Below are 72089 nucleotides of genomic sequence, written 5' to 3' on the forward strand. Positions count from 1 at the left end.
AATGCCTGGTTCTATGTTCGGAGGATGGAGGGTATCTTCCCGAAGATGGGTATCTGGCTCGCAGGGCTCGGAGATCCGAACATAGCTTGTTCTCAGCATAGGGGGAGAAGTATCCCCGGCTTGTTCCTCCACAACCGCTACTAGATGGGTGATCGGCGGTGACTTGATTTCCCTCTAATCGGGTTTAAGTCCGATCCGATCATAGTCTGTTGCGACCCCCAGGGCGGCGATGCGATCTAGCAATTCGTTCTAAGACGAGACATCTGCCGGATCCATCTTATCAGAGTGTTCGGGGCCGATGCGGAGATGATTTTTGGCGATTTGGGGGACCACCTTTGGCTTAACGGCCGAGCGGGCGCCCATGGTAAAACTGTCGGGCTGGAGGATCTTCCCAGGATCTAGGGTCCTCCCAGAGGTGATTTTGTCATTGATGAAAAGGCGAGTCATCAATCCTTGTATTGACGACACAGAGGAACTCTCAATGAAAGCACCAATGTCGGTGTCAAAACCGGCTGATCTCGGGTAGGGGGTCCCGAACTGTGCGTCTGAGGATCGAAGGTAACAGGAGACGGGGGACACGATGTTTACCCAGGTTCGGGCTCTCTTAATGGAGGTAATACCCTACTTCCTGCTTGATTGACTTTGATGAGTATAGGGGTTACAAGAGTTGATCTACCTTGAGATCGTAATGGCTAAACCCTAGATGTCTAGCCTGTATGATTTGTGATAGCCTCTACGGACTAACCCCTCTGGCTTATATAGACACCGAAGGGGGCTAGGGTTGTACAAAGTCGGTTTACAGAGAAAGGAAACTACACATCTGGCCGCCAAGCTTGCTATCCACGCAAAGGAGAGTCCCATGTGGACACGGGGGAAGGCCTTCTACCTTATATCTTCACGGTCCATCAGTCCGGCCCATGTCACATAGCCCGGCCATCCGAGGACCCCTTAATCCAGGACTCCCTCAGTGCCCCCCTCAGGGCACCCCCCCAGGTGCTGCTCTGGCCCACTGGTGGTCTTCTGGTCCATAAAAAATCCACAAAAAGTTTCGCGGTGTTTGGACTCCATTTGATATTGATTTCCTGCGATGTAAAAAACGAGCAAAAAACAGCAACTGGCACTGGGCACTGGGTCAATAGGTTAGTCCCAAAAAATGATATAAAGTTGCTATAAAATGATTGTAAAACATCCAAGAATGATAATAAAACAGCATGAATACTTCATAAATTATAGATACGTTGGAGACGTATCAGCATCCCCAAGCTTTAATTCCTACTCGTCCATGAGTAGGTTAATGATAAAAGAAATAATTTATGAAGTGTGAATGCTAGCAAAGTGCATAAGTTTGATCAATGATAACTTCAATCACTTTTCGTAGCATCGTGACAACAACTCTTTCTTATAAAATTTCTCATGTTAAAGTAGCAACCAATTCACATGTTAAGGTTCAACGATGAATTCTCTTGAAACTCAACAACCTATGTTCTCAGTCTCCAAGCAATTGCAATTCAACTTATTCAACAGAGTTTAAGTAAGAGCCCCACATACTCAACCATCATATAGTATTCTATGGTTGCTAACACTCACTGCATACACATGAGCAAAACATTTCAACCGGACACATAGAAAGATGGGGGCTTATAATTTCGCCTCCCAACAGATTCACCTCAAGGGTGATGTCAACAATAATAACTCGTGCTACCCATATGCAACTGGATATATGTGCCTAGAACTTTCCTCACCACATGATGCTTGCCAAAAGAGAAAAATAAAAAGGAATAGAGAGAAAAACGTTGACTCTTTGCATAAAGTAAATACATAAAAGTAAAAGATAGGCCCTTCGCAGAGGGAAGCAGAGGTTGCCATGCGCTTATTTGTTTGTATGCTCAACCCCTTAGTGCAAAAGAACGTCACGTTGTATTGCCCTTGTGATGGCAACCTTTATTATGCAGTCTGTCGCTTTTATTCTTCACCATCACAAGTTTGTACAACGCTCAATTTTCTCTTACACTAAATGATATCACACTTTTAGAAGCAATTTTTATTGCCTTATTGCACCGATGACAACTTGAAGGATCTTCCTCAATCCTTAGGTAGGTATGGTGGACTCTTGAAGATAAGATTTGGGTTTAAGGGTTTTTGGATGCACAAGTAGTATCTCTACTTGGTGCAGAATTTTTGGCTAGCAAAGATTGGGGGGGCAAGCACCACATGTTGAAGGATCTATGCCAATATAACTTCTATGTGAATATGAACAAACATAAACCATTACGTTGTCTTCCTTGTCCAACGTCAACAATTTTGGCATATAATATTTTTATGGGGGCTCACAATCACAAAAGATTTCCAAGATAGTGTATTTGCATTTGAAAGTTCTCTTCCTTATACTAATTATTCATAAATTGCTTGTATGACCAATATTGTGATTGTCAAGCTTCAAAAGATTTCACTTTCTAAACCCAATGTGAAGCTACCACTAGGCATGATATGATTTCAACTTCATGGTATTCAATTCATTCAACAATTTACTCATAGGATATAAGTGAAGCACAAGAGTAAATGACAAGCTACTCCAAAAAGATATAAGTGAAGATCAAGCGAGTAGTTAAGTAAATAGGTAGCTATTTGAGGACTCTCTCTTATTCAAAAACTTTCAGATCTAAGTATTTTATTAAAACAGATAGCAAAAACAAAATAAAATGACATTCTAAGAATAGCACAACTCATGTGGAGAAGCAAAAACTTAGGCTCAACCGATACTAACCGAGAATAGTTGATGAAGAAAGGTGGGATGCCTACCGGGGCATCCCCAAGCTTAGATGCTTGAGACTTCTTGAAATATTATCTTGGGATGCCTTGGGCATCCCCAAGCTTGAGCTTTTGTGTCTCCTTAAATCCTTTTATATCATGGTTTCCCTAAATCCTAAAAACTTCATCCACACAAAATTCAACAAGAACTCGTGAGATAAGTTAGTATAAACCAATGCAAAAACTTTATCATCCTCTACTGTAGAAAATCACTAAAATTATTATTCAACATTGCATACTAAATGCCTCTGCATATTTAATACTCCTATCCTCAAATAGAATCATTAAACAAGCAAACATATGCAAACGATGCAAACATAACAGCAATTCGCCAAGACAGTACATTCTGTAAAGAATGCAAGAGTATCAATACTTCTTAAACTCCAAAAATTATGGAAATTTAACCACACTGTAGAAAATTTATCAAATATTATTTTTCAAAAAGTTTCAACATTTTATCACATTCTGACTTTTCTAGGGAATTTTTGCAACATTGATAAATTTTCTGTTTTGAAACAGCAACATGCAGACTTGCAAAATAAGCATGGTAAAGGCTATCCTTGACATTTTTATTGAAACGAAAGATGCAAAACATTATTCTAAATAACATCAAGAAAATACAAATAAAATAAAATGACGCTCCAAGCAAAACTCATATCATGTGACGAATAAAAATATAGCCTCAAGTAAGGTTACCGATAATGTTGGAGACTAAAGAGGGGATGCCTTCCGGGCATCCCCAAGCTTAGTTGCTTGGATCTTCCATGAATATTACTTTGGGGTGCCTTGGGCATCCCCAAGATTAGGGTCTTTTCACTCCTCATTCTCCTCATATCGACATCTCGCCCAAAACTTGAAAACTTCAATCACACAAAACTTAACGGAACTTCGTGAGATAGGTTAGTATGATAAAGAGCAAACCATTTCACTTTGGTACTGTCAAAGACAAGATTCATAATTGTTTCCACACAACTCCTACTTTAGCATATCATTTCCATAATTTAGATTGAGCAATATAAGCCATAGAAACTAGAAAACAAGCAAACCATGCATTGAAAACAGAATCTGTCAAAAACAGAACAGTCTGTAGTAATCTGTACTCCAACCATACTTCTGCTACTCCAAAAATTCTGAAAAATTAGGACAACGTAGAGAATTCGTTTATCTATCACCTGCAGAAAATTCAGATCAAAAGCACGTTCTAGTGAATTTTCAAAATTCCTGGAATGAGCGCAAAAGTTTTTATTTTTGCACAGATTCAAGTCAACTATCATCCACACTATCCCAAAGGCTTTACTTGGCACTTTATTGAAACAAAAGCTATAAAACATGATTACTACAGTATCCTAATCATGTGAACACACAAAAACAGTAGGTAAAAGTGTTGGGTTGTCTCCCAACAAGCACTTTTCTTTAATGCCTTTTAGCTAGGCATGATGAGTTCAATGATGCTCGCATAAAAGATAATAATTGAAACATAACAAGAGCATCATGAAACACATGGAAAGCACATTTAAGCCTAACCCACTTCCTATGCATAGGGATTTTGTGAGCAAACAACTTTTGGGAGCAAGAATCAACTAGCATAGGAAGGAAAAACAAGTGCAACTTCAAGATTTTTAACACATAGGGAGGAAACTTGATATTATTGAGATATGCAAAAGCATATGTTCCTCTCTCATAATAAATTTCAGTAGAATCTGAATGAATTCAACAATATATCCATCACATAAAGCATTCTTTTCATGATCCACATGCACAAATTTTTATTACTCTCCACATAAGTAAATTTATTCTCATCAATAGTAGTGGGAGCAAACTCAACAAAATAACTATCACATGATACTTGATCCACATAATAAATTTGAGCATTAAATTCATGATGACAATTTTCTTGGATATTATTACTCTCTATAGCATACATGTCATCATCATAATCATCATAAATAGGAGGCATACTACCATTATAACAAATTTGCACATCAAAGCTTTGGGGGACTAAAAATATCATCTTCATCAAACATAGCATCCCCAAGCTTATGGCTTTGCATATCATTAGCATCATGGATATTCATAGAATTCATACTTACAACATTGCAATCATGCTCATCATTTATGCCAAACATTTTATTGAATTCTTCTTCTATCAATTGAGCACAATTTTCCGTTCCATCATTTTCTAGAAAGACATTATAAAGACGAATAATATGAGGCAACCTCAATTCCATTTTTTGTAGTTTTCTTTTACAAAAACAAATTAGTGATAAAACAAGAAACTAAAAGATCTGATTGCAAGATCTAAAGATATACCTTCATGCACTCACCTCCCCGGCAATAGCGCCAGAAAAGAGCTTCGCTGACGGGATGTGAGTGCTACTTACCTAACCTCCCCGGCAACGGCGCCAGAAAAGAGCTTGATGTCTACTACGCAACTTTATTCTTGTAGACACGTGTTGGGCCTCCAAGTGCAGAGTTTTGTAGGACAGTAGCAATTTTCCCTCAAGTGGATGACCTAAGGTTTATCAATCCGTGGGAGACGTAGGATGAAGATGGTCTCTCTCAAACAACCCTGCAACCAAATACAAGAAATCTCTTGTGTCCCCAACACACCCAACACAATGGCAAATTGTATAGGTGCACTAGTTCGGAGAAGAGATGGTGATAAAAGTGTAATATTGATGGTAGAAATATATTTTTATAATCTCAATAAATAAAAACAGCAAGGTAGCAAATAGTAAATGGGTACAAAAACGGTATTGCAATACTTGAAAATGAGGCCTAGGGTCCGTAGTTTCGCTAGTGCAATCTCTCAACAGTGCTAATATAATTGGATCATATAACCACCCCTCAAAGTGTGATGAATAAATCACTCCAAAGTTCCTATCTAGCGGAGAACATAAGACGGAATTATTTGTAGGGTACGAAACCACCTCAAAGCTATTCTTTCCGATCAATCTATCCTAGAGTTCGTACTAAAATAACACCAAGCTATTCTTTCCGATCGATCTAACCAAGAGTTCGTACTAAAATAACACCAAAGCAAATATAGATTTGTAATATTCAATCCAACACAAAGAACTTCAAAGAGTGCCCCAAGATTTCTACCGGAGAAACAAAGACAAGAATGTGCATCAACCCCTATGCATAGATTACCCCAATGTCACGTCGGGAATCCGCGAGTTGAATGCCAAGACATACATCAAGTGAATCAATACGATACCCCATTGTCACCACGAGTATTCATATGCATGACACATATCAAGTGCTCTCAAATCCATAAAAGTATTCAATCCGATAACAACGAAGTCTCAAAGGGAAAAACTCAATTCATCACAACAAGATTGAGAGGGGAAAACACCATATGATCCAACTATATTAACAAAGCCCGCGATACATCAAGATCGTGACATCTCAAGAACACGAGAGAGAGAGAGAGATTAAACACATAGCTACTGGTACAAACCCTCAGCCCCGAGGGTGGACTACTCCCTCCTCATCGCGGTGGCCGTCGGGATGATGAAGATGGCCACCGGTGATGATTCCCCCTCCGGCAGGGTGCCGGAACGGGGTCTAGATTGGTTTTTCGTGGCTACAGAGCCTTGCGGCGGCGGAACTTCTGATCTAGGTTAACCCCGAGGGTTTTTGGAATATTTGGGATTTTATAGGGCAAAGAGGGGGTGCGGGAGGCCACCGAGGTGGGCACAACCCACCTGGGCGCGCCTGGAGCAGCACCTGGGGGATGCCCCGAGGTGGGCAAAAACCCACTTGGGTGCGCCTGGGCCCCCAGGCGCACCCTGGTGGGTTGTGCCCCCCTCAGGGCACCCCCGAGGTGCTGCTCTGGCCCACTGGTGGTCTTCTGATACATAAAAAATCCACAAAAAGTTTCACAGTGTTTGGACTCCATTTGATATTGATTTCCTGCGATGTAAAAAACAAGCAAAAACAGCAACTGGCACTGGGCACTGGGTCAATAGGTTAGTCCCAAAAAATGATATAAAGTTGCTATAATAAAACAGCATGACACTGGTACACGTCGGTGCTATGCAAACGGTTTTTAACTCCTTTCCGCGACGGCGTTCGGAACCGTCACCTAGTGAGTGTGGGTGATAGGGGGGTCCTTCCCACATGACCCAGAAACCATCGGGGATATGCCCTTCTGGCACACACGCTCGGCAAAATGAGGTCGTGTGCGACCGGCGAGCACTCAAATACAGAAATATGTACAGTAGTGCTCAAAAAATATAATTATACACGCGAAATCATTTCCGGTCGTAAGTACATCCCATACAGTCAGTCACCGCTAAACATTTCCGTTCGTATATACATCCCACACAGTCACTCCAAGGAAAACATTTGCGCAAGGTGGCGTAATGCAAACAGTTTTCAAGAGAATGTCGTGTGTGATTGTTCATTGATCCAACACGGTTTATTTCTAGAAACTGTGTGCGTTGCCTGAGGTCATCGCCCATGGTATTTTCTCAATAACGGTTTGCAATAGGAAAACCCAATTAGCAAGCTAATTGGCCAATTAGCGGGCTAATTGCCCTATTATTAATAATCCGTTTACTAATCTAATTGACATTCATATTAAGCACATAATATATTCCATTTCCATATTAAGGAAGCAGGATTTCATAATTGAAATACATCGGAGTACAACATGATATAGCTTCAGCACTCAGCTACCCCATTACACAACTGCACCAGCAGCAAGTTTCACATGCAACATCTAGAACCTTTCAAAATTAGCATCATAGACGGTACATAGAGAGATGCATCTCATCTGGAAAACTGCTGAAGCGGAAGGCGAATATTGAGCCTTCATTCATGTTGAAGGTCTTTGCAGCTTTAGGCCAGTGCCTGTGGATGATTGACTGTCCATCCTTCGACCTCTTCAGGAACACTTCAATGTTGAACCGTGGGTGTTGTATGAAAACTTTCCTCGCCTCCTGACCACAGAGGTGGTTTGAGAGGTAATCATCAGTGAACCCTGAAAACAAGGATGTGCATAAATATCTTCTCTATATTGGAAATGGGGCAAAGGAATAAAAAAAGGCAAGGTATAATAGTTAGTACCATATTGTAAACCTCGGTGCTTCCCATTGTTTCCCTGCAACACCTATAAGGCAGTTAGTCATCAGGTTAAGTAAGTGTTCGCATGCTATCAGTAAAATATGTTGACGATAAATAAGCACATAGATTCATCAGATTAATTCAAGCCATATGGAAAACCCTTTTATCCAAACCAAGCATGATTAAGAACTAGGAAATATAGCACTTGTATATGTTTCTCATGTATTAAGTGCAGCCAAATTTGATTTATTCCTCACATGGTATACAATAACAGAATGCAGCCACAACAATTGAACATCGCATTGCAGAATTGAACCAAGCAGTTAACTAAACACCACAACAAATGAACCAAACGTTAACTGAGCACCACATTGCACAATATAACATACTCCTAATAGAAGATCAGACAGTTAACCAAACCAAGCATGCTTAACAACTTGGAAATATAGCAATTGTATTTGTTTCTCATGTATTTAGTACAGCCAAATTTGATTTATTTCTCACATAGTATACAATAACAGAATGCAGCCACAACAATTGAACATCGCATTGCAGGATTGAACCAAGCAGTTAACTAAACACCACAACAAATGAACCAAACGTTAACTGAGCACCACATTGCACAATATAACATACTCCTATTAGAAGATCAGACAGTTAACCAAACCAAGCATGCTTAACAACTTGGAAATATAGCAATTGTATTTGTTTCTCATCTATTTCAAATTTGATTTATTTCTCACATGGTATACAATAACAGAATGCAGCCACAACAATTGAACATTGCATTGCAGAATTGAACCAAGCAGTTAACTAAACACCACAACAAACGAACCAAACATTAACTGAGCACCACATTGCATAATATAACATACTCTTAATAGAAGATCAGACAGTTAACCAAACCAAGCATGCTTAACAACTTGGAAATATTGCACCCTAAAGAATTGAACATCACATTTGCAGAATTGAACCAAGCAGTTAACTGAACACCACATTGCACTACATATAGAACATATAGACTATAGCAAAAGATTGCATGGTAAAAGTAGATACACAATTCACTAGAATTTGTTAAGGAAAGGCAGTAGCTAGCAAACTGAACATGGGTCCTTATAGTGAGCTAATAAGACAAGCTAGTCCTCATTGTCCGAGATATCGGTAATGATTGGCTCCTTGGACATGGAAGAGGACGAGGCCTCCGCATCATGGGTGCCCTCGTTGTAGTGGTGAGTTGCCTGAGCCGCTCCGGGCACCAACCTGCTGGCTCTCGAGATGAGGTAAGCACATGCATGCTGAGAAAACAGCTCGTAGTCTTCGTCGAAGGCACCGACGGTGGCCTCGAGAAAACGCCACGAAGTGTCGTTTAAAGCAGCCAATTGTGTCGCGGCATCGGCGCGCGAGGCATCAACGGTGGCCTTGATGGCGAGGTGCTCCTCCAAGATCTGGGGGTCGGCACGAATGGTAGCCATCGTGACCTCATCTGCGCGTGCGGCCGCGATTTGCTTCTCCGTTGCCAAATTCTCCTTGAGATCCTGGCTATACTACGTTCACCATGGCTTAGGCCGGTGCTTATTTGGTAGAGGGGTCGGTGATTTGGGTGGAAGGTGTCGCGCTCGCGCCGACGGTCGGGGCATGTGGGATGTGGAAGGAGGAGAAGGATGGGGTCGGGTGTGGATTACCTGCCTGGATAGGCGAGGCCGAGCAGCGTGAAGGAGGGTCGCCGGCGAGGAGGCGGCGCTGCAAGCAAGGAGTGAAGGTTTCAACTTGGAAAGGAAGGCGAAAGCAGGGGAAATTTGGCTTTTGGTAAGGAGGAGGGGGCGGGGAGGTAGATATTTCCGCGGAAGCCAAAATTTTGGAATCGCTTCAGCGAAAAAACTGGTGCGCAAAGTGTTATCAGACACGGTCCCTTATTCAGAGCGGGTTGCGGACTGTAGCCGTCGCACCTTCTCGCGTAAGCTGTATGTGTACTATACTCTGACGGTGCTCCAAGATATTTTCTGCTGCATCTCACACGGTTGGTTATAATAAACTGTGTGGGATCTACTTGATTTTTCGTCTTGATTTGAATTACATAATGGGGTCACAGCGGCCATGGACAGTGTTTGAATTGCTAGACCTTTTATCTGCATTGAACATGCAACTATATGTGTGTCATAAAAGAATTGGAATTATTCAGGGTTCGTTTGGACATTTTTATGCATTAAGTGAGTTTTCAATGCATTTATGTGCATATTTCAAATTTGAACTACATGCACATGCTCCAGTGCATATAAATTGGTTGAAAAATCAAATCTTTGTCCTTGGGTGCATGCTTAGGTCCCATGCAAGAAATGGGAATGAATGTCAAACACCCTGCCACCGTCACTCGGCCGCAAACATTGAGATACCTGGTTTTAAAATTCTAGTAAATCCAAAACTCGTCTGAAATTCATGAAACTTGGCATGCTATCATGGAGCGGCATCAACATGTCGTGGTAAATTTTTTGTCCCATTTGGGCAGGTTTGGGTATATGCTTCTCACAAACCAGAGCTTCTCACAACAAGCATGATGGTTTCGCTAGGGAACACCCCACCTTTGGGGACGAAATGATATCCATTGCCTCTTATTGCTTTCAAAAAAATTCTCGTGTCAACATAGAACAACAGGAGTGTTGTGTTATTTTTTGTGATTTTTCTGGGTTCGTTTGGACATTTTTATGCATTAAGTGAGTTTTCAATGCATTTATGTGCATAATTCAAATTTGAACTACATGCACATGCTCCAGTGCATATAAATTGGTTGAAAAATCAAATCTTTGTCCTTGGATGCATGCTTAGGTCCCGTGCAAGAAATGGGAACGAATTTCAAACACCCTGCCACCGTCACTCGGCCGTAAACATTGAGATACCTGGTTTTAAAATTTAGTAAATCCAAAACTCGTCTGAAATTCATGAAACTTGGCATGCTATCATGGAGTGCCACCCGACATGCTGTGGTATTTTTCGTGTCCATTTTGAGAGAAGGCGCACTCAAATAACAGCCAACAAAGGCATTTTGAAAAAATAGCTGCCACTTTAATATCTCAAACGTTTGTATAATTCAAACCGTGTGCGTTATGTTAACCATTCGCGTGACGCCACGTGTCTTGATTTTTAATGGCTATAGGTTTTAATGGCTCTTGATCGCAAATGTTTTACATAGAACACCCGTATGCAAAGTGAGAGCAGGATTTGTGCATCTCTTGAACACAAACGGTTCTTTTGGATGACCCGTGTGAACCACTTACAAACAATTTGGTAAGATTTGCATCTATCATATTGGGCATGTTGCCATTTGTCAAAATAGAAAGATTGACATTTGTTGATCTAGTAACATTGCCATTTGCCAACCTTGTAACACTGCCATTTGTCAAAATATGAAGCTAAAAATCACTAGCAGTATTTAATTTTTGCAACTAAAACTCAATAATTAAGCATAGATGGAGGCGAGGAGGCGTGTTCAGCCGGGCGTGCAGTGGGCTGCGCAGTACTATTCGATTTGACAGCGGGCGGCACATTTCCTGATACGGCTTTAATGCAGACGAGGGAGACGGTAGCGGTTCCCGAAATGTTGAACGGCCAATGATGCATCCTCCTCAATTAGCATCGTGTGAATGCATGAGGGAAGTAATGGGAGGAGGACCGGGAAAAGAGGCAGCACGATGTGAATGCAACGCAGTTTGCACTCATATAAAGGCGCCCTCCATTCCAGTGCATCTACCACATCGTACGCACCTAAGCATTTGCCTAAGCACCTACACTAATAAGCGCAAAAGTGCTCACTCCATACCCATGGCGGCGATGCACGTGAGCAGCCAGCGGCTGTGCCAGATGGTCCACGACGCCGGCCTGCGGCATGGCACTGTGGATCGTCTCCACACGGTGTTGGCGACCGGCTAGTGGATGGCCGCCGTCGACGCCATCTACGACTCTCAGTACGACCAGATGATCGTTTGCACCACCAACAGGTTCACCGTTGTCAAGAAGCTCGCGGACGACATCGTCGTACTCCTCCAGCCCGCGCGCCCGGGCTCCTCATTGCCTGCCACCCTAATCGGCCTCCATGGTCGGAACCTCTTTCAAGAACTGGTGGCCCTGTGACTGCCCGCCGACGCCACGAAGAATGTCCACCTGGAGGTCGCGCTCGCTGCGGGGTGCCTCGCCCTGCAAGAAACCGTCAACCTACACATCCATGTGTACGAGCGAATCGTGTACATAGGTATCTACAAGGCCAGTGAGGATGCTACGACGTTGGCCTTCTTCAACCGGCTGGAAGCCTTGGATGCCATTGCTGAGAAGCACCTTGACCTCGCCACAAAAGCCGCCACTCCTTAGCCGCCGGTCGGTGGCCCGGTGCACTGAGTTGAGGAGGAGGAGGTCGTACGTTGATGGATGCATCATTCTTCTTGCCTCCTGTAACCACCACTGCGATCGCATCATCGTGGCCTTAATTCTTATTGTGCTATTGCATTCTCGTTCTAGTCAATACAGACATGTGTGATCCCTTTGCTTAATTATATGCATCACTGTAACTAGTACTACATCCGTCAATTTATAAGTTGTGATGCCAGTGTTTGGGGCCGGCGCACGATCACGCACGTTTGTGCGCATGCAGTTGTGCCGGGTGCGGCGCGATGATGCAGTTACCCGCTGCAAAAACTGCCATGCGGGGGACGTGGCATTGACCATTGGGCGGCAATAGTCAGTCATCCGGGTGCCCAGTAAAGGATGCAAAGAGGGATCCTACAACAGCAAGGACCAGCTTCCCTACCGATAGCTCATCCAATAGAACTCCTAGTGTGCTGAGGCTGGAGTAGTCATCAGATGGGTGACCGGATGGGAAGTGGCCTCGATGTTAAATTAACTGATGTGATGGGTCACTATAAACATTTAATTGCGTTGAATGTATATAGTGCTCCATCATATTAGTTGAATTAACCTCGAGGTCCTTTTTTTGTAATTTTTTACATTTTTTGTTTTTTGTACACATGCTGATTGGCTTGAAGAAGGTCTATCTCGTTACTTTTTGATAATTTTTGTTTTTTGAACACATGTTGATTGGCTTGAATGAAGGTCCCATTATTTTACGACATGTTTCCAAAACATGGACCTCGAGGTTAATTCAACTAATAGGACGGAGCATTATATACATTCAACGCAATTAAATGTTTTCCAGAAAAGTGATATGATTTCTATGAAACTTATAAGTCATGTATGTCAAATTAACCTATGTGTACTTGTTCTCGAATTAACCTCCGGGCCTTTTTGCCGCGTATCACACACATCTTGTTAAGTTGAACCGTTTATGTTCTCTTCCCTAATCGAAAACAGTCCATTCGACTGAACCGTATGCCGAATATCACACACACCTTGATCTGGCTGGCCGTTTCTGTTGCTTTCCCTAATAGCAAACAGTTCATCGGAGCGAACCGTATGCCGTATATCGCACACGCATTGATATGGCTGCCCGTTTCTGTTGTTCTGTCTAATCGCAAACAGTTCATCTGGATCAACCGTATGCCCTGCTTCGCACACGCAACTAAAATCTGAACCGTGTTTGATGCATCCGTCATCACAAACGTTTTGCACCTTTTTGACGGTTTTTTAACACCACCGTTTGCGATTATGGCATCGCACACAGTTTCGTCGAAGGGTCTCTGATCATAGTGTCGCGTTAGCAGCATCTTGTACTAGTGTGAATACTTCATAAACTATAGATACTCTGGAGATGTATCATGGATCTGCGGTAGAAGGTGTACCCAATTGTTTCCTTAGGGTATCCTATGAAGACGCACTTCTCTGATTTGGGTTCGAGCTTATCAGGCTGAATCCTTTTGACATAAGTGTCACAACCCCAAACTTTAAGAAACGACAGCATAGATTTCTTGCCAAACCATAGTTCATATGGTGTAGTCTCAACGGATTTAGACAGTGCCCTGTTTAACGTGAATGCAGTTGCCTCTAATGCATAACCCCAAAATGATAGTGGTAAATCGGTAAGAGACATCATAGATCGCACCATATCTAAAAAATTATGGTTACGACGTTCGGACACACCATTACGATGTGGTGTTCCAGGTGGCGTGAGTTGTGAAACTATTCCACATTGTTTTAAATGAAGGCCAAACTCGTAACACAAATATTCGCCTCCGCGATCACATCGTAGAAACTTTATTTTCTTGTTACGATGATTCTCCACTTCACTCTGAAATTCTTTGAACTTTTCAAATGTTTCATACTTGTGTTTCATTAAGTAGATATACCCATATTTGCTCAAATCATCTGTGAAGTTCAGAAAATAACGATACCTGCCGCGTGCCTCAACACTCATCGGACTACATACATCGGTATGTATTGTTTCCAATATATAAGTCATTGGCTCGCTCCATTATTCCGGAGAACGGAGTTTTAGTCATCTTGCCCATGAGGCATGGTTCGCAAGTATCAAATGATTCATAATCAAGTGATTCCAAAAGTCCATCTGCATTGAGTTTCTTCATGCGCTTTACACAATATGACCTAAACGGCAGTGCCACAAATATGTTGCACTATCATTATCACCTTTGCATCTTTTGGCATCAATATTACGAATATGTGTATCACCACAATCGAGATTCAACAGAAATAGACCACTCTTCAAGGGTGCATGACCATAAAAGATATTACTCATATAAATAGAACAACCATTATTCTCTGATTTAAATGAATAACTGTCTCGCACTAAACAAGATCCAGATATAATGTTCATGCTCAGCGCTGGCACCAAATAACAATTATTCAGGTCTAAAACTAATCCCGAAGGTAGATGTAGAGGTAGCGTGCCGACTGCGATCACATCAACCTTGGAACCATTCCCGACGCGCATCGTCACCTTGTCCTTAGCCAATCTTCGTTTAATCCGTAGCTCCTGTTTCGAGTTACAAATATGAGAAACCAAACCAGTATCAAATACCCAGGCGCTACTACGAGCATTAGTAAGGTACACATCAATAACATGTATATCAAATATACCTTTGTTCACTTTGTCATCCTTCTTATCCGCCAAATACTTGGGGCAGTTCCGCTTCCAGTGACCAGTCTCTTTGCAGTAGAAGCACTCAGTTTCAGGCTTGGGTCCATCTTTGGGCTTCTTCCCGAGAGTGGCAACTTGCTTGCCATTCTTCTTGGAGTTCCCTTTCTTTCCCTTGCCCTTTTTCTTGAAACTAGTGACCTTGTTAACCATCAACACTTGATGCTCCTTGATTTCTACCTTCATGGCCTTAAGCATTGCAAAGAGCTCGGGAATTGTCTTGTTCATCCCTTGCATATTATAGTTCATCATGATGCCTTTGTAGCTTGGTGGCAGTGATTGAGGAACTCTGTCAATGACACAATCTACTGGAAGATTAACTCCCAGCTGAGTCGAGTGATTATAATACCCAGACATTTTTAGTATGTGTTCACTGACAGAACTGTTCTCCTCCATCTTGCAGCTATAGAACTTGTTGGAGACTTCATATCTCTCAACCCAGGCATTTGCTTGAAATATTAACCTCAACTCTGGGAACATCTCATATGCTCCATGACGTTCAAAACGTCTTTGAAGTCCCAGTTCTAAGCCGTAAAGCATGGCACACTGAACTATCGAGTAGTCATCAGATCGAGCTTGCCAGACATTCAAAACATCAGCATCTGCTCCTGCAGCAGGCCTTTCACCTAGCAGTGCATCAAGGACATAATTATTCCGTGCAACAATGAGGATAATCCTCAGGTTACGGACCCAGTCCGTGTAGTTGCTACCATCATCTTTCAACTTAGCTTTCTCTAGGAACGCATTAAAATTCAGGGGAACGGTAGCACGGGCCATTGATCTACAACATATATATGCAAAACTATAAGACTAAGTTCAAGATAAATTAAGTTTAGTTAATCAAATTACTTAAGAACTCCCACTGAAATAGACATCCCTCAAGTCATCTAAGTGATACGTGATCCAAATCAACTAATCCATGTCTGATCATCACGTGAGATGGGGTAGTCATCAATAGTGAACATCTCTATGTTGGTATGTGAACGTAGAGTCTATCACACCCGATCATCACGTGGTGTCTCAACACGAAGAACTGTAGCAATGGTGCATACTCAGGGAGAACACTTTTATCTTGAAATTTAGTGAAGGGATCATCTTATAATGCTACCGCCGTACTAAGAAAAATAAGATGCATAAAAGATAAATATCACATGCAATCAAAATATGTGACATGATATGGCCATCATCATCTCGTGCTTTTGATCTCCATCTCGAAAGCATTGTCATGATCTCCATCGTCACCGGCTCGACACCTTTGATCTCCGTCGTTGCGTCGTGGCCGTCTCGCCAACTATTGCTTGTACAACTATTGCCAACTCATAGAGATAAAGTAAAGCAATTACATGCCGTTTGCATTTCATACAATAAAGAGACAACCATAAGGCTCCTGTCGGTTGTCGATAACTTATAAAACATGATCATCTCATACAATAACGTATATCACATCATGTCTTGACCATATCACATCACAACATACCCTGCAAAAACAAGTTAGACGTCATCTACTTTGTTGTTGCAAGTTTTACGTGGCTGCTACGGGCTTCTAGCAAGAACCTTTCATACCTACGGCAAAAACCACAACGGTGATTCATCAAGTTTGTTGTTTTAACCTTCTTCAAGGACCGGCCGCATTCAAATTCAATTCAACTAAAGTAGGAGAAACAGACACCCGCTAGCCACCTTTATGCAAAACTAGTTGCTTGTCTATCGGTGGAACCAGTCTCATGTACGTGGACATGTAAGGTTGGTCCGAGCCGCTTCATCCCACAATACTGCCAAATCAAAATAAGACGTTGGTGGTAAGCAGTACGAGTATCACCGCCCACAACTCTTTGTGTTCTCCTCATGCATATCATCTGCGCATAGACCTGGCTCATGATGGCACTGTTGGAAATCGTTGCAGGGAAAACAAAAAAAATTCTACACACACGCAATGATCTATCCATGGAGATGCATAGCAATGAGGGGGAGAGTGTGTCTACGTACCCTCATAGACCGTAAGCAGAAGCGTTTCACAACGCGGTTGGTGTAGTCGAACTTTCTTCGCGATCCACCGATCGAGTACCGAACGTACGACACCTCCGAGTTCTGCACACGTTCAGCTTGGTTACGTCCCTCGCCTTCTTGATCCAGAAAGATGTCGAGGTAGTAGATGAGTTCCATCAACACAACGGTGTGGTGACGGTGATGGTGAAGTGATCTCCGTAGGGCTTCGCCTAGGCACTACGAAAATATGACCAGGGGAGCAAACGGTGGAGGGGGCGCTGCACACGGCTAGGCAATTGTCTTGGGTGTACCAGGCGCCCCCCACATATATATAGGTGGGAGGGGGAGGGGAGAGGCCAGGAGGCGCCCCAAGTAGGACCGAATCCTACTTGGGCTCCTCCCAAGCCGCGCGCCCCCCCCTGCCATATATATCGGAGGGGGAAGGAAAGAGGGGGAAGGGGGAATCCTATTCTTTCTTTCCTTTCCTTCTTCCCCTTTCCTTCACCACCTTGGCCGACCCATATAGGGGGCGCACCAGCCCCTTGTGGCTGGTGTGTTTCCCCTCTTGGCCCATAAGGCCTATATCTTTTGCCGGGGGTTCCCGGAACCCCTTCCAGTAATCCGGTATGTACCCGGTACCCTCTGGAACACTTCCGTTGTCCGAATACCATCGTCCTATATATCAATCTTTACCTCTCGACCATTTCAAGACTCCTAGTCATGTCCGTGATCTCAATCGGGACTCTGAACAACATTCGGTCACCAAATCACATAACTCATATAATACTATATCGTCATCGAACGTTAAGCGTGCGGACCCTACGGGTTCGAGAACTATGTAGACATGACCGAGACACCTCTCCGGTCAATAACCAATAGCGGAACCTGGATGCCCATATTGGCTCCTACATATTCTACGAAGATCTTTATCTGTCGAACCGTTATGACAACATACGTAATTCCCTTTGTCCATCGGTATGTTACTTGCCCGAGATTCGATCGTCGGTATCTTCATACCTAGTTCAATCTTGTTACCGGCAAGTCTCTTTACTCGTTCCGTAATACATCTCCTCGTGACTAACTCCTTAGTCATTTTCTTGCAAGCTTATGATGTGTATTACCGAGAGGGCCCAGAGATACCTCTCCGATACTCAGAGTGACAAATCCTAATCTCGATCTATGCCAACTCAACAAACACCTTCGGAGATACCTATAGAGCATCTTTATAATCACCCAGTTACGTTGTGACATTTGATAGCACACAAGGCATTCCTCTGGTATCCGGGAGTTGCATAATCTCATAGTCGAAGGAATATGTATTTGACATGAACAAAGCAATAGCAATAAAACTGAACGATCATTATGCTAAGCTAAGGATGGATCTTGTACATCACATCATTCTCCTAATGATGTGATCCCATTATCAAATGACAACTCATGTCCATGGTTAGGAAATCTTAACCATGTTTGATCAACGAGCTAGTCTAGTAGAGGCTCACTAGGGACAGTGTGTTTGTTTATGTATTCACACATGTATTAAGGTTTCCGATCAATACAATTCTAGCATGAATAATAAACCTTTATCATGAATAAGGAAATATAAAATAACAACTTTATTATTGCCTCTAGGGCATATTTCCTTCAAAGATGTTGTACGACCAAAGGCGAAGATGCCTTGATAGCACTTGGCGAAGATGCTGAAGTGGTGGTAGCCATAGCTTCCTCTTGGTGGTGCTCGTCTCGCGGTCTTCTCTTGTGCCCATGAAGGTTGGTCGTAGCTTGATGTTGAGCTTGTTGGGACTTGTAGGTGCGCACATGTCGAACATATTCATCTTGGTGGTGTCGTTGTGGTGCTTGAGCTCGTTATGGTTCGTCGTTGTCACACACATGTTGCTTAGTTGACTTGCCCTTCATGACAATGTGGATCACGAGCGTGATGGTGGTCGTCACGAAGATGAGTACGTGGATGAATTGTGCTTGCATCACATGGGCGCTCCGAAGATGATCGACTTGCTCGTCGCCGCCTTGATGATGACGAAGGGGAAGAAGACTTGTAGTTGGCCAACATGTCTCGTAGTTGATCCTTGAGCTCATCCAACTTGTTGTCGATGTAGTCCCTTTTCCTTGCTTCGGAGTGATGTATGTCGATGGTGAGGATCTCGATGCGCTTTCGCAAGGTAGATTGTGCACCTTGCATTTGTCGTTGTAGTCTGAAGGTGACGTAGTTGTTCGTGTTGTCGTTGTCATTGAAGACCGGAGATGATGTGCTTTGCCTATCCATCACAAGACTCGAACAAATGTGAGTGGAAGAAAGGGAAGAAGTAGATCAAATGTACTTTATCCAATGTTGAAGATGGATCAATGATCACTCAATAATTTACTATGGAAATAGCACAATTGGTACCGGATATTCTCACACCTACACAAGTAATGCTTATGGAGTAGCTTGGTGAGGATAGTGGCACAAAAATTTGATGCAATTGTTAGCAAGAGTCAATAATTTTGAAAGAGATTCACAAATTCGCAAGTGAGACAAGTAGACCAATAGCAATATGTGGCACACGGAAACACACACACGAATAGATAAATTGGGTCATGCAACCAAGGAATGAGCATAAAATGTGGAATCCACGGAAAACGCTCATGTTGGACAACTCAAGAGAAACGCTAGCATGATTGCTCAATAGGCGGATACGGCACTTGTGCACACCCTAGGAAAGACAAAACGTATGGACTTTCTATCCCAAGTATATACTATGTATGTATGGTTCCCGGTGTTGTACTCACGATGATCCAAGATGATCAATGATGGTAATATGATATGTAATGTGGCGATGCTATGGCTATTACTTACAAGTTCTTTGTTTTTCTCTTTGCTTAAAAGCTTATTCTCTTTTTTATAGGGTTTTTTACATCTGTGCCCCTGGTTCCTTAGCTCTACTCATTCATCCCCGCGCTCTTAACTTTTGCTCAATTTTCCCCACTCCCTTGCCAGAAACCCTCGTAACTGGGCACAACGAACATTGTTGTCGGGTCAAAGGCTTGACCGTTAACTCTAACTAGTGGGGCCATGCTGGACTGTGCCGCGTTGGGTGGTGTCCATATTCGACCATTGGGTCGTGGTTTCGTTGGGCCGTCCCTTGCATTAAACTCCTGCGCATGCCGCCAGGACAGAAGCCTGCTATGCATGCACCCAGCAAACCCTGCCTGCATGCGTCGATCGAGCCTGCATGCGCCCATGCCAATATGTAGCTTAAATAGCCGTAGTGCTACGTGTTATTTGGTCGTGGCAATAACGGGGTCAAATGTGAAGTTAGTAGCTCGTTTTCAAACCCACCGCAGCATCGGGAGTGTACATGCGTGGGAAACGGTGGTTTGAAAAGAAGAAGAAAAAGAAGCTAATTATACAAATGCAAAATGACCCATTTTTTGATAGTTTGTGGCCATTTTACATGATAAAAATAAATTTAGCCCTTATAAATTTGGTCCCTTTACATTTGTATAGAACAAAAAGAACGATGCAAAAAACAGAGCAAACGATGCAAAAAAATGATGCAAAAATACAGAGCCAGCACGTTCAAAAAAACAGAGCAAACGATGCAAAAAAACGACGCAATTCGACGGCCCAGAGCTTGGTTTCCTTTTGGGCCCAATAACAACGGTTTTCTTTCACAGAGTCAGTGGTGGGCGAGTAGCCGAGCACAACCAATAGGATCGCCTCTCGCGGATCGCCCCACGATCCAACGATGCGGAGCCGTCCTTGTGATCCAACGGCGCGGAGCCTACACACAGCCAGCCCACCTAGTTCCTTCTAGAAGGCCAGATCTGAGGGTTGTGGCTTGGCGCGAGGGTATGATCGGACAGCTGACGTTGGGAGCTAGGGTTAGGCGAAACCCCGCGGGGTTTAGAGGGGTTTTGAGCTGGTCAACGGGGTTTCGAAGGCTTTGACTGAGCATAACTAATTTTAAAAAAATGAAAAAATATGAAATCTTCGCCGTTCGTTATTTTATAAGACAAACTAACGAGGAAAAATACTAAACTTGGTCTATGGTCATTTTCATGAAAAAACCCTAGCTGGCACGATCGAGGTCAAATGAGGACCATTAATTATAAAAAATTATAAAAATATAAAACCTGCGCACAATGTTGTCTTATGTGACATGTTACCAACCGAAAATCATAAACTTGCTCTATGGTCATTTTCATGAGAAAACCTTCACACATATGAGCTATCATGTACATGATTTCATAGAGTTCAAGGAGTGGAGGTGGTGTTACCTTCTGTTTTTGAAAAATTTAAAAAAAAACTAAAAAATCAAAAAATAGTGAGACTTCGAATCTACACTATGGAAAGTGAATATGTATTAATAAAAAAACAGTTGGCTCATTTAGAGTAGGTTCAAAAAAACTTGATTACAAATTTGCGCCCCAAATGCGTCGGCGCGGACGTCGAACAGATGCCACCCACGCCTTCTCGCTGTCCGCCGCGTCCCCACCTGGCGGCCGCCCACTCGCAGTCAGCTTAATTTATGACCACAGGCCCACGCGTCAGCGACGGCGCTCACCCTTTTTTAAGCCGACCGTGCGGTGGGGCCATCCTCATCCAAACTCGCCGTCCCCATCTAGGCAAGCTCGCCCCCGTCGCCGGCAAACCCTAGCAAAAACCCTAGCCAACCCTAGCCAAATGGGGCTCTTCTCTGGCGCCGGCAGCAGCAAGTCCAAGGGCAAGGCCCCCGCCGTCCCTTTCCCCTCTGAGTTCGTACCGCCTCCGTCGGCGCCGACTCGCCGGCAGAGGGTGCGAGTGAGCGTGCCAAGGCACCAGGCGGAGTGGCACTGGTAGCACCGCGTCCCTCTGCCGTACCCTGACGTCACCCTGCCGCATGACTGGCATCTGGATCCAGAGAGGATCCCAGTGCCGGCGCCGCCGCGGTCGACTAGGGCGCACGCGGAGGAGGTGCAGCGCCGGCGGGCAATGCAGACGCCGAAGCAGCACCGTGACGCCACCTACACCACCGACTCACCTAACTGGGCGAGGTGGTTCGCCTTCGAGCACGAGGAGGCGAGGCGACGCACCGTGCAGGAGGTCGACCGCAGCGTGCCGCCGCCCCCGCTCGTCGTCCGGGAGGAAGACCAGGCGGCCCTTGAGGCGGTCTACCGCGAGAGCGAGGAGGACGAGCGACGCAGGGTGGAGGCGGTGGATGAAGAGGAGGCTCGCTACGAGGCAGCCATGGCGCAGGCCCTCGCCCTCTCCTAGGCCGGCGATTGCGTTGTGCCGCTGATGGCCCCGCCGTCCCCTCCCCGACGGCTTGTCAAGGCCGACCCGGAGCCGCAGCCGGAGCCCATCGCGCGCTTCTCCTGGACGGGAGTGGTGCGCGAGTGGGTGTCCGCGCCACCGGTTTGGATGGGGGCGACCCCGGAGCAGGAAGCGGCGTACCTCGAGATGTGGCGCCAGCGACGGCTCGCCGAGGAGCGCCGTCGCGGCGAGTACGAGGAGATGCTCGAGCGCAACCTCGAGGAGGAGGCACGCAAGGCCGAGGAGGAGGTGCGCCAAGCCGCGGCTGCACAGGCGGCCGCACAGCCCCCCGCGCCGGCACTGCCCCCGCCGGAACAGCTGCCCGCAGCCGACATCGCCGCCGCCTGGAACACGGTGTTCCCCTGGGCCGGCCCTGCGCCGACGCTCATCGACCTCACCCACCCGAGGACGACGACGATGACGCCTAGGGCGCGCTGGGCAGCGCGCCACCTCGTAGTTAGGTTGTTTTTAATTTCTTTTAATGCTAATGTGGACGCGTGGACTCTCGCTGGCCTTCCTAAGGCCGGATTTAATGTTTAATTAAGTTGTTTTTATTTTAAATATGCATGCACAGTTTTTTTGTCGGCGTCGTTAAAATGGGTCGGGCCAGCGTTGGGCGCACGAGCCGACCCAAACGCATTGGGCGCAGCGAGGGATTTGGGGAAAATGGTAGGGGCGATGGAGGTGGTTTCCCTCTTTATATGATGTGCTACCCCACAACCGCGGTCTTGCATGCGCCCACGTATACGCGGCCCCACTCGTCAGCTAACAGTCAAAGCCTTTGACTCGACGGCAACGTCCGTTGTGCCCAGATTATGAGGGTTTCTGGCAAGGGAGTGGGGAAAAGTGAGCAAAAGTTAACAGAGTGGGGATGAATGAGTAGAGCTAAGGAACCTGGGGCACGAAAATAAAAATCCCTTTTTTATATGGCCACTATGCAAAATGCTCAAACTAAGATAGCAATTATGTATATCCGGGAACAACCTTGTGACACAAGAGATGGTATGATGATACCAAGATGAGGTATGTATGCAATGGAAGGGCGGATCGATGATCACTAAAGTGCACAAGTAACGTTGCCGACAATACTCAATGGCTAGTCTCGATAGGCAAGTGGCGCAAAAATGGGCTAGGGGTTAACAATGCAATGGCAAGAAGAAATGTACAATGGATGTCGTCGAGGCTACCATCAACGGTTTGTCGTGTGTAAGCAAGGACGGATAATGATGAAGTGGTCGTTCTCGATGACGACCTCGTGGCAATGATGAGTGGCGGTGTCCTCAATGTCGAACCATTCCTAATTAGCCGAAACACCTTAGGAAACAGAAAAACCGTGAAATCAAAATCTCAAACATCAAATGTCAAATGGTGGTAGTGGGAATGCGGTGGTGGTTGCGGAAGTATTGGTGGAAACCTAGTCAAAATGGGTTAAGATGGCGGAATAGTATGGTGGGGCTATACATGTTGTCGGAGTTGAAGTCACGGTCCCTAAGTAGCCGAAACACCTTAGGAGACACAAGCCACAACTCAAACAACCTCAAATGCTATGGGGAACAAAATGTGTTAGGTTGCGGAAGTTTATGGTGGTATAGCGGATGATGTGGTGTAGACAGGCAAAGATGCCAAAGTTCCAAAATTTTGATGGAGTCAAATGGTGATGGTAGTATTTTTGTGTGATGGGGATGTCAATAGCTCAAAACGAGCTAAAGAACGTCAAAATCGGACTCCGAATGAATTAGTTATGGTCAAAACGTTGAAACACAGGAGGCGGATGCTCCAGGGGCCGGATGTCCGGGGGCGAGGCTGGAAATCCGGAACCCAATGTCCAGAACCGCGCGCGACTTTGCGCTCCGGGAGCCAGATATCCGGCTGGGGTCCGGATGTTCGGGCCGATGGCCCGGATGTCCGGCCTGACGATTCCAGATCGGGATTTGGACTTCGAAACTCGATTTGGGGCGGAAATTGATGATTCCAAAGGGAAAATTGGGGAGATTTCGTGGATGGAAAGTGAGGAAAATTGGGGAGAATCTAGATCCACTAGTAACACAGCAAATACATGGATCAAATCCAACAAAATCTCATCAAACCAACAAATCACAAAAAAAATTGGGGCTATTTTTGGTGGGGATTTTCAAAATTGGGCAAGAACAAAGCAAAATTAGGCTAGAAAACGGTGGGGAGGACTCCAAATTTGTGATCAATGTGGGTCATGATACCAAGATGATGTAGGGTGGAACCCTAGGGGCCGATCTTTCACGATTTGGAGGGGGGTTCACGAAGATCACGATGAACACACAAGGGAAAACATGAGGGGAAACAAGAGGAAACAGTCAAATCAACGAGAAACGATCACACATGTGCTAGATCCACATACACACGGAGAGATACTCGATCCAAATCTAACAAAGGACGATACAAACGGTAGCTAGTTCATCCCAATCCGTGAGGAGTTGAGGTCTTGAATCCACGAGGGATCTTACCTAGACGGGGTCTTGAATCCACTTGGGGGATCTTCTCCTAGGAGGCCTTGGTCTCCAATAGAGTAGGGGTACAAATGGATGAGCAAAGCTCTATCTCTAATGAGCTCTAATCTTTGCTAACCCTAAAAAGAGGGGGGTGATGGTCTACTTATAGTCTAGGGACGAAGGGGTAAGAGAGGGAGAGGTTACATGGCTCTCTGGCCAGTTGGCACGCGTAGGTGCCGGACGTACGGGCGTCGAGCCGGATGTCCGGGCGTTCGAGGGGGTGCCGCATGTCCGGGCTGTCGGGGGTCCGGTCTCTGTTCGGTCCTGGACTCCTCGCGCCGGATTTCCGGGGCGATGCCGGATGTCCGGCCTGTCACCAGGCGCCGGATGTCCGGCCGGTGTAGAGTCACCTGGCGTCCGTTCTTCTCTGGACTTCTTCGGGTTGGTGGCGCCGGATGTCCGGGCTCCTGCCGGATGCCCGGCCGCTGTAGCTCCGCGGCAACTCCACTTGAGGCCCTTGTCGCTCCGCTTCCGTGTGGACTTGTACTATGCTTCGAGCATCTTCATGGTCGTCTCCTCGGATCCTGAGCACACACAGTGTCTTTGCATTAGGTAGTAACCACGTCTCGCATGAATGGAAAGGGGAATCATTTAGGAGCGGGTTCACCTTGTGTCCAATGGCGTATGCTTGAGGTCTCGTCGTATGTCCACTTAGGGCTCGGGAGTAGTTGTAGTGTACATGGGGATGACCGTAGGATGCTCCGCATCAAATCTTCTATGTGCCTCCACTATATCTCATCGTTTCAAAGTATCCAGGGGCACCACTAAAAGACAGTTATGTGTTTTAGCATCCTGACATCTCATTATTTTCTTCTCCAATTCCTATGTTATCTAATTCTTGCCCTAGAAATACTTACTACTTCAATTTATTTTCCATCTTGCATAATATGGTTAACCACCATGTTAACAAATCCACCACAGATAAAAAACGGGAACAAAACAAACATAAAGGAATCTTGGAATGCGCAATTGACAATTCATCCTTACAACATTCGACCGATTGTTAGCAAAAGCCAACAACTTTAAGTTGGTAAACAGCTCAAGTGACCGACCTTTTGTATTGTAAGAGTAAGAGCAAAATTTAGTGAACAAATATAACCTATATTCAGCATAATCCTATACACTGGATTGTTTTTATGTGCACTTAGTAAGAAAACTATACAAATACAAATACAAATACAAATAACAAATTTGCTCAGATCTATTCTGTGAGCGAGACAGGAAAACAAAAAATGATGGGAGGGAAAGTACTATTCTAAATCATCATTCTGTAGTCACGATCTCACATCGTCCTGGTGTCTGAAATATTGTCAATTGTGGTCAAGTTGGAGTTGGACTATTGAGGCAAAAAACTCAAGCAGGAGCCTCTGAAGTACTTGTATCATCAGCAGGAGCCTCTGAAGTACTAGTATCAGCAGCAGGAGCCTCTGAAGTACTAGTATCATCAGTTGGCATGTTGGATGCTCTATCAGGCAATGAATTCACCTCTTCTCCTTCTGATGGTGCTATTATCGAAGCGGAATCCTCTGAGGCGATATCGGAAGCAGCATCAGAAGCAGCATAAGATGATTCTGACTGTTCGGATGTTTCAGGCTGCTGTGGCTTCTGCAGACTCCAGTACATGATGCTAGCAGTCAATGTTAGGATCATTTTCTGATTCACCTGTACGAGAATTAGTTTAGCATCATAAGATAAAGATAATTATGTATTTGACCTTTAGCAATATATAGCATGTTGTTTATTTCATAGCAATGGCCCATTACATCAATGATGTCTTCTGGTAACAGAAAAACAGAGCACCCGAGCTTCCGTGCGACACTGATGATGTAGGTTGCATTTAACTTCTTCTCATCATCTGCAACAGTAAAAGGGTATGCGCGAATGAGGACGAAGGAATTGCAAAAGATATACGGGGCATGATTTCATTCGGTTCTCATGATGCGCCAAAATAAAACACATATAACTTTTCTTTTCTTTTTTTGCGGGAGAGACCACATATAACTTAAGTTAAAAGGTCAGCAGGTAAAAGGAAAATCAATTCATTTGTGGACGAAGAACGCACCATTTACACCCTTCGATACAACCTTCCAGTTCACAACCCTTGGCTCTACAGCACTGAGAAGCTCAAGGAAAAAAATTCCACTCGATAGGTTCTTGTCCTGAAGCAAAGAGAGAATTATGAGGGTTTGCTGGACAGATATGACAACTGAAAAGGCAGGGGCAGAGCTTTGATTGTTTAGGCAGGGGCAGAACATAGACACAAAATATCTTTGTCAAATATTCTATTACACTTATTGGTCCCCTGTTAATTTTTCTGCAAGCTCAACTGCTGCTGAAAGGCAATGTGCAATCATAAAAGATCACCTTAAAACTTTCCATTCGAGAATTTCTCCCGGAAACCTTCACTTTGTTATTCGCCCAACTCAAGATATCAGCATCGGTTATTTCTTTTCCTTGGGACCCTTGAGAGTGGAATCTCAGTTTGTTTAACAGCTGGAGGATATTGAATCTCATCAATTGCCATAGAAGTGCTGAAATAAGACGTGAGATGATACTTAATATGGCAACTCCATCTAGAACAGAAAATAGAAGAAGGGAGGATGGATCATTATCAATGTCCATCTGCTACTTTTTATGACAGTTAAACAGTCATCTACCACGATGCACATTTTGGTAAAATTAACTCACCAACAATCAACTTCTTGTTTCCCTGAACAATATCATTTCCAGCTAGATTCACCATGGAAAACTTCAGATCCTTTGCAATATTTATAACTTGATTACAGTTCTCCAGTTTTCTAAATGGCATTTTTATCGGAGGTTTTGTCGCTAGCTTCCAATTGACATATCCGGGACAGACTTTGTCAAGCACTTCTAGTAGGACCCACCTGCATAGACATTTACATCACTCATCTGTTCCAGATAAGCATGACATGCCTCCGTCAAAAGCTTACCCATTTCGAACATCTTCAAACACATTGTTCACGTATGTCGCAATTCCAAGGCTGTTGATCCACATTCGGAAGGCTCTCTCTTCTCGGCACAATATAACCTCATCTCGCGATGATGTTTGTGTGAGTGTAACCTGTCTGGTGTCAGTACTCAAACCGTTTCTGCATGTAAAAAATCATTCTACTTTGGTGAACATGAAATGGCATCACAGAACCACTAAGGATATGAGAACGCGTTCAGTATGCAGACCGTAATAAAAAGACAGGCTTGATAACTAAGGTTCCTACAAAGAGCAGACAAGTAATTCTCACCTATGTTGGAATATTTGTGCAACAAATGCAAGGTTGAGATTTGGGGAGCCTTCAGTAATATCCTTTGGGCTCAAGTATCTTTTGCAGCCCAACTTCTCTGCTTGGTCAAGTACCACTTTCGCTCTTACGGCAGGATCCTTGGTGTCAAATGCAAGTATAGAGGAATGCTCTGGAGCAAGAGCTTTGATAAGATAGGCGTAGGCTTCAGCATCCTGTACAAGCCTACCTTGTAAGATAATTGATTGTTGTGCATCTAATAATAGACTAATGGAGCAGTAAATGAAGATATGTTTTTGTTGGCACCACACATGAAAAATACGTTTCTATCATGCATGAGGCATTACTGAATTTGTACAAGGAATCTAGAAGGATTGCACCATTTGCATATTACAGATTGCAGCAGCAAAGTATTCAGACTTTGCTTCCCCAAAATACTGTTTAATGACGCGTCAAAAAATAGTGTTTAATGCATGCAACACTAAGCAGTACATATATGTTTCTCAGGTGATTCCCTTGAAAGTAAGAGGACCAAACATGCAGTTACACATAAATTCTGGAAGAGACAAGCCTATTTGTTGCGTGAACCTTGATATCTGAGGAGAAGTTGGTAACAATTTTCTTGTAGCCAGCTTTCTTGAGATGATAATTCATCCACTGAAGTAGTAACTTTTCAGGTGATAAGCTCAGCACTTCATCTATATCCTGTACAATAATAAGTAAAACAAAATGTTATATGTCCAACACAAATATATTATGTCAATAAACGACATTACATAGTGACAAGAGTAATACCTTGCTGTCATCAAAAATTTCCACCAGCTGTGGCGTCCTCTTAAGATTTAGATCAGCCAAAAGTTGTATCTACTTACATGAAAATATATATTAAATAGTGTAATAGGACAGTTATACACATCTTTATGTAGTCTGTCTGCATCATAGTAGCATACATTGGGGATTTCAGGATTCACCTTTATAATTTGAGATATCAACCCGAGAACTAGATGAGCCTGCAATATTAAGGATAGGGTTAGTCATTACTACCCTTCTTTTAATTAATTTACTATTTTGCACTGAAAATGATTTGATGATTAAACATAAGGGGGGTGCAGGTATCTATAACGTACATGTACATGATGGTTAAATAACTAAATACATTACAGAATGAATTCCTGGAGATGTCCATCGGAAAAAAAGAAATTTCCTGGAGATGTATTCGACACCACCTTAAATTTTTGGAGACACGAGAAGAAAAGGAAAATGTGCAGCACAATTAACAGCAGAGTGAACAAGAAAAACAACTGTGAGATGAATGTAAGATTTTCATGGTAACCGAGCATAAAGCAGATTGAGATTAGATAACAACGTCGGTAAAATCATATCCATATCCACACATACCACAAAAGGAAAATACCGACATCGATTAAACCTGGTTACCATATCAATAGTTAGAATAAAAATGTACCGCCACAGGTGGTAAGAGATGAATGCATACCCTTCCTTCCACCAAGTCCTGAGCGCCAAGATTCACGACAGTACATCCAATAGCCTTTGCAGAGTTGAGGCAAAGCGTATGGTTCTCATTTCTCTCCCATGGGTTAAGGATCCTTTTCTTGTTGATGGCTCTCTCATCAATAGTCCCGGGCACCGCTACGTTGATCAATTTACTGACCGTTTTATCCAGTGACCAAATAAATAAGCAAGCATTAGACAGGACTGTCAAAACAACAGTGCATCATTTATATGTTGCCATATCTGTAAGAACCAACACAATGCAGGTGGGAAACCCCAGCATCAGCATCTCACCAGAGCACGACCCCGTCTCTGACGAGGTCGAACAAATCGTTGCCCGCGGGGTCGATCGGCAGATACTTCTTCAGGAAAGGATCGTTGCCGAGGTACGCGTTGATGTGCGCGACGTAGGACGACTTCTCTGCCTGGTTGGGGCTGTGGTGGATCAGCGTGGTGGTGCTCGACTTGAGGAACGACCATGAGTTCTTGCTCCCGCTCGCACCCGCCTTGGAGCTCACCCTCTCCTGCAGGTTCAGGTACTCCTGCAGCACAACGTATCAAGCATATAACCCACGGTATCGAAATCAAGCACTCCTAAATTACCACTTGAAAAGAACTAATGACATGATTGTCCCCTCCATCGATGTACCCGAAGGAATTGCTCGAACTCAATCTCCTGGTCGCTGTCGGGGCAAACCTCCAACAAGAACGCAGCAATCTCCTCCTCGGAGACAACCTCGTTGAGCCCCTTCAGCTTCTTCATCAGACCCGGCAGGTTCTTGGTGGTGACATGGCCGGACTCCCTCTTCAGAGACACGAACTGCAACCACACGACAGGATTGCGTTTCGGAATTCGGAGTGGAACCGCAATGGGCATAATCAATTGGGAATTTGGGAGCGGGAAATGCAGCGGATTCGGGCGTGACCTTGGCCTTGAGCGATCGGAGCTCGACCTGCGTGAAGTGGCCCTGCAAGGAGGGGTCGGAGACGACGACCCCCACGAACCCGGACATCTATCTGTCTCCGGCGGGGAGCCCAATTCTTGGGAGCGCCCTAGCGAACGCCGCTGCGGGACGCGCGGACCTCAGATCAAAATAGGAAATGCGGGGATCGATCGTCCCTTTCGCGCGCGCATTGGGGGATCGAATTGACGAGGAAGGGATCGCCGGACGAGCACGTAATCGATCGACGGGAGGATGCGGGGTGGTGGCGGTGGCGCCTTTGGCACACGGTCGAATTGTGGGAGATGTTCTTGCTGGCTTTGCGCCAAATCTTTTTCTCGTTAGCTTACGACATTGGGGAGGCTTCTGTTGCGTTCCGGATTTTGTGGGGGCCGGGGACGGGAGACGGTGGGGACAAGGAATAGGATGATCTCTTCGCTTTATTTTTTACTAGCAAAAAGGTCCGTGTGTTGTAACGGGAGAAAAAAAATTCTCTAATATCTCTAGCTGGGTCAGTTGGACAAATTGTGTGTGACCGGTTGGCAGGTCATGAGATCAAACCCTCACATCGGCAATTTTATTTTTTGCTAGCTCTCCGGACCTGGGCTACAGTGCGCCGCAAGAAGGGTTTCTTCCGTTGGGCCAAAACAGGTGACAAGTAACAAAAGCAAATAGCATACATTAAATTAACTAAAGCGGGACCAAATGAAGCGGGACGAAACCAAAAATATCACCTCCCTTTAATAGTAGGTATAGATTGCTTTTTTTTATCAGTTCTTTGAATATTTGGGAAATCTCATGTCTACAGCTTTTAAAAAGGATGTTACTCTCATTTTTGCGAAAAGGATTTGGCCTATTATAAAAGTTTACTGAAAGTACAATACATCTCAAACATCATAAAAGTTGTTTTTGACATAACCTTGTCAAGAGGGTGTTCGAGCAATTTATGTAGATTGGAAAAACTGAGAAAGATATAAAGATTAATCCGGTTTATAAGGAAAACTATGTCAAAAACCACATTACAATAAGCATAACACCGACGCTGACCTGGAAGCATCCAACCATCACGAAACACGATCACCATCCAGAGTGATTGAGAACGAGGCCTTCTGAAACACCTTCAAGAAGGGAAACGGCGCCTGTGGGCACCGACGTTGCCAACATCGACCCTCATCGACCAAAAGCTTCAGCCCACACCTCCAGGCAACTACTCCACCGAAACTTGGTAAAAGATCCCGCCAAACCAACAGCAACTACTGCCGATCCCACAAACCTAGTGTTTGAGGAAGTACTCTTCAACAATGCCTCCATGGAGGAGAAAGATGCCCTTGAGCACCATCATCATCGGCAACGACCCTCCTCGAATCAAAGCTCTCGCTCAGAGCCTTGTTCCACGCCACCTTCACAAGCCCTAGGTAGGGGGCCTAGCCATTGCCAACATGCGAGACCAGGCCACAACTCCGTTTGTATTCATCAGTGGCGAACTGCACCAACCGAAGCAAGCGGTCATCACGACCACACATCACCATTGAGGACCGCCTGAGTAGATGCCAGCACCAATGACTACCCCAATGTATGAAATATGCCCTAGAGGCAATAATAAATGTATTGTTATATTTTCATGTTCATAATTCATTTTATATTTTTGTGTTATAATTGCATTGGTTCTTGAATATGAGATTCGAAGAAAAACTCAATTGCATGTGTGGAAATATAAACAAGAGTAGACAAGCAACCAGAAAGAAATATACATCTATAGATCAAATAAGATCAACCAAATTATAAATAAATACCACATTATAGCATGTAAGCTTTGAGTCATATATGCATGATGTAGATGTTTATTTAATTCTTATAGTTCATCTCATTCAAAATCAATTAGTTTTTATAAAAAAGCTAATCTATTTAAAGATTCATGGAATTGTGCGTTGTAAAGCGTAAAGTAAAAAACAAATAATGGCAATTCATGTAGAAAAAAAATCGGCAATTACGATACGAAAGATTCTAGAACAAAGGAGAAGTGCTTGTGTTTTAAGTTTGTGCATTATGCTTAAGTTCAACCATGGAGTCTTCTAGATTATACATGTGACAAAATCTGGTGGAATGTAGATGATATCCAACGGTCGGTAGTGCTCGGATTTGCCATCTCTGGACCGTCGGATTGGCTTCATCCAACAACCATCTTTCAAAGTTATTCGCACACTATATAGGGGTATAGATATATCAGATTAACCATAATCATCACATGATCAACATCAACGCTACAAATACATCAGATTAACCATAATCATGTAGGACAACACATTTGGCTATTGTATTGAACATCTAAGCACATCAAGATGGAGAGAGATTACAACTCTGACTACTACCATAAACATGTACTCCAGGGGGTGGATTACTCAACTCATCTTTGAGCGCGACGAGGTTGGTGATGATGAAGATGGCTCCCCATCCCACAGAGTTCCGGATCAGAGCCGAAAACAAAAATCACCTCGGAAACGCGATTTGACGTCGGAATAAAATTGCTCGATAATTAGAGTAGAGGTTTCGCTGGATGTAATAGGTCATCGGGCACCGGAGGCCACTTGAGGGGGTGCCCACATGCCACTGACGCCCCTGAGGTGGACACCTACACCCTATGAGGCCCACCGGGTGTAGGGTCTGCCCCACTGGTCCTCTCCTGGCACAAAACTTTCAAGACCACTTTTTTGTTTTTCCTCAGACCTTTTATGTGGTGTTTTTCTGAAATACTAAAAACACCAAAAACATGAGCTGATACTAGTCACTAGATTAATATGTTTGTCCAATAAACATCAATAAAAAGTATACTCAAAGTGTATGTAACTGATACAATGTAGCATATGAACCATACAAAATTATATATACGTTAGAGACATCAAATGGCTTTGAACTGAATTTCCAGCGCCATAGGGTTGTAGAAGTTTCGCCTCGGATTACAAAGTGGCGGTGATGAAAAATTGCACGAGATATAGCCAGGGGCACACCCAAGGCTAGTGGTGCATGTGGGCCCCATGCATGTGCGCCTTGTGCCCCCTTGGTCAACCCTTGGCAGGCTTCATCCTTTGGTGAAAAATGTTCTTGAATTTTTCTTAGATTTTTTGGAGTCCATAAAGGTTCATATACCCACACACGTTAAAACATGGAGACTGCCTTCTCAATAATCACTACTAGGAAAAAGCCTAGTAGTAGCGCGGGTAAAAAGCTAGTAGTAGCGCGGGTGCCAGCGCTACTACTACGGCGCTATAGCTAACTAGTAGTAGCGTGGTGCATCCCGCCCTACTATTACGTGTGTTAGTAGTAGCGCGGGTTCGAAATGCGCTACTACTAACTATCTGTAGCGCATGACTGTGACCCGCGCTACTACTATTAATTTCAAAAACCAAAAAAAAAATCTTGACCCCGTGCGTGCTGTCAATGGTGTCAATGGTTCGATCCAGCAACGAGAAGGGTCGCCGAAGGTGCGGACGGGTAGCGGAGACCAGATCCAGTGACGACTGTTGTAGAGGGACCAGATCCAGTGCAGAGGAGAGCAAGACGACGGTGTGAGGGTCCTCTTCACGGCCAAGGCAGAGAGCTCCTCGTTGGCCATGTCGACGACCTGCGCAGGCATGGAAATGGGAGGTGAGTAAAATCAGAGGGACATGGAGAGGGAAAAAGAGAAACAAGGAAGAAAGGAATGAGATGGAGGGCGCACCGGGGCTTGTCGCCGGTGGTGAGGTGGTCCGACGTGGTGGCATGGAGATGCGGGGAAGACCGGCGAGCTCCGGGACGCCGGCGGCGCGAGTCGGCCTCCCTCTTTTAGCGCCATGGAGGAGGAGGTGTGCAGCACCATGGGAGAGCCTATGGAGGGAGGGGGGAGAGTGAGGGAGAGAGGAGGGATTCGGCCGAGGATATGTTGACTTCACCTACCTCGTACTTAGTAGTAGCGAGGGGTATAAAACCGTGCTACTACTATCAACTTAGTAGTAGCGCAGGTTTATACCCCTCGCTAGTACTATGGCATGTCCCGGGGGGCACGGTAGAGACCGCTTAGTAGTAGCGAGGGTTAAAAACCCGCACTACTACTATCAACTTAGTAGTAGCGAGGGGTAAAAACCCGCGCTACTAGTAAGTAGAAGTAGCGAGGGTTATAAACCCTCGCTACTAGTAAGCGTCTGCCTATAAGCTTTTCCCTAGTAGTGAATAATTAGTAGGTTAGTCTAAATTTTAAAATAATGCAAAAATGACATGAAATAAGCATGATATCCCACTAATATATTCAATGGCTTGTCGGAGACAACATGTAATCAACCACCTCGGCAAACGATCATAGCTCCTCCATAAGACACTAGTAGAAAAAGAGGCTTCCATACGCCCCCATTAGTCCCTAAAATAATCGAACCGCGACCAAAGGGGTCTTTAGTCGCGGTTCGGGAGGAGACCCGCGACCAACTATCTGGGCCCAGCGCGCTCGGTCGACAGCTGACGGACGGGAGGGGCTTTAGTCCCGGTTGGCCTGGCCAACCGGGACTAAAGGTCCTCAGGCTGGCCCGAAGGCCTTTAGTCGCGGTTGGCCAGGCCAACCGGGACTAAAGGCCCATCCCTATATATAGGACTCAGCTCACTTCACTTAGCCACAATTCAGAAGGGGGGTGGTGGGTTTGCTTTTGGTTCCTCCTATGCACACAAGGTGTTCGATGAAATGCCCGAGAGCATGAAACAAACATGATATGAAGTGTCCGAGCCACACTTGAGCTTTCTCATTTATTTTTCCTCCGCGATCGCGGTTAGCAACTTGAACCTTTCATGTGTCATTGATAAAATATGCATGTGTGTAGTTCATTGTTTAATTTGTATTATTTCTAGCTAGTTAGTTTAACAAATGCATGATGGTTAATTATATACTTTATATAATAATAATGCAGATGAATCGGCAATGGATGTACGGTCCCCGACTCTCCGGCGAGTTCACTACGGGTTTGAAAGATTTCCTCGTAGTGGCAAATGCGAACAAGCAGCGAGGTTTTATTATCTGTCCATGTGCTGTCTGTAAGAATCAGAAGGGTTACTCCTCCTCAAGAGACGTTCACATGCACCTGCTTCGGCACGGTTTCATGCGAAGCTATAATTGTTGGACCAAGCATGGAGAAAGAGGGGTTAGAATGGAAGAAGATGAAGAAGGGGATGATATCGATGACAACTATCATGATCATTTCGGTGATACTTTCATGGAGGATGATGCTGAAGGTGGGGAAGGGTTAGGTGAAGGTGAAGAAGAGGCACATGATGAGCCCGCTGATGATCTTGGTCGGACCATTGCTGATGCACGGAGACGCTGCGAAACTGACAAGGAGAGGGAGAATTTGGATCGCATGTTAGAGGATCACAAAAAGTCGTTGTACCCAGGATGCGATAATAGTCTGAAAAAGCTGGGCTGCACACTGGATTTGCTAAAATGGAAGGCACGGGAAGGTGTAGCTGACTCATCATTTGAAAATTTGCTGAAAATGTTGAAGAATATGTTTCCGAAGAATAACGAGTTGCCCGCCAGTACGTACGAAGCAAAGAAGGTTGTCTGCCCTCTAGGTTTAGAGGTTCTGAAGATACATGCATGCATTAACGACTGCATCCTCTACCGCGGTGAATACGAGAATTTGAATGAATGCCCTGTATGCACTGCATTGCGTTATAAGATCAGAGGCGATGACCCTGGTGACGATGTTGAGGGCGAGAAACCCAGGAAGAGGGTTCCCGCCAAGGTGATGTGGTATGCTCCTATAATACCACGGTTGAAACGTCTGTTCAGGAACAAAAAGCATGCCAAGTCGTTGCGATGGCACAAAGAGGACCGTAAGTCCGACGGGGAGTTGAGACACCCCGCTGATGGAACGCAATGGAGAAAGATCGACAGAGTGTTCAAAGATTTTGCAGCTGACGCAAGGAACATAAGATTTGGTCTAAGTACTGATGGCATGAATCCTTTTGGCGAGCAGAGCTCCAGCCATAGCACCTGGCCCGTGACTCTATGCATCTACAACCTTCCTCCTTGGTTGTGCATGAAGCGGAAGTTCATTATGATGCCAGTGCTCATCCAAGGTCCAAAGCAACCCGGGAACGACATCGATGTGTACCTAAGGCCATTAGTTGATGAACTTTTACAGTTGTGGGGCAGACCTGGTGTACGTGTCTGGGATGAGCACAAAGAAGAGGAATTTGACCTACGAGCGTTGCTTTTTGTAACCATCAACGATTGGCCTGCTCTCAGTAACCTTTCGGGACAGACAAATAAGGGATACAATGCATGCACGCACTGCTTACATGAGACTGAAAGTGTACGTTTGGGTAATTGTAAGAAGAACGTGTACCTGGGTCATCGTCGATTTCTTCCCCGAAATCATAACGTAAGAAAGAAAGGCAAGCATTTCAACGGCAAGGCAGATCACCGGCCGAAGCCTGCGGAACGTACTGGTGCTGAGATATTTGATATGGTCAAGGATTTGAAAGTCATCTTTGGAAAGGGTCCTGGCGGACAATCAGTTCCGCGGGGAGTTGACGGGCACGCACCCATGTGGAAGAAGAAATCTATATTTTGGGAGCTAGAATATTGGAAAGTCCTAGATGTCCGCTCTGCAATCGACGTGATGCATGTTACGAAGAATATTTGCGTGAACCTGCTAAGCTTCTTGGGCGTGTATGGGAAGACAAATGATACAAAGGAAGCACGGCAGGACCAGCAACTTTTGAAAGACCCAGATGACCGGCATCCGGAATGGTTTCAAGGTCGTGCCAGCTACGCTCTTACCAAAGAAGAGAAGGTCATTTTTTTTGAATGCCTGAGCAGTATGAAGGTCCCGTCTGGCTTCTCGTCGAATATAAAGGGAATAATAAACATGGCGGACAAAAAGTTCCTAAACCTGAAGTCTCACGACTGCCACGTGATTATGACGCAATTGCTTCCGATTGCTTTGAGGGGGCTCCTACCGGAAAATGTTCGAGTAGCCATTGTGAAGCTATGTGCATTCCTCAATGCAATCTCTCAGAAGGTAATCAATCCAGAAGATCTACCACGGTTACAGAACGATGTGGTCCAATGCCTTGTCAGTTTCGAGTTGGTGTTCCCACCATCCTTCTTCGATATTATGACGCACCTCCTGCTCCACCTAGTCGAAGAGATTTCCATTCTCGGTCCTGTATTTCTACACAATATGTTCCCCTTTGAGAGGTTCATGGGAGTATTAAAGAAATATGTTCGTAACCGTGCTAGGCCAGAAGGAAGCATCGTCAAGGGCTATGGAAATGAGGAGGTAATTGAGTTCTGTATTGACTATGTTCCTGACCTTAAGCCGATTGGTATTCCTCAATCGCGGCACGAGGGGAGACTAAGTGGAAAAGGCACGATCGGAAGGAAATCAACGATATGTATGGACGGTCATTCTATGACTGAAGCACACCACACAGTTCTGCAAAATTCCAGCTTGGTGGCTCCGTACTTCGAGCAACACAAGAATATTTTACGCTCGGACAACCCGGGGAAGCCTGAATCCTGGATTAGAAAGGCCCACATGGAGACTTTCGGCAGTTGGTTGCGAAAACATTTAATGAATGACAATGATGTTGGAGATCAGCTGTACATGTTGGCCAAGACACCATCTTCGACTATAACGACTTTCCAAGGGTACGAGATAAATGGGAATACATTTTACACCATCGCCCAAGATAAAAAGAGCACCAACCAAAACAGTGGTGTCCGCTTTGATGCAGCAACCGAGAATGGGCAAAAGGTCACATATTATGGTTACATAGAGGAGATATGGGAACTTGACTATGGACCCTCCTTTAAGGTCCCTTTGTTCCGGTGCAAATGGTTCAAGCTAACAGGAGGTGGGGTAAAGGTGGACGAGCAATACGGAATGACAATGGTGGATTTCAACAATCTTGGTTACCTTGACGAACCATTCGTCCTTGCCAAAGATGTCGCTCAGGTTTTTTATTTGAAGGACATGAGTAGCAAACCGAGGAAACGGAAAGATAAGAAAACGATCAGTACATCATGCGATGATCCAAAGCGCCACATTGTTCTTTCAGGGAAAAGAAACATCGTGGGAGTGGAGGACAAGACAGACATGTCAGAAGATTATAATATGTTTGGTGAAATTCCGCCCTTCAAAGTGAACACTGACCCAAGCATTAAGTTAAATGATGAGGATGCTCCATGGATACGGCACAATCGTAAGCAAGCAGGGACACAAGGAAAGAATTGATGTGTAATAATTTATTGTACCAAACTTTGTTGAATGGATCATGTGAATTAAAACGTACGATGGCGAATCCGGATGATTTGTATTTGGTCGATGAACTGAATGATGTATCAAACCTTTTGTCAAACCTTCAAGGGATCGAGGATGTAGAACAAAACAATCGGTATCGCCATCATACAGCCCTGCCGTGGCTACTAAGTGCATATATGCATACCAAATGCACGGCAGGACGTATGATGGCGAATCCGAATGATTTGTATTTGGTCGATGAACTGAATGATGTATCAAACCTTTTGTCAAACCTTCAAGGGATCGAGGATGTAGAACAAAACAATCGGTCTGAATTTTTAAAATGAATTAGTTTTATTTTTTTGAATTTTTTGATATATTATTTGTATTTTTAAGATTTTCAAATGAATTAGTTTTATTTTTTTGAATTTTTTGATATATTATTTCTATTTTTAAGATTTTAAAATGAATTAGTTTTATTTTTCTGAATTTTTTGATATATTATTTGTATTTTTAAGATTTTAAAATGAATTAGTTTTATTTTTTTTGAATTTTTTTATATATTATTTCTATTTTTAAGATTTCAAAATGAATTAGTTTTATTTTTCTGAATTTTTTGATATATTATTTGTATTTTTAAGATTTTAAAATGAATTAGTTTTATTTTTCTGAATTTTTTGATATATTATTTGTATTTTTAAGATTTTAAAATGAATTAGTTTTATTTTTCTGAATTTTTTGATATATTATTTGTATTTTTAAGATTCTAAAATGAATTAGTTTTATTTTTCTGAATTTTTTGATATATTATTCGTATATTTTTAAGATTTTAAAATGAAAAGTATTTGAAAAAGGACCTTTAGTCGCGGTTCGTGACACGAACCGCGACTAAAGGCTCTTTCCGCGCGGGTACCTTTAGTCGCGGTTGGTGTCCCCAACCGGGACTAAAGGCTTGCCCTATATATTCTCCGCGGCCCTCGTCTTCTCCGCGCTAACCACCAAACGCATCCGGCCAGGACCTCGTCTTCTCCGCGGCGCCGCCCTCATCTCCGGTAGGTGCCCGCCGCCGCCTGCCGTCCTCCTCGCGTGCCTAGAAGAAGAGAGGACCGCCGCCGTCATCTTCTCGCCCGCCGCCGCCTGCCGTCCTCCTCGTCGCCGCGTACTGGATGCGCGCCTTGCCGTCCTCCGCCGCCCGCCGCCGCCTGCCTGCCGTCCTCCGCCGCCCGCCGCCGCCTGCCGTCCTCCTCAAACAAAAACTTGAGCAGAGAGGAAAAAGAAAAGGAAAAATAAAATACTTGGCAGTGCTCAAACAAAAACTTCTATGCAAATTAGTGCTCAATAAAAAAACTAAAAAGGAAAAATAAAAGGAAAGAGGGAGCAGAGAGGAAAAAGAAAAGGAAATTTATTTGGGAATAATTGTATAAATCATTAAATTTGAGCGGCGGCGGAGGAAAAAGAAAAGGAAAAACAAAATACTTGGCAGTGCTCAAACAAAAACTTCTATGCAAATTAGTGCTCAATAAAAAACTGAAAAGGAAAAAGAAAAGGAAAGAGAGAGCAGAGAGGAAAAAGAAAAGGAAATTTATTTGGGAATAATTGTATAAATTTGACCAAAAAACATCAATTTTATTTTTTAATAGCTCTTAATCATTCAACCGTCGCTGCTCCTCCTCTATGTCCCCTTAATCTTATTTTTTAATTCCTTTATACTTAATTAATTTTTACTACATGCAGGAGTGACATATGGCGGACGATAGAGCCGAGCCGCTTAGGGATCCGGAGGCTGAACGTTATTTAATGGGCATCATAAACAACGAGATTCCTTATGTGCCGGGCTCAGAATATGAGCAAGAAGAGGATGTAGTCTCTTCTTTTCTGAACCTTGACGGTGGAACAGACATTGTCGATGATCAAGAAGGTGAAGGAACGGACATTGTCGACGGAGGTCAACCGTCAACAAACGACGATCTCGAATTGCAAGTAGCAACCACCTCCGGCGAGGTATATATATACATTGAGCCTCTCGTGATACAAACTTACTGAAATGTGAATACATATGTATTAACGCGCGCGACTCTCTTTCTTTTTTTAGCCCTCGGCCGGATCGAGTACGACAAAGCGTGGCAAATCCAAGGCGATGAAAACAGGAGAAACATATGCCATTGATTTTGTCAGTGAAACCGGCAAGCCCCTACAGCACACCTCAAAGTTTATCAACCAATGCGGAGTCGTTGTTAGAGACAACGTCCCGATCACCGTCCAGGAATGGAAGGAGCCAAAGAAGGCACGTCTTGGTTTCAGTTTTGTCGACAAGAGAACGAAAAAGGATTGCTGGAGAAAGCTTATGGAACATTTCATTCTACCTCCGGAATACAACAAAGTCGATGAATTCGGTAACGAGGTTCCGGGTGGACGTGAGAGGAGGAGGCTAGTTAAAGAGTTCGCTCTTCAGAAGATGGCCGAAGCATTCCGGAACTTCAAGAAAAATTTAACCCGTGACTATGTCAACAAGGGCAAGACTCCGGATTTCAATGGACAACATGAGAAACTGAAAGATGATTGGCCAGAATTTGTGAGGCAAAAGAAATCGGAGCATTTCAAGGAAATATCGAAAAAAATAAGGATAATGCGAGTAAGAAAAAGTTCCATCATATTATGGGGCCAGGAGGATACCGCCTTTCGGAGCCTAAGTGGCAGAAGATGGAGGAGGACCTGAGGGTGCGAGGAATCCCTCTAGGTACAGAGGGATGGGACCCAAGGGCCAAAAGCTGGTGGTACGGGCATGGGGGATCGCTAGACCCGGAGACAGGGGTGTGTGTTCACCGGAAGAAAAAGTTTGCTCCCACCCAAGCCCTTATTGACGCAATGACCCAAGCTCAAGAGGGCTTGATCAAGTTCAACAGAGAGAAAGACGCACTGACAACAGCCCTCGGGAATGATGAACACGGAGGACGTGTACGAGGCAAAGGCAGAATTCCGTGGAAAGTAGGGTTTTCCCAGGACAATGACCCGTACTGTTACAGAAGCCGTAAGAGAAAGACGGACCGGGATGCAGATCTTTTGGCGAAGTTTGCATCGGAACTCCATGAGTTGAAGCAGACCGTGCATGAACTAGTAAAAGAAAAATCGGCTGCAGGGCCGCATGAAGATCATGAAGCGGATCGCGGAAGCCAGCAGCGGAGAAGCAGCGTGGCTTCCACGGATGCCCCGCCTGGTGCTAATGCACCGACGATCGAGATTCGTGCACCGGAGCCTCACTACCCCGTGGATGATGTAAAGGAGATGAAAGAATGTGATCTGCATTATCCCGTGGGGAACGTTTCCACGAAGGTAGCTACCGGCAGTGCTTTACCCTGTACACCTGGAGCACTCCACCACAACAACCCCATTGCATATGGCTATGCTCGTGTCACGGTGGAAGACATAGTCCAAGAGTTTGAGGACCTGGAGATTGACAAAGCTACACCCGAAGGGGAGAGAAGACTTGGAGATGTCAAGCGCCAGATCATTCTATGGAAAAAGAAGTACATAGTGTTTCCAGGCGAGGCGCCAAGGCTAACAAGTCCACCCCCCTCCGATGGTGGTGGTGGTGGCGGTGGTGGTGGTCGTGGTGGTTCACCTACACCTCCTTCACGCCATTCGACGCCGTCCCCCGATCCACAACCTCCGGCGGGTAAGCAGCCGCCGCCCCCAATCCTCCTCCGGCGGGTACGACGCCCCCCAATCCTCCTCCGGCGGGTACGACGCCCCCCAATCCACCTCCGGCGAAGAAGCAGAAGCAGGCGGACAGCAAGGAAACCCGCTCCTGGACTATTAACCCGGACCCTTATGTACCTAAGACCACAAGGGTACCGGAGCCATCACTGAAGCCTCTCCTCCCAAGGCCTTGGGAACTTAGTGAAGCTGAAACCAAATTGGCCGCGTCTGCTCATTATGAGAAATGGAAGGCGGATACGAAGGCGATAAAAGAGCCTGAGCCCAAGCAAGTATTCACTGAGAAGCAAAAGAAGTGGGCTAAGGATTTTTTGACGACACCGTCCCAAGCCGAGCTGAATATGCCTGACGACTATGGACATGAACTTCGTAGGCAAGCAAAAATATTGAAGGAGGAGAAAGAAGAAAGTAAAAAAAGCGGGAAACAAGTTGACCAGCTCGGGATGCAGAATAAACAATCGATCCCCCCGCTCATAGTGAAAGCCGGTCCGGAAGAGGACCCCGAGATCATAGCAGCTGCGGCAGCACTTGGATTGACTGTAGCGAGTGCCATGAAACAAGCGTCCGAGATGGGTTTGACTCTTCGTGCCTTCGTTAGGCCTTGAGGATGCGCCAGTATGTGAGATAGCATTACAATATGTGCGGAATGGGCCTCTCGTCGAGCCTGCGCGGGAAAAGAGTCTACCACCACAAATGCGAAATCTGCTACGTTGGTACAAGCATTTCATAACATGGGCCGACAAAGAATATGTTTATGCGGATGTTACAGAGGAGCATCACACCAAACGGTACTCTGTACAAGTTCATATGAGTGAATTGTTCCAGCTGTTCAATCTGCGCGAGCTCGACAAATCTATCCTGAGTTGCTACGTTCTGTAAGTGATTTATTTCTACCTCATCTCGTTCTTCATTGCCTGCACTATATATATATATATATTGTCCTAACTATATTGTTGCGTACGCTATTATGCAGATTGAAGATTTGGGAATGCAAAATAAGAAACATCCATGATGTTGGGTTCATTGACCCACATATCGTTAATGGACATGTGTTACAAAATCACCCCGAAGACGTGGAGAAAGACTTGTACAAGTTTCTTAGAAAGCATCAACTCAAAAGTCATATTCTATTTCCTTACCATTTTGGGTGAGTGTTTCTCTCTTGTGCCCATTCTCTTTTGTTTACTCCATGCATGGTATGTCTAATCGATGAGTTATGCATGACTGTGCATGTAACGTGTCCGCAGGTTCCACTGGATTCTGCTAAATATTGAACTTCACACCTCCAGAGTTCTAATCATGGACTCTATGGATTCGGATTCAAAGCGTTGGGCCGACATGAGAAAAATGCTGCAAAAGTAATTATTTTCAATCATTTGAGCTCTATATCGATCGGTCTCTTTCGTTCATTTCCTAATATCAAGTAACTAATAACTCCCTTGTTCATTTAATTTTCTTTGCCCTGTAGGGTTTGGAGACGGTTCTCAGAAGAAATTGTCGGTGAATTCAAACATGAGCTAGATTTTAGAAGGTTAGTTAATGTGGATAAGCAGCCACCGGGGACCAATCTATGTGGATACTATGTTTGTGAGAACATCCGGAGACACACCTCTGAGCGGAAGGCATCGGATAGCGTGCGGAAGGCGACGGATAACTTGCGGAGGAGGCTTAGTCCAGAAGCTCGCTTCCGACCAATTCAAGATGAATTAGCAGGATTTTTCATGAGGGAAGTCATCAATCCTAAAGGAGAACACTATACCGAGGACGAAGAAATTTATATGCATACCCGAGATTGAAACTTGTTCGAAGTTGTATATGGTCATCCATCCTAATTGTGTATGGAAACTTGTTCGAAGTTGTATATGGTCACCCGAGATTGAATATATATTATATATTCCTCTTGAATTCTTCTTGTTTGAAATTTCATATGCATGTATATAGTAGCGTAGAATATGTGTACTGAAACTTCATCAAAATTAAAATAAAACACAAAATAAAATATAAAAGAAATAAAACACTACAAATTAAAAAGAAACCAGGTTTAGGGGGGCTAAAACCTAAACCTGCGGAGGAGGCCTTTAGTCCCGGTTAGCCACGAGAACCGGGACTAAAGGTCCTCCGCCCCGACGGACTCCTGGCGCCCACGTGGACGGGCCTTTAGTCGCGGTTCGTAAGAGGCGCGACTAAAGGGGGGGAGCCTTTAGTCGCGCATATTTAGTCCCGGTTGCACAGCCGGGATTAATGGCCTTTGCGAACCGGGACTAAAGGCATATTTTCTACTAGTGAGAACCATTGATGACGAGCCATGTGCCTATTTGCAGATACCAAATCTCCACCTCTCCTCTACTGCCACCATGTTCCTTTACATGTAGGGGGGCTGAAGATCCTCTAGATCAGGAACCGTCCAAGCTTGTTTGAGGAATTATGGACGATGCTCTCCCGACTGCCTCTAGCTTCAAGCTAGCACAAACCAGGAAGACGACCGTCGGTAGCCACCAGTTGTTGCTTGGACACGATAGTGGCGTACTCCACCCCGACATAGCATCAAACACATATAAGGCAAGACTTGACCTAAACCTAGCATGCACATCACTTCTCCATGCTTCTCTTCTGATATGTTGTAGGATCGGAAGTATGTCTAGAGGGGGCTGATTAGACTACTTGACCAAATAAAAATCTAGCATTTTCCTAATTTTAGTTCTTGGCAGATTTTAGCAACTTAGCACAAGTCAAGCAATCAACCTACACATGAAATTCTAAGAGTATTGCAGCGGAACGTAAAACAATTGCATATGAAGGTAAAGGGATGAGTTTCAGGTAGCAAGCGCAATGTTGACACGGAGATTTTTATCCGTGGTTCCGAAAGGTGGTGCTATCGTACATCCACGTTGATGGAGACTTCAACCCACGAAGGGTAACGGTTGCGCGAGTCCACGAAGGGTCCACGAAGAAGCAACCTTGTCTATCCCACCATGGTCGTCGCCCACGAAGGACTTTCCTCACTAGGGTAGATCTTCACGAAGTAGGCGATCTCCTTGCCCTTACAAACTCCTTGGTTCAACTCCACAATCTTGTCGGAGGCTCCCACGTGACACCTAGCCAATCTAGGAGACACCACTGTCCAAGAAGTAACAAATGGTGTGTTGATGATGAACTCCTTGCTCTTGTGCTTCAAATGATAGTCTCCCCAACACTCAACTCTCTCTCATAGGATTGTATTTGGTAGAAAGAAGATTTGAGTGGAAAGCAACTTGGGGAAGGCTAGAGATCAAGATTTATGTGGTTGGAATGGAATATCTTGAACTCAACACAAGTGTAGGTGGTTCTCTCTCAGAAAATATGTATTCGAAGTGTAGGCATGTTCTGATGGCTCTCTCCACGAATGAAGAGTGGGTGGAGGGGTATATATAGCCTCCACACAAAATCTAACCGTTATACACAAATCACCAAACTCGGTGGACTGAATCATTAAACTCGGTCGGACCGATTTAGTTCAAAATGTGAACGTTAGGATTCTCGGTGGGACCGACATGTCAACTCGGTGGGACCGATGTCATTAGGGTTAGGGCATAACGTAATCTCGGTGAGACCGATTACACAAACTCGGTGAGACCGATTTTGGTAATAGCCAAACAGAGAGTTGGTCAGGCAAACTCGGTGGGACCGATTCGCTCATCTCGGTTGGACCGAAACGTTACGAAAAGGAAACAGAGAATTTGCATTGCAATCTCGGTGGGACCGGTCGCTCATCTCGGTTTGACCGAAACGTTATGAAGGTAAACAGAGAGTTTGCAATCCCATCTCGGTGAGACCGAGATCTCTATCGGTGAGACCGAATTGATTAGGGTTTTTGGCAGTGGCTATGTCAACTGAACTCGGTGGCTCTGGATGGAAAGAATTGGTGGGGCCGAGTTGGACTTTTTGGTTTAGGACATATGTGGATATGAGAAAGTAGTGGAGGGTTTTGGAGCATATCACTAAGCATTTTGAGCAAGATCCTCCTTAAGCAACACCTCATCCCTTCTTAATAGTATTGGCTTTTCCTATAGACTCAATGTGATCTTGGATCACTAAAATAGAAAATGTAGAGTCTTGTGCTTTGAGCTTGAGCCAATCCTTTGTCCTTAGTATTTTGAAGGGTCCACTTTCTAATCCATGCCATGCCAAACATTGAGCTTTCCTGAAATATTTATCTTGGAATAGCATTAGCTCAATGAGCTATATGTTGTTAGGAATTACCAAAACCACCCAGGGATAGTTGCACTTTCAATCTCCCCCTTTTTGGTAATTGATGACAACATATAGATCAAAGCTTCGACAAATGATAAATAAGATTGAAAAACATCATCGCTTTGAGAAGTATGTGATAAGCAAGAGCTCCCCCTAAATTTGTGCATTATTTAAGATTTTCTTTTGAATGCAAATGCACAATCGATTAGGATCATGGGTTACTCTTCCATGTCACATACATCTTGGTGGAGCGCTCAAAATGATAGAGATTAAAAGCATGCACTCATCACCAAGCAAAGTGAATGATCATGCTAGGATATGAAAGATAGCATTATCCAACAAGCATTAAGGGTAGCAAATGATCAAACACTTGACCAAATAAGTATCTCACAAGGACATAAAGTAGTATCACACAAGCACGCAATAAAGTTTCAAACCAACCAAAAAGAGTGCAAAGAGAGATAAAAACCAACACTCTCTCTCTCTCTCTCTCTCGAAGCCTATGATCTATACATTTTTCTCCCCCTTTGGCAACAAGTTACCAAAAAGTTTGAAAATGCATAGTGCTAAACGACTCTCAGGCTTGATCTTTGGGAGGTGGTGTTGAGAGAACGCCAAGGACAAAAGCTTCTGATGAAGTGGCTGGAGCTGGTGGAGTAGCTGCTGGAGTTGGAACTGGAGCTGTAGCTGCTGGTGCTGATGTTCTAGCTCTAGTGTCTGTCACTGGCACTGCAGCAGATCTCTGTCCTCTGGGCACTCTAGCAAATGCATCTGTGGTAGACTTGCCCTTCTTCTCCTCTGCTTCCTCCTAAAGTTGCTCAACTGCGGTTTGGATCTCTGTGATCTTGACATCAAGGTCATAGAATTTTGTCTCAACAATCCTTTCCAAGCTCTCCTGGTTCTTGGTCAGGGTGGCCAGGCCCTGCTCAATCCTCATAGTAGATTGGATCAGATTGTTGGAAATATGACCTAGAGGCAATAATAAAATGGTTATTATTATATTTCCTTGTTCATGATAATTGTCTATTGTTCATGCTATAATTATGTTATCCGGAAATCGTAATACATGTGTGAATACATAGACCACAACATGTCCCTAGTGAGCCTCTAGTTGACTAGCTCGTTGATCAACAGATAGTCATGGTTTCCTGACTATGGACATTGGATGTCATTGATAACGGGATCACATCATTAGGAGAATGATGTGATGGACAAGACCCAATCCTAAGCATAGCACAAAGATCGTGTAGTTCGTTTGCTAGAGCTTTTCCAAATGTCAAGTATCATTTCCTTAGACCATGAGATTGTGCAACTCCCGGATACCATAGGAGTGCTTTGGGTGTGCCAAACGTTACAACGTAACTGGGTGGCTATAAAGGTGCACTACGGGTATCTCCGAAAGTGTCTGTTGGGTTGGCACGAATCGAGACTGGGATTTGTCACTCCGTATGACGGAGAGGTATCTCTGGGCCCACTTGGTAATGCATCATCATAATGAGCTCAATGTGACCAAGTGTTTGGTCACGGGATCATGCATTACGGTATGAGTAAAGTGACTTGCCGGTAACGAGATTGAACAAGGTATTGGGATACCGACGATCGAATCTCGAGCAAGTAACGTACCGATTGACAAAGGGAATTGTATACGGGATTGATTGAATCCGCGACATCGTGGTTCATCCGATGAGATCATCGTGGAACATGTGGGAGCCAACATGGGTATCCAGATCCCGCTATTGGTTATTGACCGGAGAGTCGTCTCGGTCATGTATGCATGTCTCCCGAACCCTTAGGGTCTACACAGTTAAGGTTCAGTGACGCTAGGGTTATAGAGATACTAGTATGCGGTAACCCGAAAGTTGTTCGGAGTCCCGGATGAGATCCCGGACATCACGAGGAGTTCCGGAATGGTCCGGAGGTGAAGAATTATATATAGGAAGTCCAGTTTCGGCCACCGGGAAAGTTTCGGGGGTCACCGGGTGGGGCCACCTATCCCGGAGGGCCCCATGGGCTGAAGTGGGGAAGGGAACCAGCCCCTGGTGGGCTGGTGCGCCCCCCTTGGGCCTCCCCTGCGCCTAGGGTTGGAAACCCTGGGGGTGGGGGCGCCCCACTTGACTTGGGGGCCAAGTCCCCCCCTTTGGCCGCCACCCCCCCTTGAGATGGGATCTCAGGGGGCCCCCCCCCATGGACCCCTATATAAAGAGGGGGAGGGAGGGCACCACCACCAAAGCCCTGGCGCCTCCCTCTCCCTCCCGTGACACATCTCCGTCCTCCCGCAACGCTTGGCGAAGCCCTGTTGGAATCCCGCTGCTTCCACCACCACGCCGTCATGCTGCTGGATCTCCATCAACTTCTCCTCCCCCCTTGCTGGATCAAGAAGGAGGAGACGTCGCTGCTCCGTACGTGTGTTGAACGCGGAGGTGCCGTCCATTCGGCGCTCGGTCATCGGTGATTTGGATCACGACGAGTACGACTCCATCAACCCCGTTCACTTGAACGCATCCGCTCACGATCTACAAGGGTATGTAGATGCACTCCTCTCTCTCGTTGCTAGATGACTCCATAGATTGATCTTGGTGATGCGTAGAAAATTTTTAAATTTCTGCTACGATCCCCAATAGTGGCATCATGAGCTAGGTCTATGCGTAGTTTCTATGCATGAGTAGAACACAAACTTGTTGTGGGCGTAGATGTTGTCAACTTTCTTGCCACTACTAGTCTTATCTTGTTTCGGCGGCATCGTGGGATGAAGCGGCCCGGACCGACCTTACACATACGCTTACGTGAGACAGGTTCCACCGACTAACATGCACTAGTTGCATAAGGTGGCTAGCGGGTGTCTGTCTCTCCCACTTTAGTCGAATCGGATTCGATGAAAAGGGTCCTTATGAAGGGTAAATAGAAGTTGGCATATCACGTTGTGTCTTTACATAGGTAAGAAACGTTCTTGCTAGAAACCTATAGAAGCCACGTAAAACATGCAACAACAATTAGAGGACATCTAACTTGTTTTTGCAGCATATGCCTTGTGATGTGATATGGCCAAAAGGATGTGATGAATGAAATATATGTGATGTATGAGATTGATCATGTTCTTGTAATAGGAATCACGATTTGCATGTCGATGAGTATGACAACCGGCAGGAGCCATAGGAGTTGTCTTTATTTTTTTTGTATGACCTGCGTGTCATTGAATAACGCCATGTAAATTACTTTACTTTATTGCTAAACACGTTAGCCATAGAAGTAGAAGTAATCGTTGGCGTGACAACTTCATGAAGACACGATGATGGAGATCATGATGATGGAGAACATGGTGTCATGCCGGTGACGAGGATGATCATGGCGCCCCGAAGATGGAGATCAAAGGAGCAAAATGATATTGGCCATATCATGTCACTATTTGATTGCATGTGATGTTTATCATGTTTTACATCTTATTTGCTTAGAACGACGGTAGCTTAAATAAGATGATCCCTCGTAATAATTTCAAGAAAGTGTTCCCCCTAACTGTGCACCGTTGCGAAGGTTCGTTGTTTCGAAGCACCACATGATGATCGGGTGTGATAGATTCTAACGTTCGAATACAACGGGTGTAAGCCAGATTTACACACGCAATACACTTAGGTTGACTTGACGAGCCTAGCATGTGCAGACATGGCCTCGGAACACGGAAGACCGAAAGGTCGAGCATGAGTCGTATAGAAGATACGATCAACATGAAGATGTTCACCGATGTTGACTAGTCCGTCTCACGTGATGATCGGACACGACCTAGTTGACTCGGATCATGTTTCACTTAGATGACTAGAGGGATGTCTATCTGAGTGGGAGTTCATTGAATAATTTGATTAGATGAACTTAATTATCATGAACTTAGTCTAAAATCTTTACAATATGTCTTGTAGATCAAATGGCCCACGCTAATGTTGCCCTCAACTTCAACGCGTTCCTATAGAAAACCAAGCTGAAAGATGATGGCAGCAACTATACGGACTGGGTCCGGAACCTGAGGATCACCCTCATAGCTGCCAAGAAAGATTATGTCCTAGAAGCACCGCTAGGTGAAGCACCCATCCCAGAGAACCAAGAGGTTATGAACGCTTGGCAGCAGTGTGCTAATGATTACTCCCTCGTTCAGTGCGGCATGCTTTACAGCTTAGAACCGGGGCTCCAAAAGCGTTTTGAGCAACACGGAGCATATGAGATGTTCGAAGAGCTGAAAATGGTTTTCCAAGCTCATGCCCGGGTCGAGAGATATGAAGTCTCCGACAAGTTCTTCAGTTGTAAGATGGAGGAAAATAGTTCTGTCAGTGAGCACATACTCAAAATGTCTGGGTTACACAACCGCTTGAATCAGCTGGGAGTTAATCTCCCGGATGACGCGGTCATTGACAGAATCCTTCAGTTGCTTCCACCGAGCTACAAGAGCTTTGTGATGAACTTCAATATGCAGGGGATGGAAAAGACCATTCCTGAGGTATATTCAATGCTGAAATCAGCGGAGGTAGAGATCAAAAAGGAACATCAAGTTTTGATGGTGAATAAAACCACTAAGTTCAAGAAAGGCAAGGGGAAGAAGAACTTTTCAAGAAGGACGGCAAGGGAGTTGCCGCGCCCGGTAAGCCAGTTGCCGGGAAGAAGCCAAAGAATGGACCCAAGCCTGAGACTGAGTGCTTTTATTCCAAGGGAAGTGGTCACTGGAAGCGGAACTGCCCCAAGTACTTAGCGGACAAGAAGGCCGGCAACACCAAAGGTATATGTGATATACATGTTATTGATGTGTACCTTACCAGCACTCGTAGTAGCTCCTGGGTATTTGATACCGGTGCGGTTGCTCATATTTGTAACTCAAAGCAGTAGCTGCGGAATAAACGGAGACTGGCAAAGGACGAGGTGACGATGCGCGTCGGGAATGGTTCCAAGGTCGATGTGATCGCCGTCGGCACGCTACCTCTACATTTACCTACGGGATTAGTTTTAAACCTCAATAATTGTTATTTAGTGCCAGCTTTTAGCATGAACATTATATCTGGATCTCGTTTAATTCGAGATGGCTACTCATTTAAATCCGAGAATAATGGTTGTTCTATTTATATGAGAGATATGTTTTATGGTCATGCCCCGCTGGTCAATGGTTTATTCTTAATGAATCTCGGCGTGATGTTACACATATTTATAGTGTGAATACCAAAAGATGTACAGTTGATAACGATAGTCCCACATACTTGTGGCACTGCCGTCTTGGTCACATTGGTGTCAAGCGCATGAAGAAGCTCCATGCTGATGGACTTTTAGAGTCTCTTGATTACGAATCATTTGACACGTGCGAACCATGCCTCATGGGTAAGATGACCAAGACTCCTTTCTCCGGAACAATGGAGCGAGCAACCAACTTATTAGAAATCATACATACTGATGTGTGCGGTCCAATGAGTGTTGAGGCTCGCGGAGGCTATCGTTATGTTCTCACTCTCACTGATGACTTGAGTAGATATGGGTATGTCTACCTAATGAAACACAAGTCTGAGACCTTTGAAAAGTTCAAGGAATTTCAGAGTGAGGTTGAGAATCAACGTGACAGGAAAATAAAATTCTTACGATCAGATCGTGGGGGGGAATATTTGAGTCACAAATTTGGCACACACTTAAGGAAATGTGGAATAGTTTCACAACTCACGCCGCCTAGAACACCTCAGCGAAATGGTGTGTCCGAACGTCATAATCGCACTCTATTGGATATGGTGCGATCTATGATGTCTCTTACCGATCTACCGCTCTCATTTTGGGGCTATGCTTTAGAGACTGCCGCATTCACTTTAAATAGGGCTCCGTCGAAATCCGTTGAGATGACACCGTATGAATTATGGTTTGGGAAGAAACCTAAGCTGTCGTTTCTAAAAGTTTGGGGATGCGATGCTTATGTCAAGAAAATTCAACCTGAAAAGCTCGAACCCAAGTCGGAAAAATGCGTCTTCATAGGATACCCTAAGGAAACCATTGGGTATACCTTCTACCTCAGATCCGAAGGCAAGATCTTTGTTGCCAAGAACGGGTCCTTTCTATAGAAAGAGTTTCTCTCGAAAGAAGTAAGTGGGAGGAAAGTGGAACTTGATGAAGTACTACCTCTTGAACCGGAAAGTAGCGCAGCTCAGGAAGATGTTCCTGTTGTGCCTGCACCGACTAGAGAGAAAGTTAATGATGATGATGATCAAGGTACTTCGGATCAAGCTCCTACTGAACTTTGTAGGTCCACGAGGACACGTTCCACACCAGAGTGGTATGGCAACCCTGTCCTGGAAATCATGTTGTTAGACAACGGTGAACCTTCGAACTACGAAGAAGCAATGACGGGCCCAGATTCCAACAAATGGCTTGAAGCCATGCAATCCGAGATAGGATCCATGTATGAAAACAAAGTGTGGACTTTGACAGACTCGCCCGACGATCGGCGAGCGATAGAAAACAAATGAATCTTTAAGAAGAAGACGGACGCGGATGGTAATGTTACCATCTATAAAGCTCGACTTGTCGCTAAGGGTTATCGACAAGTTCATGGGGTTGACTACGATGAGACTTTCTCACCCGTAGCGAAGCTGAAGTCCGTCCGAATCATGTTAGCAATTGCCGCATACTATGATTATGAGATATAGCAAATGGACGTCAAAATGGCATTCCTTAACGGCTTTCTTAAGGAAGAATTGTATATGATGCAGCCGGAAGGTTTTGTCGATCCTAAGAATGCTAACAAGGTATGCAAGCTCTAGCGCTCCATCTATGGGCTGGTGCAAGCATCTCGGAGTTGGAACATTCGCTTTGATGAGATGATCAAAGCGTTTGGGTTTACACAGACTTATGGAGAAGCCTATGTTTACAAGAAAGTGAGTGGGAGCTCTGTAGCATTTCTCATATTATATGTGGATGACATACTATTGATGGGAAATGATGTAGAATTCTTGGAAAGTATAAAGGCCTACTTGAATAAGTGTTTTTCAATGAAGGACCTTGGAGAAGCTGCTTATATATTAGGCATCAAGATCTATAGAGATAGATCAAGACGCCTCATTGGTCTTTCACAAAGTACGTACCTTGACAAGATATTGAAGAAGTTCAATATGGATCAGTCCAAGAAGGGGTTCTTGCCTGTATTGCAAGGTGTGCAATTGAGCACGGCTCAATGCCCGACCACGGCAGAAGATAGAGAAAATATGAGTGTCGTCCCCTATGCCTCGGCCATAGGGTCTATTATGTATGCCATGCTATGTACCAGACCTGATGTAAACCTTGCCGTGAGTTTGGTAGGAAGGTACCAAAGTAATCCCGGCATGGAACACTGGACAACGGTCAAGAACATCCTGAAGTACCTGAAAAGGACTAAGGATATGTTTCTCGTTTATGGAGGTGACGAAGAGCTCGTCGTAAAGGGTTACGTCGATGCTAGCTTCGACACAGATCTGGATGACTCTAAGTCACAAACCGGATACGTGTATATATTGAATGGTGGGGCAGTAAGCTGGTGCAGTTGCAAGCAAAGCGTTATGGCGGGATCTACATGTGAAGCGGAATACATGGCGGCCTCAGAGGCAGCACAAGAAGCAATCTGGGTGAAGGAGTTCATTACCGACCTAGGAGTTATTCCCAATGCGTCGGGCCCGATGACTCTCTTCTGTGACAACACTGGAGCTATTGCCCTTGCCAAGGAGCCCAGGTTCACAGGAAGACCAGGCATATCAAGCGTCGCTTCAACTCCATTCGTGAAAGTGTTCAAAATGGAGACATAAATATTTGTAAAGTACATACGGACCTGAATGTATCAGATCCGCTGACTAAACCTCTCCCTAGAGCAAAACATGATCAACACCAGAACTCTATGGGTGTTCGATTCATCACAATGTAACTAGATTATTGACTCTAGTGCAAGTGGGAGACTGTTGGAAATATGCCCTAGAGGCAATAATAAAATGGTTATTATTATATTTCCTTGTTCATGATAATTGTCTATTGTTCATGCTATAATTGTGTTATCCGGAAATCGTAATACATGTGTGAATACATAGACCACAACATGTCCCTAGTGAGCCTCTAGTTGACTAGCTCGTTGATCAACAGATAGTCATGGTTTCCTGACTATGGACATTGGATGTCATTGATAACGGGATCACATCATTAGGAGAATGATGTGATGGACAAGACCCAATCCTAAGCATAGCACAAAGATCGTGTAGTTCGTTTGCTAGAGCTTTTCCAAATGTCAAGTATCATTTCCTTAGACCATGAGATTGTGCAACTCCCGGATACCATAGGAGTACTTTGGGTGTGCCAAACGTCACAATGTAACTGGGTGGCTATAAAGGTGCACTACGGGTATCTTCGAAAGTGTCTGTTGGGTTGGCACGAATCGAGACTGGGATTTGTCACTCCGTATGACGGAGAGGTATCTCTGGGCCCACTCGGTAATGCATCATCATAATGAGCTCAATGTGACCAAGTGTTTGGTCACGGGATCATGCATTACGGTATGAGTAAAGTGACTTGCCGGTAACGAGATTGAACAAGGTATTGGGATACCGACGATCGAATCTCGGGCAAGTAACGTACCGATTGACAAAGGGAATTGTATACGGGATTGATTGAATCCGCGACATCATGGTTCATCCGATGAGATAATCGTGGAACATGTGGGAGCCAACATGGGTATCCAGATCCCGCTGTTGGTTATTGACCGGAGAGTCGTCTCGGTCATGTCTGCATGTCTCCCGAACCCGTAGGGTCTACACACTTAAGGTTCGGTGACGCTAGGGTTATAGAGATACTAGTATGCGGTAACCCGAAAGTTGTTCGGAGTCCCGGATGAGATCCCGGACATCACTAGGAGTTCCGGAATGGTCCGGAGGTGAAGAATTATATATAGGAAGTCCAGTTTCGGCCACCGGGAAAGTTTCGGGGGTCACCGGTATTGTACCGGGACCACCGGAAGGGTCCCGGGGGTCCACCGGGTGGGGCCACCTTGCAGGACTACCACAACCTTCGAGCGGCCGCCTTCAACTCCCAGGCTCGGGAGCTGACTCAGAAGACCGCCGACCTTACTGAGAGCCGAGGTACGTGCTTTGTTCTTTATCTCATGTGGGGGCGCGTCAGCGCACCCACTGGGTGTAGTCCCCGAGATTCGGGCCGACTGCTGAGCAGTCGGGTCGGATCTTCCTCGACGATTTCTTACTGTTCTTCTTTTCCTGCCATCTCTGCAGCGGCCAACGCCAGTCTGAGGGCACAGCTGGGAGAGTCTCAGACCGCCCTTCGCGCCAAGGATGCCGAGCTCGCCGCCTTGGTGCAGGAGCGCGACCGCCTGGCCAAGAAGTTCGCCGACAAGGAAGAAAGCCACAAGGCGGCACTGAAGGTGGTGCAGGACCACGAAGCCGCCCTCCAGGCCGAGTACGAGACGGAGGCGGCCGGCTGGGCTGAGGCCAGGCAGACTCTGGTCTCTAGCTATGGCCAGATCGAAGATCTGGTTGACGGTAAGCCGCCTACCTCTTCGTCCTTTCTTGCCATCTGCCACTTTGGCTCTTTTTCTGATTTGGTGCTCTTTTCTCCTTTCCTTCTTCTTGCTTGCGCAGAGTATTTCCCTGGCTATTCTACTGCCGCCAACCAGACCATCGAGGCCCGTCGTCAAGCGCGAAGGCAGGCCGGCTTTGAAATCTCGCCAACCGTCGGCCGCTCGCTGGAGGAACAGCTTCTAGCGATCCAGGCCCGCATCCAGCCGGCTCACCGACTGCTCCGCCGGCTTCAGCGAGCCGGGGCGCAAGTCTTGGCCGCCCACTGGCCCGGCCAAGTGGTTCCTCGCACTCCCAGTCGGACTGCCGACTGGCTGGAGGTGGCAGTCGGCCGCTTCGAAGCTTGGAAGGGCTCGGCGGCTCGCTCCGGTGCCAGGCGGGCGCTGGAGTTCGTCAAGGCCTGGTATCCCGGACTGAGCCTGGACCAGCTGGCTACCTGGCGGCAGCAAGCCGACACAGAGCTGGAGCCGGCGCGGCCGGCCATCATCCGGCGGGCTTCGGCGATCGCCGACTACACCGACACCAGCGTCTTCGCCCCCGAGGTGGACGACAATGGTGTCGCCCAGCCGGAGGAGTGGTTCGGTCTGAACCCGGAGTATGGCGAAGACTCGGCGGAGGAGATCGACTCCAGCGACGAGGGTGAAGAAGAGGAGGAAGGTGAAGACGCCGAGCCGGCTGGTGGAGCAGCCGGCCAGCCTCAGCCTGATCGTACCTCCAGCACCACGTCGCGCGCGAGTGCGTTGCCTGCCGTAGGTGGTGGTCAAGCCGAGACCCGCTAGGCGGCCACTCCTTCAGCCGGTGAGGCTGCCTTCACCGACCAGTTCGGCCTCCATGTCGCGCCCTAGTCTGCCATCTTTTGCTTTTCCTGTCTTGTTACTCTTTAGAACAATGTTTGGTTAAATCTGCACAATTCCACCCACTGGGTGTATCCGAACTTATGCCTGTTGCCAGCCTGTTGGGGGCTTTATGTATATATAACTTATGCATGCATTTGGCCTTTCCTTGTACTTTGCTTTTTATCCTTCCGCTTTTTCCTTTGCCGCCCTCCCTTGGTTGCCGTCTCCCCAGTCAAACAGTTGCTCTGCAATCTGTAGCTGGAGGAGTGCTTGGCCAGTTGGGGGGGAAGTACTCTAGCTTCGCTGGACTAGAGCTAAGTATTTAGGAAGCCGGCCAGCCGGGTGTTTTGACAACCGGCAGGCATGTTTGGAGGCCGTCTTTTTGCTATATAGGTTCATTGTCGGTGATGATGCTGTGCGGCACGCCGTACCGAGTAGTGATGTCGGTGATGAATGTTACGGCAGTCGGCCCATTGAGCTTCTTGATTGGCTTTGCTTCAATCCACTTTGTGAACTTGTCCACAGCAACAAGTAGATGCGTCAGGCCGCCGCGGGCTGTCTTGAAGGGGCCCACCATGTCCAGTCCCCAGATGGCAAAAGGCCAGGTGAGGGGAATGGTCTTGAGTGCAGAAGCCGGCAGGTGTTGCTTGGAACTAAAAACTTGGCATCCTCTGCAGCTCTTGACTATTTATTTAGCATCCTCCAAGGCAGTCGGCCAGAAGAAACCATGGCGGAAAGCCTTGGCCACAAGGGATCCTGAGGCTGCGTGGTGGCCGCATTCGCCTTGGTGGATGTCTTTGAGGATTGCCACTCCTTTTTCTGGCTCGGCACAACGCTGGAAGACTCCAGTGACGCTGCGCTTCACAAGCTCTCTGTTGATTATTGTATATGCTGCGGCTCGTCGTTGCACTAGTCTTGCTGAGATCTCATCAGCCGACAGCTCTCTGCTGACTAGGAACTTGAGGATGGGCTGGGCCCATGAGGGAGCTGTGACTTCTTCTTCTGTTAATGTAGCCACCATGACTCGGGTGGGTGGGTTGGGTGAGTCGGCCACTACTTCTTGTGTCGTTGTAGTCTCTGGGCCGACTGCTGCAGTCCCCGGGCCGGGCTCTGAAGTCCCCGGGCCGGGTGCGACTACGGCAGTCCCCGGGCCAGTTGTCGAAGTCCCCGTGCCGCCTGCGGGGTTTCTCCAGTCGGATCCGGCTGTATCTGGCGCAGGCGGTACGAAGATGGAATCCGACTCTAGAGACGGCTTGATGGACGGCTTGAGGAGGCGCTGGAGGGAGACGCCAGTCGGTATGGCCTGTCGGGTGGAGCCGATCCGTGCTAGGGCATCTGCTTGGTCGTTGTCGGCCCTTGGCACGTGGAGGAACTCGCACCCTTCGAAGTATCCGCTGATCTGCTGGACGAGGAATCGATAGCTCGCCATGTTCGCGTCCTTGGCGTCCCAGTCGCCAGACGATTGCTGGACCACCAAGTCTGAGTCGCCGTAGCACAGGATCCGGCGTATGCCAAGCTCTTTGGCTAGCCGGAGCCCATGTACGAGCGCCTCGTACTCGGCCACGTTGTTGGAGGCGGCGAAGTGGATCTGCAGCGTGTACTTGAGCTTGTCGCCTTTGGGAGAGGTGAGGACGATGCCGGCTCCCAAGCCGGTGCGCATCTTGGACCCGTCAAAGTGCATCCGCCAATGGGTAGAGTCGGGAGCCGGCGGTAGGTACTGGGTCTCGGCCCAGTCGACGAGGAAGTCGGCCAATGCTTGCGACTTGATGGCGGTGCGGGGTTGATAGAAGATCGTGTAGGGCGCCAATGCAATGGCCCATTTGGCCACCTGGCCGGATGCATCCCGGCTGCCTATGATCTCGGCAAGCGGGGCGGTGCACACGACCGTGATGGGGTGCTCTTGGAAGTAGGGCTGCAGTTTCTTGGCAGCGAAGTACACCCCATAGCACATCTTCTGGTAGTGCGGGTAGTTTTTCTTTGAGCTGGACAGTACTTCGCTGAGATAGTACACCGGCCTCTAGACTAGCTGGGCTCGGCCTTCCTCCGGGCGCTGGACCACAACAACAGTGCTGACGACTCGGCTAGTCGTGGCGATGTAGAGGAGCATGGGCTCCTTCTCAGTCGGCGCAGCCAGGACAGGCGGAGTGGTCAGCATTTTCTTCAACTCATGGAAGGCTTGGTCGGCTTGATCGTTCCACTCGAAGTGAGTGGACTTCTTCATGAGTCGGTACAAGGGGAGAGCCTTTTCTCCTAGTCGGCTGATAAAATGATTCAGGGAGGCTAAGCAGCCAGTGAACTTCTGCACATCTCACAGCTTGGTGGGAATCTCCATCCTCTTGATGGCCTTGATCTTGACGGGGTTGCACTCAATGCCGCGTTCGGAGACCAGGAAGCCTAGCAGCTGGCCGGCTGGCACTCCGAACACGCACTTCTCGGGGTTGAGCTTGATCTGGAATCGGCGCAAGTTGGCGAATGTTTCTTTCAGGTCTTCCAGCAAGGTACCACGCTTCTCTGTCTTCACCACAATGTCGTCTACGTAGATGTGGGCATTTCTGCCGAGTTGTTTCAAGAGGCATTTCTGCATGCAACGCTGAAAAGTGGCACCGGCATTCCTCAAGCCGAATGTCATAGTCAGGTAGCAGAAAGCTCCAAAGGGTGTGATGAAGGCAGTCTTCAGGCGGTCAGCTGGGTCCAACTTGATCTGATGGTACCCTGAGTATGCATCCAAAAAACTTAACAGCTCGCATCCGGCTGTGGAGTCTATCACTTGGTCAATCCGTGGCAGAGCAAACGGATCCTTTGGGCAGGCCTTGTTCAAACTGGTGTAGTCTATACACATACGCCACTTGTTATTCTTCTTCAGAACCAGAACTGGGTTGGCAAGCCACTCTGGAAAGAACACTTCCATGATAAAGCCAGCGGCAAGGAGCCGGGCTATCTCTTCTCCCACAATTCTTCGCTTCTCTTCTGATAGTCGGCGGAGGGGCTGCTTGACCGGCTTCGCATCAGCTCGGACATGTAATTTGTGCTCGGCGAAATCCTTCGGGACACCCGGCATGTCCTTTGGGGACCATGCAAAGATGTCTCGATTCTCACGGAGGAAGTCGACGAGCTCGCCTTCCTATTTACTGTCCAAGTTCGCCCCAATGACAGCGAACCTCTCCGGGTTCTCCGGGTCCAGAGGTATCTTCTTCGTCTCTTTGGCAGGCTGGAAGGAGCCCTGCGCATCACAATCCTTGGGGTTGGGGGACAAGGCCGGCTGCTTGCCGGCCATGGCCACAACCCGTTCCAACATCTTCTTCTCTTCTGCCACCACGAGGGACTCGGCCAGCCGGCTACTGGCCATGGCGCACTCGATGGACTTCTTGTAGTCGCCGGCTACCGTGATGATCCCCTTCGAGCTCGGCATCTTCATCTTTAGGTAGGCGTAGTGGGGCACAGCCATGAACTTGGCCAGGGCAGGTCGGCCAAGCAGTGCATGATAGGGGCTCTCCAAATCCACTACCTCGAACCATATTGCTTCTCGGCGGAAATGGTCTTTGTCTCCGAAGAGAACATCCATTTTGATCTTGCCGATCGGGGAGCAAGACAGGCCGGGGACGATACCATGGAAGACGGTGCGGCTCGGCATGAGCTGCTTTGCTTTGATGTTCAGCTTCTCCATGGTATCGCGGTACAGTATGTTGATACTGCTTCCGCCGTCTATCAGGACGCGGGAAAATCTGGCAGCTCGCCTCTCCGTTGCGAGGGTGACGTCCAAGACCATTGCATAGGAGCCAGGCGAAGGCATCACCTCTGGGTGGTCGGCCTGGCTCCAGCTGATTGGCTTTTCTGACCAGTGCATGAACTCGGGGGCGCTGGTGGCGACTGCATTCACTTCTTGGTGCTGTCGGCGTCGGCTGCGCTTGTCGTCGGCTTGACTACTGAAGACGACGTAGGCGGCGTGCTCTTCGGGAAACTCGTCTTGGATGGCACCGACCGCCGGCCGAGTCGCCGGCTGCTGGGGGGCTGGAGGCGGCGGGCCGGGAGGTGGAGGCGGCAACATCCCCTCGCCCTTGGTGATGCGGGTGAGCCAGTGGCATTTCCGGGTTGTGTGGTTGGACGGCTTCGCGCCGCTGTGGAATTTGTAGGGGGCGTCGAGAGCTTGCTCATAGGAGAAAGACGGCTGCCAAGCCGGCCTTCCACCCTTCTTCTTAGGAGCGGGCCGTTCTTCGGGCTGCTCGTCTTCAACTGTGGCCACCTGCCGACTGGTGGAAGTCGGCATGGGGGCCTTGCGCTTGTGATCGTTCTGGTAGGGGCGCCGGTTGGGGTCGCCAGCCGGCGTCTTGGGAGCCGGAGCAATCACCTTCCCAGAGGCGTCTACTCTCAGCTCGGTCTTCATCGAGGAGTCGGCCGTGGCATACTTGTCCGCGATGATCAGTAACTCGTCGAGGGTGGCCGGCTCGTCGCAAAGGAGTCGGTGCTTGAGGAGGGTGCCCTCTCGGCACCCGACGGTGAAGTACTCGATGGCCTAGACTTCGTGCACCCCCTCGCAGGAGTTGCGGAGCTCGGCCCATCACGTGAGGTAGTCGCGGGTCGACTCGTTGGGCCCTTGGACGCAGAGGGAGAGCTGGCGAGGCTTGGGAGGCCGCTTGTAGGTGCTGGTGAAGTTGCGGACGAAGACTTCGGTGAAGTCCAGCCAACTGTTGATGCTGTAGGGCTTGAGGCTGTTGAGCCATGTGCGCGCCGTGCCTTGCAGCATGAGGGGGACGTACTTCACAGTGACGCGCCGATTGTCGTTGGCTATGCTGACGGCCGTGGAGTAGTCGATGAGCCAATCTTCCGGCTTCACCGAGCCGTTGTACTTGGGCGTGTCTCTGGGGAGCGAGAACCCTTTGGGGAAGGGCTCGTCGCGGATGCGGGGGCCAAAGCATGGCGGGCCGACATCGTCTTCTTCTTCTAACGCCAAGGATCGAGCAAGGCGGTCGATCCTGTGGCGGGCGTCGTTCTCGCCGACTCCTTCTCGGCGGCCGAGTCGGTCGCCAAGAGTCGGGTGTGTGATAGGCGGCGGAGTGAGACGTCTTTCTCTTCGAGGCGGGGGAGGAGGCAGATTTCCTTGGTGCTCAACTGCTCGAGGGCGGCCTTCCACGTCGCGCTCGATGGTAATGCGAGTCCGGCTGCGGCTGGCAGCCGGCTCCTTGTCTTTCTTCTGGCACGCGCCGCTCGCAGTCGGCGAGCGGGACGTCGCAGCATGCTCTCGGCGCGGGAGATGACTATCAGCACGAGCGCCGGCTTCGTGCCGTTCTGCAGCTGCGTCGAGCAGCTGCTGGATCCATCTCGTCATGTAGGGGAGCTCATTGGCTCCCAGCCCATTGAGCTCTTATGCGGCCGCCTGAGCGGCTCGCAGATTCTCGAGCGGGGTGGCGTAGACGGGGCGATCTGCGCCCAGCATGCTGGCGACGGCCGCGCCGCGCTTCTGGACGAAGCCGGCTCGGCTCGGGCCGCTAGGCGGCGGCGTGCCGAAGGCGGCGGCGTGCCAAAGGCGGCGCGGTCGACTTTGCGCTGCTGGGCCTCGGTGAGGCATCTCATGGAGGCTATCTTCTGGCCCTCCGCGATGAGGGCAAGGCGGCGTGCCTCCAGGGTCTCGGAGTCGGCGTCGGCTGGGATGGGGACGGAGAGGTCGTGCATTGCCGCTTGCAGGGCGTCATGGGCATTCTCGCCTGAGTTGGCGACGTGGCTGATGACCAGCACTTCGGTGACAGCGCTGCTGCCGCTGTCAGCTCGAGGGAGGGGGTCGTCGAAGACCACCACGTCGGAGGGGTAGGCGTCAAGCGATGCTGTGTCGGAGTCGATGAGCATCGGGTCGGTGGAGCCGACCGACTCCATGTCTGCAGCAGGCTCGCTGGAGACGTGAAGCTGGTCGAGGAGGCTGACGAGGCGGTTCTCGGGGTAGTCGGTGCCTGCGTCGGACGCAGGCTCATCGGAGATGCGGGTCTCGCCGAGCAGATCGGCGAGGCGGCTCGCTGCGCAGGCGTCGTCGACGCCTTGCAGCGCGTCGAGGCAAACGCCATCGGGCGCAGCAGGCTGGCTGCGCTCGCGGGGGAGGAAGAGGGTTCCCGTCCGGAACAGGTCTCCGGACGATGGTGCACCTGGCCCCACGGTGGGCGCCAAATGTCGGGTGGTTGGTGCGACATATGCCAACGGATGGCTTATCATTGTGGGTGCCAATAAAACATCGCCGGTGCTTGGAAACGGGATGAGGCGAAGACATGCACGCCGGCGGATCTTACCCAGGTTCGGGGCTCTCCGAGGAGATAACACCCCTAGTCCTGCTCTGCGGGGTCTCCGCGTGATCACTAGATCAAGGAAAAATAGCTACAATCGCTCCTAGAGCTGTTGGGTTCAAGGGGGAAGAAGAACAAGGCTAGCTCTTGCTTCACTCTATCTCTATGGTGTGTGTGTGTTGTGTTCAGAAGCTAACCCTTTGCATGGGTGCTCCGGGGGGTTTATATAGGCCTACCCCCCGGGGGTACAATGGTAATCCGGCTGGGCACTGGTCCCAGCCGTCAGCGTCTACGCTCGCCGGCTTCTCTGCCGGCTGTTGGGTCCCGCCGGCTGGTGGGTCCCGCCGGCTGCCGGCTTCTTGGTCGACAGGCCAGCCCCACCGCCTAGGGTCTTGTCGGCGGCTGCTTACTGTAGCCTCGCCTCTGATGACGAGGGCTTTGTCGAGGTAAGCGTGGCTACAGTGGGCCGCCTCGGGGGCTCTCACTGTAGCCTTACCTCGTCTTGTCTCCTTAATGGGGCTCCTGCTTCGAGGAAGGGGGATAGCCGGCTTCTGGGGGCCGGCTACGCCCTTGGCCGACTGGGGGAGGCCGGGCCGACTCCGCGCCTCTCTCTGACGGAAGGGGCCCGCCGCCTGCGGGCCATACAGGAGTTGGTCGTGGATGACGTTGAGGCTGGCATGGCTACAGTGCCGAGCCGCACAGGAGACGGTCATCTCGTACGGCCTCCTGTGGCCATGCCTGCCTCGGGCCTCGGGGGTAGTGGGCCGCACTGTGGCCACACCTCGTCTTGTCGCCGTTATGTGAGTGTAGCTTTGGTGGTTGTGGTCTCGGCCGGCTTCTTGGAATCGGCGTCCTTCTTGGCCGGCTTCTTGGAGTCGGCCACCCCGTAGTCGTCCTGGGGAGAGGTTGCTGAGGCTGGGTCGCCTTCCGGGAGTCGGCTTCAGAGGTAGCCGGCCAGGGAAGGCGGCCCAATGCTTGGAGTGCTTGGAGGCCCGAAGGCCTAATAATTTTTTCAGAAGAACTAGGGGCAGTCGGTTAGGCTACCCGTGGCCATTTACTCCGACAAATCGAGACTGGGATTTGTCACTCCGTATGACGGAGAGGTATCTCTGGGCCCACTCGGTAATGCATCATCATAATGAGCTCAATGTGACCAAGTGTTTGGTCACGGGATCATGCATTACGGTATGAGTAAAGTGACTTGCCGGTAACGAGATTGAACAAGGTATTGGGATACCGACGATCGAATCTCGGGCAAGTAACGTACCGATTGACAAAGGGAATTGTATACGGGATTGATTGAATCCGCGACATCGTGGTTCATCCGATGAGATCATCGTGGAACATGTGGGAGCCAACATGGGTATCCAGATCCCGCTGTTGGTTATTGACCGGAGAGTCGTCTCGGTCATGTCTGCATGTCTCCCGAACCCGTAGGGTCTACACACTTAAGGTTCGGTGACGCTAGGGTTATAGAGATACAAGTATGCGGTAACCCGAAAGTTGTTCGGAGTCCCGGATGAGATCCCGGACATCACGATGAGTTTCGGAATGGTTCGGAGGTGAAGAATTATATATAGGAAGTCCAGTTTCGGCCACCGGGAAAGTTTCGGGGGTCACCGGTATTGTACCGGGACCACCGGAAGGGTCCCGGGGGTCCACCGGGTGGGGCCACCTATCCCGGAGGGCCCCATGGGCTGAAGTGGGGAAGGGAACCAGCCCCTGGTGGGATGGTGCGCCCCCCTTGGGCCTCCCCTGCGCCTAGGGTTGGAAACCCTAGGGGTGGGGGGCGCCCCACTTGACTCGGGGGGCAAGTCCCCCCCCTTTGGCCGCCCCCCCCTTGAGATGGGATCTCAGGGGGGCCGGCGCCCCCCCTGGACCCCTATATAAAGAGGGGGGAGGGAGGGCAGCAGCACCAAAGCCCTGGCGCCTCCCTCTCCCTCCCGTGACACATCTCCGTCCTCCCGCAGCGCTTGGCGAAGCCCTGTTGGAATCCCGCTGCTTCCACCACCACGCCGTCGTGCTGCTGGATCTCCATCAACCTCTCCTCCCCCCTTGCTGGATCAAGAAGGAGGAGACGTCGCTGCTCAGTACGTGTGTTGAACGCGGAGGTGCCATCCGTTCGGCGCTCGGTCATCGCTGATTTGGATCACGACGAGTACGACTCCATCAACCCCGTTCACTTGAACGCTTCCGCTCGCGATCTACAAGGTATGTAGATGCATCCATAGATTGATCTTGGTGATGCGTAGAAAAAATTTAAATTTCTGCTACGATCCCCAACACAGATATCCAAGCTGGTCTTGCTTGCTCTTCAATAAGACCTGAGATGCCTCTTCCACAGTTGGCATCTTTGCAGCCTTCTCAGCTTTAGCTTTGGCTTTCTTCTCTTGTGCTTGCACAGATGATGGTTCATTCTCAGTCATGACAACTGTGTTGTCCTCAAATTCAGGATAGATGGGTAGATGCTCTTTGTCCAAGATGTACTTACCTTTGCCCATCTTTGAGTTGATGAGCTCCTGGATGTGTGGGGCATATCCACAACTTCTCTTCTGATCAGCTGCAGTCCTCTTGATTGTTTCCACAATCAGGCTCATAACCTTGAACTTCTGTGGGACATCAAATATGTGCAGCAAGTTGATAGCATGTCCTCTGATCATCTTGTGATCACCTGACTTGGGTAGAAGTGTGTGCCTCAGAATCCAATTGATTGTTGGCAGACCAGACAACGAATAGTGTACAGATCCAAACTTATGTGTGTCCAAAGCATCATCAGGGATCTCTTTGTACATATTGGCCATAGAGTTGTGGTCTTTCTTCTTCTTGGCATAGACATCCAAGTCATCCTCATGTTCCTTAGGAGCATTGATCAATTGAGCCCATTATTCAACTGTAGACTGGTACCTAGTACCCTCAGACATCCACACAATCCTTCCATCTGGATAGAAGTGTGCAGTGGAGTAAAATTGCATAATGAGCTCATCATTCCACTTGGTGAACTTCTGAGCCACAAACTCATCAACTCCACATGCCTTGAAGCTATCATATACACCAGGGAAGTGATCCTCATTCTCCTTAATGAATTTCCAATCAACCCATCTCATGTCACACACTATGGGCTTCTTGTCAAGTAAAACAGTCTCATAGAAGTCCTGTTGTTCCTTAGTGTGGAATCTGTAGTCCAGCAGTCCTTCTCCTGGTGGCATATGGATCAGACTCTCTCCACAGCCTCAATCCTGAATCCTTCCTGATTTTCATGTTCTCTGCAACTGGGTGTGCATCATTGTGATCAGGGATCTTGGGCTTCAGCTTCCTCAAAATGACAGAAGCATCTTCCTCTTCTTCTTCAGCAGCTTGAGGCACTGGGGCCTTGTTCTTCTCCTCAGCAGGGATGTTCCTGGTGCTCCTCTTGGGTTTTGGCTTTGGAGCTGGAGCAGCAGCCTTGGGAGCAGCTTTGGGCTTAGATGGAGCAGCCCCTGCCTTAATTGCATCTCCCATAAGCTTTTGAGCTTTGGGCGCTGGTGCAACATCCTCTTCCTCTTCCTCTTCAGAATCTTTCCTCATTGAGGGCTTGCCAAGAACTCTGGCAGTAGTGGTTCTGGCCCTCTTCTTCTTCTTATCCTCACCAGCTGCTTCTTCTTCAAACTCAATGGTGAACTTCATAGTTTCACCTGTGGCAACTTTCCTTGGCTTAGACATGGGCTGTCTTCCTGCTGGCCTATTTGTTTTCAGACCTGGCTTAGTTGCAGCAGCTGAGCCATACTCTTTCTTCAGCACTTTCTTCTTTGAAGTGGCTTCATCTTCAACAGCCACATAGTCATCCTCTGAATCAGAAGTTCTCTTCTTTCTTGACCTGGTGGCAGCTTTTGGCAAGTTGCTTGGAGTGCTCCTGCTGCCATCATCATAGCTGCTAGAGGGACTAGTGCCCTCACTCAACTGAACCTGTTCCTCTTACTTGTTCTGGCTGCCACTTTGGCCAGACATCTTGCAAGCAAACTGTCAGCAGACCCTGTGAATAGGTTATAGATGAGGTAGAGTAGATGAGCATCACAAAGTACAGGACTTTTTGCAAAACAGATGACTTAAAAACTTAGTTTTAGTTCTTCACAGAAAGCATTTCGGATCTACCGATTTGTAAACTCGATGATACCGAAGCAGCTTTTGGAACCTGAACTAGTGAACTCGGTCAGACCGAGTCACAGTTCGGTGGTACCGAGACTGCTAGGGTTTCACAGAGAATCGAACTCGGTCACACCGATTTGCAATTCTCGGTCGGACCAAAAATGCGTGTGCTCTGGCCTAAGCCAAAATCGGTGAGACCGATTTCTACAACTCGGTCGGTCCGAGATGAATTCGGCGGAGACCTAACCCTAAATTTTCAAATCAAAACTAATCTACGGGACGTTTTCGCTGGACAGGATGATTTCAATTGTGGCAAGAAACATGGCAAAACAATGTGCTAAGAATCGGAGTTAAAGATTAGCACAATGATCAAGAAACATGGCGGTGACGAACTTGCTACGGCGGCAACGACGGAGATGATTTCCGTTGACGGCGGCGGAGACCAGCGGCGGGAGGTCGCTGGCGACGAGAGGACGATCCGGAGACCAGAGGAGGCAGAGTAGGTTACGCGCGGGTGAAGGGGTTCAGAGAAATTTCCAAATTTTGACCCAGCGGTATATATAACCTGACCCTGTCAGTGTGACCGAGTGGAACGACTCGGTGGCACCAAGATGCAAAACTGCAAGCAGTTACTGCAACTCGGTGTGACTGAAAAGTTCTAACCGGTTGCACCGAGATTGAAAACCCTAGATCTACTTGGTGACTCAGTAGGACCGAAAAGGATGAATCAGTCAGACCGAGATGCACAAAGAGGTTTTGGAGGTTTAAGTCTATGACGAATCGTATCTCCGAGTGCTCCTCACACAGAGTGGTTCGAATCTGACTTGATCAAACTTTGTGATGTAGCATGAATAGAGTTTGAGACAAGAAAAGCATAGATAGCTAGAGGGTGTTCTTAGGCATTCTTGTCCATCCATTTGGCAAAAGAGAAAAAGCCAAACAATCAAAGCAACAAATGGATGTCCTTGAATGAGTAAAATATGCAACCAACATGCTCACACAATAAAATGGCAAATGAAATATGTGACAAAGCATGCACAAACATTCTAGCATCTATCAAGCAATTGGCGATGACTAGGTCATCTATATATGAGTATATTGACTTAGGAGTCAAATGAGAACATTTGATCATAGGTCATACTCATCGTTTAAGCACAAGTGGGGTTACCACTTTCACATAAAGCAGTGTTGTGTTCACACCATTAGAGTTGCTTTAGCTCATTGATTTGAGTAAAGCTCCCCCTAGATGTGATATTCCCCCTAAAGGGAATGAACTAACCTTGGGTTTTGTCGATGATGACTTCATGTAGGTGTTGAATATGTAGATGCTCAATGTTGATGTAGATCATTTGGAGCAATCCTTTGGAGTGAGTTGCACTTTCAATACCTACACGGGTTAGTCCCACAAGGAACAAACAAGGATATCCATAGACATAGAGTGACGCATACACAAGATGATGTCCATGAAGTCATTAGGTTACCTTGTCCCTTGTCTTACCAACAAGAGGGTTTGTGACTCCTTGAACTAGTGCAAGATATGGAAGTTGTTTGCACTTATCCTTGCCAAAATGATAGGAGTGAAGTATGTTGGCGGAGTCACCCTCAAGAACTCTCTAGTTCTTCTTCTTCTGGATCCACACCATCTTGATGGGAATCCTTGGAGTTGTAGTTGTACTTGATGAAGTGGAACTTGATGTAGTCTTGGGAACCCACTTGACCAAGGCCTTAGGTGCTTCTTCAAATGCATCAATTTCCTCTTGAAGCTTATCCTTGCCTTTTTTGCTTGTGGTCTTGTGGTGGAAGATCATCTTGAGCTTGTGTTCCTTTGAAGGAAGTAGGATCATACTTCTCTTGTTGAGGAACAAACTTCGTCTTGGGGTATTGATCTTCTTCCCACTCAACTCCATTGGCATTGAACTTTCGTTCAAAACCAACACCTTGATTCTTCCGGTGTCTTCCTTGCTTGCGCACAATTTCCTCAAATTGCTTACTTCCGGCAAGACTCTTGTAAACACCTTTCTCTATGATTCCCTTCAATAAGCTATTTTCTTGCTCAAGTGTAACTTGGCTAAGAGAATCATTAGTGGAATCAAGAGAACTACTAGAAGCAACAACATTTGATTTAGCATGATTGTTGTTACTACTAGATGAAGAATCTTTCTTGTTCTTGTTGCTAGATTTAATTTGTGGCATGTAAGTAGACAAGAGTAAACGCTTGGCAATGTAAGAAGAACTTTTTTGCGAAGATCATCATTGATTGCCTTTAAAAACTCATGCTCTTGCTCAAGGTTGAGCTTTTCAAAGTGTAGCTTATCATGAGTCTTTAAAAGTTCTCGATGATTTTCCAAGGTAGTTTCATGAGCTAACTTAAGAGTGTTTAGTTCTTTGGTTAGATGCTCAATCTCCTTCTTATCATCATCATTCATTTTATCTTGATTAGCATGATTAATTGACGTTTCATCATAGTTTTCATCACTAGAGTTGTCAACAAGTAAATCATCATCACCTAGCAAATCAATCAACATACTCGGGATGTGTTACCTTTGGACCTTTGGCCATCAAGCATCTTCCAATTCCTTCATTTGGTGAGTCAAATATGTCATAGGAGTTGGTTGACACAAGTGCTAGACCGGCAACCTTCATCTTGAGTATAGTCGGAGTCGGAGTGATAACTTCTTTCGGAGTGATTGTCGGAGTCGGAGCCGGATACCCATTCACCAACATGAGCTTGATGTCTTCTTTTTGTGTAGCTCCTTGATGACTTTTCCTTTCTTCCCGAATCCTTGCTTCCCCGGGAGGGTCTTCGTTCATAACGATCATCTCTACTCCTCCTTTATCTTGGCGGTGATTCTTCTCTTCTACTTCTTCTTTTGGGAGAATCTTCTCTTCTTTTGTAGGGGGCCGTACACTCATTGGAGTAGTGTCCGGGTCTTCCACAATTGTAGCAATTACGCTCATGACTAGAAGATCTTTTGTCATTGTAGGACCTTGACTTAGAACTTCTTTCTTTGCTTCTAATTTTGTAGAACTTGTTGAAGTTCTTCACCATTAGGCTCAATTCTTCATTGAAGTTTTGTTTCTCACTTGAAGATGTGGGAGTATCACATGAGGCTTTGTAAGCACCACTTGACTTGTTGTGAAGCTCTTCCTTATCCTTGAGTGACATCTCATGAGCAACAATTCTTCCAGTGACTTCCGTTGGCTTGAGATCTTTGTAATTGGGCATCATTTGGATTAATGTGCAGACGGTATCATATTTTCCATCCAAGGCTCTTAGGATCTTCTTGATGATGAATTTGTCGGTCATCTCTTCACTTCCTAAGCCGACAATCTCATTTGTGATGAGAGCAAGCCTAGAGTACATTTCAGCGACACCTTCACCATCCTTCATTTTGAACTTGTCAAGTTGACTTTGAAGCACATCCAATTTGGATTCCTTGACGGAGTCGGTACCTTCGTGCATATCAATCAAAGTATCCCAAATTTCCTTTGCATTCTCAAGACAGCTGATTTTGTTGAATTCTTCGGGGCACAATCCGTTGAAGAGAATATCACAAGCTTGAGCATTGTATTGTAGCATCTTCAACTCTTCCACGGTAGCTTCACGGTTCGGTTCTCTCCCATCAAAGAATTCACCTTGCAAGCCAATACACACAATAGCCCAAACGGCGGGGTTATGTCCAAGAATATGCATTTTCATCTTATGCTTCCAACTAGCAAAATTAGTCCCATCAAAGTAAGGACCTCTACGGTGGTAATTTCCCTCGCTAGACGCCATACTCTCCTAGGTTGTGGAACCAAGGCTATGACCACCAAAAGCTATGGAAATCAAAGCAAATGGAGACCAAAGCTCTGATACCACTTGTAGGATTGGAAGTATGTCTAGAGGGGGGGGGGTGATTAGACTACTTGACCAAATAAGAATCTAGCCTTTTCCCAATTTTAGTTCTTGGCAGATTTTAGCAACTTAGCACAAGTCAAGCAATCAACCTACACATGCAATTCTAAGAGTATAGCAGTGGAATGTAAAACAATTGCATATGAAGGTAAAGGGATGAGTTTGAGGGAGCAAGCGCAATGTTGACACGGAGATTTTTTATCCGTGGTTCCGATAGGTGGTGCTATCGTACATCCACGTTGATGGAGACTTCAACCCACGAAGGGTAACGGTTGCGCGAGTCCACGGAGGGCTCCACCCACGAAGGGTCCACGAAGAAGCAACCTTGTCTATCCCACCATGGCCGTCGCCCACGAAGGACTTGCCTCACTAGGGTAGATCTTCACGAAGTAGGCGATCTCCTTGCCCTTACAAACTCCTTGGTTCAACTCCACAATCTTGTCGGAGGCTCCCAAGTGACACCTAGCCAATCTAGGAGACACCACTCTCCAAGAAGTAACAAATGGTGTGTTGATGATGAACTCCTTACTCTTGTGCTTCAAATGATAGTCTCCCCAACACTCAACTCTCTCATAGGATTGGATTTGGTAGAAAGAAGATTTGAGTGGAAAGCAACTTGGGGAAGGCTAGAGATCAAGATTTATGTGGTTGGAATGGAATATCTTGAACTCAACACAAGTGTAGGTGGTTCTCTCTCAGAAAATATGTATTGGAAGTGTAGGC

The 72089-nt window shown here is 46.7% G+C and overlaps 1 protein-coding gene across 2 annotated transcripts; it reads right to left on the bottom strand.

Annotated features, from left to right (window-relative positions):
- Nucleotides 1-25887: 25887 nt before the first annotated feature.
- LOC123167069 (fimbrin-4) lies at nt 25888-30885 on the bottom strand. Of its 2 annotated transcripts, none has more exons than XM_044584905.1 (14): nt 30474-30885; nt 30197-30367; nt 29842-30089; nt 29531-29702; nt 29007-29045; nt 28831-28899; nt 28624-28740; nt 28039-28250; nt 27730-27888; nt 27464-27663; nt 27140-27306; nt 26838-26934; nt 26539-26630; nt 25888-26437 (listed from the first exon to the last, which is right to left on the bottom strand). In XM_044584905.1, exons 1-14 carry the CDS (start codon nt 30558-30560, stop codon nt 26129-26131), a joined length of 2139 nt encoding a protein of 712 aa, XP_044440840.1. In that variant the 5' UTR covers nt 30561-30885; the 3' UTR covers nt 25888-26128. The 2 variants fall into 2 exon arrangements, with proteins under 2 accessions (XP_044440840.1, XP_044440839.1); XM_044584904.1 differs by having other exon boundaries at nt 28986-29045.
- Nucleotides 30886-72089: the final 41204 nt, after the last annotated feature.

This window comes from Triticum aestivum, chromosome 7D, assembly GCF_018294505.1.
Source record: "Triticum aestivum cultivar Chinese Spring chromosome 7D, IWGSC CS RefSeq v2.1, whole genome shotgun sequence".
Classification (NCBI taxonomy): Eukaryota; Viridiplantae; Streptophyta; class Magnoliopsida; order Poales; family Poaceae; genus Triticum; species Triticum aestivum.

Coding starts and splice junctions, on each gene's coding strand:
- LOC123167069 (XM_044584904.1), bottom strand. CDS start 30,560: ATGTCCGGGTTCGTGGGGGTCGTCGTCTCCGACCCCTCCTTGCAGGGC. Junction 30,090..30,196: donor AGTTCGAGCAATTCCTTCGG/GTACATCGATGG, acceptor GTTGTGCTGCAG/GAGTACCTGAACCTGCAGGA. Junction 27,664..27,729: donor TTTGAAGATGTTCGAAATGG/GTAAGCTTTTGA, acceptor ATGTCTATGCAG/GTGGGTCCTACTAGAAGTGC.